General features: G+C 43.0%; 2 protein-coding genes across 3 annotated transcripts; both read right to left on the bottom strand.

Annotated features, from left to right (window-relative positions):
* Positions 1-1,302: 1,302 nt before the first annotated feature.
* On the bottom strand, positions 1,303-15,626 carry RPE65 (retinoid isomerohydrolase RPE65). The gene is made up of 14 exons (XM_006123356.5): positions 15,141-15,626; positions 13,028-13,110; positions 11,447-11,597; positions 9,729-9,836; positions 9,478-9,619; positions 8,100-8,247; positions 7,387-7,468; positions 6,230-6,362; positions 5,974-6,113; positions 5,629-5,758; positions 3,619-3,733; positions 3,428-3,522; positions 3,215-3,326; positions 1,303-1,644 (listed from the first exon to the last, which is right to left on the bottom strand). The coding sequence occupies exons 1-14, from the start codon at positions 15,149-15,151 to the stop codon at positions 1,493-1,495; spliced, it is 1,602 nt and encodes a 533-aa protein (XP_006123418.1). The 5' UTR covers positions 15,152-15,626; the 3' UTR covers positions 1,303-1,492.
* Positions 15,627-26,549: 10,923 nt separating this feature from the next.
* DEPDC1 (DEP domain containing 1) lies at positions 26,550-44,999 on the bottom strand. 2 transcript variants are annotated; one of them, XM_025184815.3, is made up of 12 exons: positions 44,851-44,999; positions 44,307-44,572; positions 43,566-43,716; positions 42,427-42,542; positions 41,687-41,817; positions 41,260-41,307; positions 38,589-38,729; positions 37,254-38,102; positions 36,249-36,421; positions 35,453-35,629; positions 35,005-35,190; positions 26,550-29,003 (listed from the first exon to the last, which is right to left on the bottom strand). In XM_025184815.3, the coding sequence occupies exons 1-12, from the start codon at positions 44,905-44,907 to the stop codon at positions 28,863-28,865; spliced, it is 2,436 nt and encodes an 811-aa protein (XP_025040600.2). In that variant the 5' UTR covers positions 44,908-44,999; the 3' UTR covers positions 26,550-28,862. The 2 variants fall into 2 exon arrangements, with proteins under 2 accessions (XP_025040600.2, XP_075792342.1); XM_075936227.2 differs by lacking the exon at positions 37,254-38,102 and having other exon boundaries at positions 26,557-29,003.
* Positions 45,000-72,089: the final 27,090 nt, after the last annotated feature.

A 72,089-nucleotide genomic window follows, 5' to 3' on the forward strand; every position in this document is an offset into this window, starting at 1 on the left:
ACCTATCCCACAAATAAATTGAAAAATTCAATTTTCGGCTGAATCAACCTGGGATCGTTCTCCAACAGAAATAAGTACTGTATGTTGGAGTAGAAGACAGCAAGGACAAAACTTTTCATCTTTTGCATGTGCTAAGAAAGCAGAAGCTAAATACATCTCACATAAAAGTTTTGATAGTGATAAGAAATTACAGTAACTTAAGTTCTTGGATAACAAAGCTTCAGACAATATTACTCAGTTCAGGGTCTAAGATAATATTGCAGCTTTAATATTACAAGATAATTTTTTGTTTAAATTTTAACATAATGAAGAGTAGTCTAGTTATTTAATATGACTGGCTTGTCAGCTCTGGGACAGAATTCCCTGAATTCAATGCCAAATAATCCTGTTTATCCAGAAGCTGGCTGCTAGAAGTTCACTTACGAACTGTAACAGCTTTATTTTTCAAATAGCTTTCTGGATATTTGCATAAACTTCAGACACAGAGCTATATTAATTATATTAATTTGGAAACTGCTTTGTGGGAGCAGGTCTTTTGAGAGTCATAAGGGTACTATCAGATGGAAAGCAAGTGGCCAATATTTAAATTCAAGCTTCCTTTACATTGTTTGGATTTTCATCTTGATTCACTTATGCAAACCTCATACTACCTGAGGCATTGGGCAGGTTTTGCTCTCAAAATTAAGAGAACAGGAGAGAGAAGTGGGGAGGTTTCTTTCATACTGAGTACTTCTGGCTGATACAGTGCTTGCTCCTTCACTGAAGGGTGCTGGTGTGATGTGAACGGTTACTCTGTTGGCTACATCTTGCAAGATTTCTTTGGAGAGTGTTATCAATGGAGAAAATGCTAATTATGTCAAGCCTTGAACTTGCTGCCTCAAATGAATCCTGGTTCTCAAAAACAGCCACAGGAAGAACAGCAGTCAAACTGGATGGATTTATGATGGCCCCTCTGAAAACCATTGGATTTTAGAAGGTGAATACATTGAACTGGAATTTAGTCAAATCAATACATTTTTATAGCAGAGAAAATAGCCTCCTCATAAAGCAGTCATTAGAAGACACTCTTGAGCATATTTCACTGATGTTTTTTGAATCTACAATATTTCATGTAATACTGGTTCAAGTATATCACTCACTGCCCCAAAGTTTAATTCTGTAAAGAACCATTCTTTTTAAGTTTTAAAATGCCCAATGCTGCTCATTTTAAAGTCTGATCAACCATTGCGAGTCTGAAAAGTCAGATGAGTCAACACTTAAGTTACTAAGAAATGTGAGAAATGAGATGGACTAGGTTGTATCTTTTATTTAGACCGATTTTTGTCCACAAACAAAAGCACAAACATTCAGGAAAAATGAAATTCTCAGTCTTAATGAGTTTTACAAATCATTGACAACAAAGGAACATTAGAATATATGAGTTTTTGCAGTTAGAAATATACCTTTTCAAAGCCAAAAAAGCAATTTATGATAAGTGTACTGAAAAGAATGGTCACGATCTTTTGAACATTCCATGGAAGGTAACAGGAATATTAATCTCCACTTCAGCCCTGGCAACTTCACTCATATCCTTTGCATTCAGTATAAGTAGGTAGGCAGGCTTCTGCCCTGTGCCAGGGTTAACAATCACACTCAACACGACTCCTGACAAGCAGAAATAAACATGATTTATATAAACAAAGAGCACATAGCACTCAAGTTACTTCACTAGACTCTGACTTGGACACTCACTAACCTACAAGTGGCAAAAACTATCAAGTTACTTTCAGAATGCTGGCAAAGCAGAGCTATTACTAAGAGCATAGAGGCTGTAAAACTTATTAAAAGGAAAAAGGCTTTTCCTCTTGAGAAATCATTCTGGATTTTTACTCACTTTCCCAGTAAACCAGCTCTTTTCTGGTTCATTATAGCATGGCAGCTCTAGTCTAGCTGTATCAAATATTTTAAAGGTAGGGCTTTATTCTAAAAAGTGATCCCAAAATGATATTTCAAGATTCTCCATTGTCCCACAGATCACATTAGAAGTAGAGGAAATGATTCGCATGATAATTTCTACTTTTCTGATCATATCTTATAGGATTTTCATTTGCTGGTTGGACAGATGGACAGAACTCCATTACCTCTGCAGATTTTTTTTACCCAGCTAGTAGTAGGGTAGAGTGTCAGAGAAGGCCCTGCTCCCTTCTGCCTATTACTCCATTGAGTCTAACTAGCCCTCTTCACCCATTTTCATTCTGCCTCCATGCAAGTGGGAGCAACTGCTGTTAGTGTCCTTAAACACAGGCAGTGATACATTAAGACTGCATGCTGGCAGAGTGCCACAGCAGTACTGAAAAATGAGAAACAAGCACCTAAGTGTAAATTAAAAAAAATACTGATGCATGAAAAATGAATTCACTAGGTACTAAAAACAACCAGTGACTGAGGGCTGAGACAGATGCCGCAACATAAAAAAAAAGGTAATCACAACTCTTGGGACAAAGACCATAAAAATGTAAGTCCTGAACTAGAGCTGATGTTCATCCAATTCAGGAAAGCATGTGAGCGTGTGCTTACATACTACTGAAATGAATAGTAGTTAAGCATATGCGTGCTTTTGTGAATTGAGCACCTAGTGGATGAAATTTTAATTCCATTTAAATCATTGGAGGTTTTGCTGTTGACTTTAGTCGGGTCAGGATTTCACCCAGTGTTTTTTAGGTTAGCTCTTTACCTCACAGTCTGTATTGTGTCTTGCATTATGCTTTGTGTAAGCTGGTGCTTTGCATCCTACACCGACACAACCACTTCATGCACTTCTCTCCCTCAAATCCCTCTGCCATTAAAACTAACATGACATTTGTTTTTACATTTATACTTTCATTCAGCTCTGCTGTTTGAATAACTTCAAATGTAATTCTTGATAGAAATGTTCAAGAGCAGGAACACATTCATAATACCCTGGAACTCTTGCTTCCCCAGTCTTGGCCACAGTTACATTTTCAGAAAATCTGCCCAATTGTTTAGACAGTTCTGCTTCACAGTAATGAGAACTGTGCTCCAAGTGCCTCAGTATTGTTATGGCACTTTGCCAAATTAAAGAGGCACCAGGTAGCAATCTACTGACTGTTAACCTAAAGGACTTGGCGTTCAAAATAGTGCTGGGTCACTAGATCAGTGGACACAAACTTATAAAAGAATCTAATTAAGTTAAAGTAAAAGTCATGTAAGATACCATCATCCTCTTCCAGGGCATCTGGATGTGAAACAAAGATAGGTTCTGATGGGTATGAGTCTGGTTCCTGCCACACCCAAGTCTCTTTTGTTTTAACATTCATCTTACAAAGCTGAAGAACAAAGAAAAAAGTTCTCAGTATGGCATATTGTTAATTTTGCCTAGTAACATGCCTTACGTCAAACATTTGCTCATTAGAATATCAATAGTTACCCTGTCTGGAACAAAGTGATTCAATCCAAGGCCATATGCATATGTATAGGGTTTCCCAGCATATTTCTTATAATTGATTTGTGGAAACTCAAACGCTAGAAAATGAAAATACATTTGCTAAGATTAGTGGGTTTCAGATTGAGTAAGCTGCTATTGTTGCCTCTGTCTGAGGTTCAGAATTAACATCTTACCTTGGCGAGCCCCAGAAAAAAGAATCTCTGGTTCCAGCCAGATCGTTTCATCACTGTGCAGAGTTGCAGTTGCTGTTGTGTAGGGCAAGGTGACCAAATTCTTACCAGTGTCAGCCTTCAACAAAGAGAAGCAACAGCTTTTGAGAAACAAAGGAACAAGTGAAATTCCAAGCTTTGTTTATTTTCTTTGTACCTTGCAAGTTAGAGATATACAGCAGAATCATGCTAAGCAGCAAAATTTATAATTAACCAACAAAATGATTGTCTTCCTGTTTCTCAGTAAACACTTAACAGCAAGGTGCTTTGATGAAAACTCATCTCTAGAAGACTTTGTTTTACAAAACATACAGCTCTATGTTTCCTAACATACTGTGAAATCTCAGGACATAATAGCAACTATAGCTTAGTTTCAAAAACAAATAAGCATAGTACACTCTACAATGTAGTAGTATCCTTGGACTTGTCAATTGGAATTTATCAGCTCATTTTCACAACTTGCAAATTCACAGTGGCTATGTCTAGACTGCAAGCCTCTTTCGAAAGAGGCTTTTTCGAAGATACTTTCGAAAAAGCCTCTTTAGAAAAAGAACGTCTAGACTACAACCAATACTTTCGAAAAAGCAAGCCGCTTTTTCGATAGAGCCCACCCAGGAAGTCTGGATGCTCTCTTTCGAAAAAGCACAGTTTGCATTACATAAAGAGTACTTCAAAAGAGCATTACATAGAGACCATTACAAAAAGACGTTATTCCTCGTAAAACGAGGTTTTCCATGGTCGAAAACACTGCTGCGTTCTTTTGATTTACTTTCGAAAGAACGCGGCAGCAGTCTAGACGCAGGGGAAGTTTTTTTGAAAAAAGGCCACGTTTTTTCCCCCCCGAAAAAAACCTGTAGTCTAGACACACCCAGTGGGTTTCCCGTTATCTAATGTAAAATTTGTGAGACTATGCTTCACTATATCGGATCATGAGCAAAATCTAAAAAGAGAGAAACCTGGGGCCAGACTTTGTTACTTGAGTGTGAATCAGGAATCAATGGAGTTACACGGGTATGAGATCAGAATCAGGCCAATGCCTGATCTGTAGGGGATAGTTTTCTTAAGGCACAAAGAGAAGTTGGTACCCAATGCTCACTGAAAGACAATGGAACATAGGGGATTAATTCTTCTTGAGAACCTCTCCTAAAGTTACACTGAGATAATTAAATGCTGACGTGTGTATGCATGTTTTAATTAAATTATATGGGGTATATCTGATCTATAGTGTCACTGAAATTCACTGCTCTGAAGCCAATTTACTTGTCTGGAAGTGTCACCCTCATTTGTTCTTAACGCAGTCAGGATTGAGAGCAATGATTAGTTCAGAATCATCTAGAACAATAATGGTGAAATGTAAGGACCCCTGCCTTACAAAACCTATATGAGGTGGGGGCAGGGAGGCAAAGGAGGAGCAGATGCACAAAGGGCCTCAGCACTCAGCCAGGAAAATTAGTTCTGCAGCTGCTCTGAATATAGTGGCTTAAAAACAAACGTCCAACGGGCAAGCTGCTTGGTTTATAAATTCAGAGGCCACAAACCTTGTGTTGAGGCTGGTAATTTGTCAGAATCTCAACATCAGACTAGGAGCTAGGAAAGGATTTTATCCAGAAATGCACTCTGGCTGTATCTGCTCTCTGCAAATACTCTAGCTAACAAGACAAAATTATTCACCCAGTTCCAGTCAATATATACCTCCTGGAAGATATCCTGTCATGGAAGAACAGCACTTTCACTTAACACTTCTGTAAGATGTGGAAAACAACACATGGGAGCTTTCATTGGGACTGACACCGGTAGAAAGTTAGGGGTAGTTTTCTATTTCCATGATTCAGAAATTTAGATTTTTAAGGGGGTCTTCTTTAAAAAATGTTTTTGATTGAGAGCAGATGTGCAGGACCCATGCAGGCTGTAGCATTTCAAGGAATTAAATGTAGTTCAAATTTCCAGATGTACATAGCCTAATCAAACTGTTACCTTATCAATGTTTAAGGGAAGAACATATCTGCGAGCTTCAGGCTGAGGAGCTTTTTCTGCATGTTTCTTCACTTCTTCCCAGTTGGACCGCAAATTGGCTAAGTACAGATAATTGTAAACAAACTCAAACCTGTACAAAGTCAGAATCAGAAATAATCGAAGACAGTGACACAAATCTCAGTAATATCAGTCATAGTCAGACCCAGAATCATAGCAAGTTGATATGGGAAAGGCCCAGTAGGTTACCCATTCCATCCCCTAGTCAGCGCATGACTTCTCTCAGCACATCTCTAGATTATATTCAGAAATAGCACTCTGAGCACCCACTTCAGTGCTCTTACCTACCCCTTCCAGGTGCAGAGATCCACAATAAGAAATCCATTGTCTTCGTAAGTGTTAATGTGATGGAAGAGGTTAAAGGCTGAGGTCCTGTATTTGATATTGAGGTACTTTCCTTTTTTTTTATCTGCTACATGAAGCCAGACCTGGAAAACAAGGAAGCATGTTACTTTTCACAGGAGAAATAGTGAAGGTATATTTACCATGACAAACCTTACATTTAGAAGGCCATTATGTAACAGTGTAATGCAATTTCACTTACCCCCATGGTTTCATTAGACTCAAAGCAATCCATATAGTTGGCACCCCACAGACTCCAAGAAGAAAGGAATTTGAGCAGGTTAATTTTCACTGGTGTTTCCACAAACACTATATAGTTTGGAGTCAGCCCAAAGCTGTTCAGAAATAGAGTTGGAACCTGTAAGTTTGCCTGTGGTGATGTCTGACAACAGTATTGCTTTATACACAGAATGGTAGCTTGACAAATAATGGCTGCTGCATTTAAAAGTCTGATTAATGTTACTGAAACATAATCCTCCTGATTTCTGCAAATCCTTAATGTTAGCTGTCATTTACTGCATGCTTAGTTGTTCTGCTTCCCATGTATACAACAGCAAGAGCATTTGAATGAGCAGGGTTCAAAAAAGAATTAGATACATTTATGGAGGTTAGGTCCATCAATACTTAGCCAGAATGGGTAGGAATGGTGTCCTTTATCAGAGGCTGGAAATGGATGACAGGAGAGGGATCACTTGATTACCTGTTCTGTTCACTCAGGGTATGTGTAGACTACAAGCCACTTTTGAAAGACAGCGTCTAGACTACAACCAGTACTTTCGAAAAAGCGAGCCGCTTTTTCGAAAAACACCACCCAGGCAGTCTGGATGCTCTCTTTCGAAAAAGCATGGTTTGCGTTCAATAATGCCTTTTTTTCAAAAGAGCACTTTCAAAAAAAGGTGTTATTCCTCATAAAATGAAGTTTTCTGCAATTGAAAAAACTGCATTCTTTCAATTTACTTTCGAAAGAATGCGGCAGCAGTCTAGACACAGGAAGTTTTTTTTAAAAAAGGCCATTTTTTTTCCGAAAAAACCCTGTAGTCTAGACACTCCCTCCCTGTGGGGCATTTGGCATTGGCCACTATTGGAAGACAGGATACTGGGCTAGATGGACCTTTGGTCTGACCCAGTCTGGCCATTCTTATGAATAAATCATGTTAAAAAAGCAAATGTTGTGCAAACTATATCTATCTACATTACATGTGTTATTTGCAGAGGGTTCTCTGCTAGAAAGAGCTATTTTCAAATGTGGCTCAAAGCTATGAAATACAGGTTTCATGGCAAGAACATCTCACTTCTCTGCATACAGAACTGCGTTTATATATTTCACTGTGCTGTTTACAGTAATAGCTTGCAACTTACCTGTGCACATAGGAGGGTTTAAATCTATCACTGCAAGGAAATTGCACAACCACCTCGGACTTATTCATTGGATCTTTCTTGTCTGAAATAAAAATAGTATTTAAATTATGGAAGCAGCCCCAGGAATGGCTCAATGAGACCACGCTACAAAATGTTACTAAGAAGGTTTTTGGCCTTTAGCACAAGAAGTATTATTCTCTGAAAATATCATGTGATGTCGTTTTAAAGAACATTTGTAAAAAGTTTATTATAAAAAAACTTTAGATAAGGATCAGAAAAGAAAAAAAGTCATCTGAAAAGTGATGCAAAGTACAAAAGTTTTTCTGTAAAAGCGCGTCTAGATTGGCAAGTGCCTTTGCGCAAAAGATTTGCTTTTGCGTAAAAGCATCCATGGCCAGTCTAGATGCGATTTTGCGCAAGAAAGCCCCGATCGCCATTTTAGCCATCAGGGCTTTTTTGCGCAAAACAATGCTTCTCTGTCTACACTGGCCCTCTTGAGCAAGTATTCTTGCGCAAGAGTGCTTTTTCCCGAGCGGGAGTGGGAAAGTATTTGTGCAAGAACTGATTTTGTACATTACAAAGTCAGTGTTCTTGTGCAAATTCAAGCAGCCAGTGTAGACAGCTGGCAAGTTTTTTCACAAAAGCAGCCACTTTTGCGCAAAATCTTGCCAGTCTAGACACACCCATTGCGTTTAAGAAATAGGTAAACTAACCTGCTTGCAGTGGTGGGATCCGTACAATATTGTAGGCAATTGCAAAATTTTTCCCAAAGCAGTTGCCGATGTTATAAACGGTGCCATCATTTTCAATGTGGGGGTGAGCAGTTACACCGTTGATTGAAACATATTTACAAAGGTCCACCTGAAATGAGAGAGAAGTGACAGGGAGAATCATAAGCTTTATCTGGAAAAGCGGTTTACTTATCATTATGAATTGAATGAAATATTTGTCTTAGAAATGTGCTATTGTTTTAGGTAAGGGAAGTTATCATTTCGTAGTTCTACTGGTAAATGATCTGCAAATTAGCAAATATTTAGAGAAATAGTAGCAACAGCATACACACAACTCCCATTTAAGTCAAGTGGAGTTCTGTATAGAGAATCGTGGGTCGAAAGGGAAGAGTTTAAAAATAAACTACTGAAATCTCATGGACAAGCAAGCTATTGAAGATGGCATTCATGCTAGACAGTTCTGCATCCCTCCACTTGGGGAGTCAGAATCCTCCCTGAAACCTCTATCTCTGATTAAAAACACACACACACACACACACGCTAGATTAAATTCTTCAACCTTGAAGTAGGAATGTGATTTGTACCCTGCTATAACCCCCTTCTGAGTTACTTAAAGGTCCCCTAAACTTGGAGTGGGAGAGTGTGCCAGAAGAGAATGTAGATGGAGATGTGCCGATACTTCCAGGCTCATTGGTATAAAGGGATATAAGAGTATCTGATCCTAATGTCTAAGGTTAGAGCATCTCCCTTCACCTTAACTCTAGTGCTACTTTTCAGGGAGTCTGCAAAGCCTGCATCAGCACATGCACTGATTTGCAATAGGCTGCACAGAAATAGTGTCCTTTCGACAGCCATTAAAAAACCCCAAAAAACAGAATCCTGGCAAAACAGACAGCAAGCCAAAAAACACAATGGCTCCATCAGGTGATGCCAGTGACTAACCGCACAATTGTGTTTCCTGTGAACAACATTTTGCCCTGTCAGCAGACCGCTTGGACACTGTTAATACATGATTGCATTGCAGTCACTGGCTCCTACTAAGAAATGCTCACTAGCCTGTACCTTTATTGTATTGCTGTGCTATTCAAACGAGATCCTACAGGAAGGATGGCCTTGGGATAAAGGCACTGAACTGGGACAACTGCCACAGATTTCCTGTGTGAACAAATCACCAAAGGGAGGATGCCGCCCAATACCCAGTGAATTTCATTGGATTTTGAGGACTCAAGTCTGAGCAGCCTTTGAAAAAATCCTAGCTTTAGTTTCTGTGTGCCTCAGTTTACCATCTCCAAAAAGATAATAGAAGTACTTTTTTTTGCTCTATGAACAATGTTGACACAAACACACACAAAATACCTACTTGTTTGATTGTCTCCAAGGTCTCTGGGTTAATCTTGGTGATAAAGTTGGTCTCAGTGCAGGCATAGTAATCTTCACCCACTGGGTACACATTAACCAGGGCATTATCAGTGACCTCCACACCTCTGAAGTATGAAAAAAACCTGGGCAAATGAAATCAACAAATGATAAATTATATTCTAGTAGTGGAGCTTTCATACCATTTCACTGCAAACATGTCACTCTCCTACAACATGTAGCTTTCTCATTCACCTGGAAAATATGTTCTTGCATGGATCAGGGTAAGCATAGGTGCCAAATTCAGTTATCACGATTCTTTTCTCAGTCATTGCTCTTACATAAGCATCAGTCCGAATGAATCTTGAGAAGACCAAGAAATAGAAAAGATATAATGTACATGATGACAAAAGTGGCTAGTCTTATATAATAAAACAATTAAGCTCTCAAATATTTAAATGAAACTTGATATGAAGTTTAAAGAGATGAGTTTCATAAACGTATTTCTGCTATCAAGAGGTTCATGTCACAAACCAGAAATATATATATAAACAACTCAAAAACCTGCTTCTCTCTCTCTTTCTCCCTCCAAGGCTATGTCTACTACACTGGAGACTTTTTCCAGGGTACTAGAGATATCCCGGAAAAACTCTGCCACGTCCAGGGAATTCATCTGCTTTTCTGAAATTTTGTTCGGAAGAGCAGATGCGCTTTTTCAGCATCCCTGTAAACCTAGTTTTATGAGGAAGAAGAGATGTTTTGAAAAAGGGGTTTTTTTCCTCGACATTTGGCCCAGTGTAGATGGGCCAAATGTTGGAAAAGCCTCTTCCAGAAAAAGCTATGCAAATTGTGAACCACAATTTGCTTAGCTTTTTTCACTTCTTTTTCGGAAGAACAGTGCAGTGTAGACATAGCTTAAGTGTTTAGACGTGGGAACACCTGGGAAGCTAATGTGCAGCCAAAGCTAGAACCCCCTTGAATTTTGACTTCAGTGGGGCATTTATCTGCCTGCAGTATTATCTCAGACTTTTCTTTCTGTTTTTCCAGAATGGCATCTCTTATATCTTCCTTGTAAGCTCAGATGTCCTATTCAGAACTGGACATATGTTTTCCCACTTGGAAAATCTCAACTTTTCATAAAAAAACCCTGAAAAACACCCGAATTGACCTTTTAAATGACAACCAAATATTTTAAGTGCTTTTTTTGGGGGGGGGGGGGGAGCAGATTTTGCCTGACTAACCCCCTTCTCCCCCCAAAGTTTATTTTTTGGTTTTCTCTCACATACACAAACTTCAAGGAAAACAGACACATGAAACCTTTTTTATTTTAATTGGCTACAGAACGTTTTTTTACCAACCCAAGTCATCTTGTATCCTGGATTAATCAATTTAGATGCCAATCAAGTCTCTGGACCTTCAATATCAAACACATACTGATCCTGTCACACTGAAGCAGGCACTAATATACACTGTTGAATATAAAGTAGCAGTAAATGTTGTGTCCAAACAAGGAATCCCTGGTTAAAAACAAGAACAGTATTCTATAATAATGATCCAAAACTTTTCATTAAGAAGAAGCTTAACGGTAGGGTTTTGGTCATTACTGTAGGACACTGAAACATTTTTCATAAAGGACTTTATTTAACTAAAGAATGGCAGAGTTGTCTAGTGAGTAAAACCTCCAATGGAGAATTTTGAGTCCTAGCACTGTCACTGATTCATTGTGAAACTTTAAGAAAGTTGCTTAATCTTCTTCTGTACTCATTCTGTCATCTGTAAAATGACACAGTTGCATAATGCAAATATTCTGTAATCTTTACATGGAAAGTGTTATGCTGGTGCTAATCATAAATCTGTTATCATTATTGCAAATTATAATAATCCCAGCATTACACATTTTATCATCAGGTAAATATGGCTCTATCATTTTTCTATTTTATCTCCTTATATTTGCTTTGATGTTTTGCACTTACCTCCGATGGTACGTGACATGACCCTCCTTAAAGTCAAATTTATGAAGGAGTGCTTGGCCATCAAACAAATGATAAAATGGTTCAGAACCAACTTCAAATAAGCCAGGCCCACATCTAAGAAGACTGCCTCTAAGCCATATGGGAATCCTGCCTATAGGAAAGATAATCAAGAGGGAATTTTGTGAGTGCTAATAACAGACTTTTCTTAAGGATCAGTGAAAGGAATAAGTATTCCAAATGCACCAATCCTCTTTCAGTCTATGTTCTCCCTGGCTACGTCTAGACTGGCCCCTAATTCCGGAAAAGTCATGCAAAGCAGGTAAGTCAGAATAGGGAAATAAACGTCTAGACTGGCGCGATCCTTTCAAGTAGGAATAAGAGATCCTCCGGAAAAGGGCTTTATTCCGGAGGATTGCGCCAATCTAGACGCTTTTTTCCGGCTTTTCCCCAAGCCGGAAAAAAAGCGGCGGACATGTTTATTTAAATCCCGCGTGGGATATTTAAATCCCCCGCGGATTTCCCTATTCTGACTTACCTGCTTTGCATGACTTTTCCGGAATTAGCAGCCAGTCTAGACGTAGCCCCTGTGTTTCTTATACTCTTCACAAACTGGATTTTCACAAGCTCTGAGCTCAGTTTTATTTCTTGTTTTACAGACTTAGTATCTTGAATAAATTCAAGTATGGAACTAAAAAAATCAGCGAATTGTTGTTATGCAAAGGAGCAGGTTTTTTAATCTAGAAGTTTTTTAACCGCTATTGAATTCCAATTGCTTTTCACCTCCTCTTCAAGATTTAAACATGAATTTGTAGAATAGTGAGCTTTGGATTTGAATTCTCAATTAGAACTATAATGGTCTTTCATTATAGGATCCCAAGTCACCATACAAACTTAACTGGTCTGATGCACAACTTTATATGGGGATTGCTTCATCCAGCACTGAAATACAGCTTCCCCTGAGATGAAACACAGCAACTACCTAAGATTGTACCACACAATGGTTCTGGACAAAAGACGAAGAAAAATACTGCACACATGTCAAGATGCCAGAGGAATTTGCAGGCAGAATGCCAGTTTTAGGAGGAAAACTGCCCTTAGAGTTAGAGTTTGACCTCAGCAGAATTACAATCCCTGTTCTTACAAAAATGCCATGGGATCTTTAAGAACCACAAGAGGTCTGGTTTTATGTCTCCAAAAGATGGTACCTCCAGCTGTATAGTGTTTCCTAATTGCACCATGTATTATTTCAGTATTCATCCAGAGTAAGAAGAGTGAGATGTATAGAATTGTTGGTACCATTTCTTCAGCAATTAGATATTCCTACAGGTCTGTCCTGGTAACTGTTCAACCTGATGAAGAGATCTGGTGGGATCACAACACAGGTTATAAAAAGGAACTTGGTTATCCTGCTGTATCACTTTCCATTACCCTGAAATGTGGAAGCCTATGTACTTCCTGTCCTTGTGACAAGTTTAACCCATTTATCTCACAGGGCAGCACCCTGGGATCAGGCAAGCAGCATACAGTGACCTGGGGGAGACTGTTGACAGTGTGAAAGGAAAGCAATAGAAATGCACAAACCTGTGACATGAGCAGTCACTGGTGAAGACAATTCCTCCACAGTCTCAAAAAGCTTCTTGTATCCACCCGCTGGGTGTTCTATTCTGAAAGATTTTAAGAGAGCATAGATACGCCAGAGTTACAGGGCTTTGTTTCTAGATGGTGTGAGTCAGAAATTCTTGACAAAGTGGCACAATCAGCTTGGGGAGAAGCAATGGCCCTCAGAAGAATAAAGGTTTAAATGGAAGTGAGGGGAAGCCTGATGAGCTGTATTAGCTGATTAAAAATAATACAGACATTGAAGAATGAACTTGAGAGTCCTCATGTTCTTTCACTCTTGGGCATCAGATCTGAACTAACGTTTGTGACTGCCTCAGCCTCCCTGGTGGTTGCCCTGCAACAGCAAAAGCCCTAATACTAAGGTTGTGATAGTGTATGTTTACACAGTTATGCACAAGCCCCCGTCCTGTACTGCTGTCTCTGTATCAGAGGCAGCAGTGCGGGGGCGGTGGGGAGCTGGCAGGAGCCATTGCTCCCGAAGAACCAGCTTTTAAGCAAGCTTGCTATGAGCACTGGCTCCTGATGAGCCACCTGCCCCTCCCTCACATGTTGCCACCTCTGATATACCGGCAGCAGTGCAGGGAGGGGAAAGGGAACAGATGGGAGCCAATGTGCGTAGAGACACAACTTTTAAGCTGGCTTCTCATGTGCACCAGCTCCCATGGAGCTGCCACCCTCCAGGTATAACTGCTGAAAATTTCAGTGGTTACATGTTTACAAAAATGCCAAACCAAACTAAAAAAAAAAGCCAAACAAACCCAAAATGCTTTTTAACATCCCTACGTACTATTGCCAATGGGTGGAGAAACTCTAAGAACTGGGAAGTGGGCTGTGATTTTAGAGTCAAGAGTCACAAGTTCCATTTCCCAGGCCTCAGGTTAACAGTTGTTGCCAACTTGTGTGTGTGATGAAGTATATGCTTGAGTCTCCTCTGAGTCTTGCCAAGTACAGACTACAATATCAAAGGAACATTAAATATATACTATACTATACTCCATACCGCCCTGCCCTCTCATCCAGAGGTACAGGTCATCCTCCTGACCCCTGAATCTGTACCCCCCTGACCAATTTGCACACCCATCCCAGTGGAATTAGACTATATTGCATCTCCAAACAGACTGAAATTCCTCTCCAACTCTGGTGCAACCAACAGCTACTATAATATTCCCCATTTATGCCTGACCCACAAAGGATGTAAGTCTTACAGCCAACAGCTACAGAGTGTGACTCTTGAGCACATGTTGTAGAGACTTATGCTTTCAGCCCTGGAGGTACCCCTCATTCCATGGTGTAGGCCCTGATGATGACAACTATCACATTGCTCCTTAGAGAGCAGAGTGCTGTGTTAGAAAGCTGCAATAAGATGCTATGTGCAATCATTTGGGTAGATAGCTTCAGATATCTAGTAAATCCAGCAGACCCAGCTGTAGCATAGAGGAGGAAGCAGAGAGCCAGACAATGCAACTCTCTCCCCACTAATACTCCCGGGAAGAGCTGCTATCAGGCTTCATATTCCCTCCCTACTTCAGTCATGTGAAGAAAATTTCCTGGGAGGAGCCATCTAGTAGGAGCAGACTAGAGATACGCAGCTGTAGCAGGCCCTTTCAGAAATTGGTAGCATCATCAGCACTCAATGGATTTCACCGTAAAATGTGCTGAGTGGCTGTTTGTGTCCTCTTTTCCATGGTCTCTTCTATTCTTCAGCCTCCCTCCATGCTCCACTTCCCTTAATACCTTCTCTCTTCCTTGGTCTGTCTGGTTAGCTAATTTGCTCCCAGCAAAACTCCACCAAGTACGTTTAAAACAAACAATCGTGGTATTAACTTGATATTTACATTACATTGCTCTCTCTGCTCATGTGCTTTATCTCCCTCGTCTCCCCTCCCCCCATCTGTGTCCTCTATTTAGAGAGTAAGCTCTTCAGGGCAGGGATGGTCTGCAACCCTGTACAGTGCCTAGCACAAAAGGAGCCCCATTCTTGGGCAGAGCCCCGAGGTGCTATTATAATACAATTACTATGTTAATAATAAGCACCAAGTCTTTAGTCCAGAGAAAAGCCTGTAGGGATACTCACTGGCTGGACATTTTCTCCCCGATCAAGGATTTGAGCTTTCCAGAGCCAACTGCAGAATGTGGAAGTCAGAGCTGTGTTCTGGGTATTTATAGGAGTGGTAAGTCTCATTGAAGGGACTAACAGCTTCACAAAAACAGCCCAACCAATCGGCTTGGTACCAGGGAACAGAAGTTGCTTTCACCACTGAATCCTCCTGACCCTCTATTTATTATTTGTATTGCGGTTCACACAACAAAGTCTTTGAATGTTTTCCAGAGACCTAATTCCTTCCCAAGCAGAAATGGATTACAGAGAAAGAAGAAGGGAAAAAGAGTGCATTTGAGTCACACAGCCTGTAACGTGCTCTGCCCTTCACCACCAACTCTACCCTGTGCATGACGCTGCTGGATCTGAGGAGTAACAGTTGTCAGGTGTCCCAGGGTAAACCTCAGGAAAAAAAGCATTCTCTCTTCCTTCCCACCCTAGGGAATCTTTCTGGTCCTGTGTATCAGGTACTAAACCAAGTATCGGGAGACCATGAATTCTCTTCTCAGCTTTGCCACTGTGCTGTGTGACGTTGGTCGAATCCCTTCATTTCTGTGCATCTGTGACCCTGCCTGTAAAAGGCAGATAATGTTATTTACTTTTCTTTATGAATCCATTTAATATCTATGAATAAAGAGTGCAATATCCACATTTAGATAATAATCTTATGTAGCTATTCCTAATGAGTTTGCACTTTGCTACTGATCCACTTCCCATTTCCATCACATTCTGATTTAGCACTGATCGTTTGCCACATCTACCTGTTACTAATTCCATCCCGAGCTCTCACCTTGTGCAATGGATGACTTGTCTTCCTGGCTCCAGTATACCACTCCACCCATACACTATCATCAGCTCCCTCCCTCCCACATGAGGTCTGTTTTCCTACGTCTGTGACTGGCCTTAAAAACTTGCTACACTGCAATACATAATATCTTAAAGAAATCATTTGACTTCAGCCCATGTTGTATTCCCTATAGTAAGAATAAGGTAGTTCAGGTACTGTGGGGCAGGGACAGTCTGTTCCTTTTACAGCACCAAGCACACTGTCAGTGTTTAACAAAAATCCATGGATCGTAATATTGAAATAACTGTATCTATGTATTAGACAATTTTTTCTAGCTTTTAAGGTGCCAAAGACTTGTAAGCTGCAAATGTTTAAGCCTGACTAATGTAGGCCCTTAATAGCATGCAGACATCCATGCCTCTGGGATTCTTGTATAAGCCCAGTCTAACATAGAAGGAGCTATTTATTGCAAACACCTCTTACCTCTCGGTTGAACCGGAGCTGAGATTCAGGAGGTTTCTGGTTCATTGAAAGTGCCAACTTAGTATTTTCAATTAAAAAAATGATAAGGCCTAATCCTCAGCTAGTGTAAATCAGCACATCTCCATTGACTTATATGTAGTGACATCAGTTTACATCAAGTGACAATCTGGCCCTAAGCATATCATTTTTAATGGGCATCATATGAACGATGACAAGATGTTTGCTAGGATTCTCATGATTTGTCATTGCTTAACATGAAGTCTGAATGTGGCACAGTGACCTCTGAGAGAACAAGGAGCGAAAAATCACACTAACAACCTCTCTGCCATGGTTCCTATTGCAGTATGAAAATAAGGTTGCAGCAGAGAGTTGGATTAATGAGAATATTTCTCCCTCTTGCAGGAAGCCAAATGCAGAAGGTGATACAGTTTTATTCTCACAATTACATCATCCTTACTAAAGCTAGTGTCCTAAATCAGAGATAAGCATCAAGCTGACAGTAGTGGTGCAAGGATAGGAATCTAACGTTAAGTTGGCTCCCTTTTGGTCCCACTGCTGCAGAGGGACCAGGTAAAGAGTTGAGTTCTTTCTTAGATGCTCAAATTTTGCAGTTCCTTGGATCGCGCTGCTGGATGAAGAGCAATGGAGCCTTGAGCTAAGTCTGAAGAGGGTCTTTAAAAGCATGAGACCCCAAACAATCACTTTTTCTTACTTGTGGTTGAGAGCAGCCCTGTAATTAAGATGACTTTAATTAAGGGTTAATTTTTATCTGCAGGAGCATTTTAACAACAAATATACTCCTGTTACAAAAAAGCGCAACGAGCAAGGTCAGTAAAAGGGATTCTGCCTTGCAATGTTATGGCTTGTGTATCTGGAAGTAGAAATTAACACTATGGGGCTACATCTACACTGGCATGATTTTCCGGAAATGCTTTTAACGGAAAAGTTTTCCGTTAAAAGCATTTTCGGAAAAGCGCGTCTAGATTGGTAGGATGCTTTTCCGCAAAAGCACTTTTTGCGGAAAAGTGTCTGTGGCCAATCTAGACGCTCTTTTCTGCAAAAAAGCCCTGATCTCCATTTTCGCAATCGGGGCTTTTTTGCAGAAAACAAATCTCTGCTGTCTACACTGGCCATTTTGCGCAAAAGCTTTTCGGAAAAAGACTTTTGCCCGAACGGGAGCAGCATAGTATTTCTGCAAAAGCACTGACAATCTTACATGAGATCGTCAGTGCTTTTGCGGAAATTCAAGCGGCCAGTGTAAACATCTGGCAAGTTTTTCCGCAAAAGCAGATGATTTTGTGGAAAAACTTGCCAGTCTAGACACAGCCTGTGTGTGTCTACACATCACCGTAACTCAAAATAAGATACAAATTTGTGTCTCTTATTTTGATATTGTTTTGAAATAGCTTATTTTGTCATTTGGCACTGTCAACACAGCACCACATTTTGAAATAAAGTGCCATTCTAAAATGCACCTTACTTTTCGTAGAATGAGGTTTACAGAGATATCGGAAATACCCGAAATAGCGTTGCAGTGTAGATGTGAAAAAAAGACACTGGCCTCACACTCTTTGCTACTACTTGAAAGCCATGAGTTTTATTCTTGAAGCTGGCCCCTCGCTTTTTTGGCAGGTAGAGAGGTGCATTGCAAAAGCTGTAGCAGCTAAAGAACAGCTGTCTCTTGCTCAGCAACTGAAAATAGAAGAATCTCTTCACTTCCACTCAGCATTTAGCCTGATTTAATAGTGCAATACCTAGCTAAACAACTTAAGAGTTAGATTAAAAATTATATGTACTCTTATCCACAGAATGCAATTGCAGAATACACCACTTCTTCAATACTCCAGACTGAAAACTGCGCCATAGCAAACTTAGTTCATTCATATATCGTCTATTGGTTGCCTGCACATGTATTTCCTGTTAGATGGTGCTGATCATAAACTGACCAAACTCCTGAACAGGCCAACACTACAGCAGATATCTTTCTTCTGGAAAACACTCTCTAGCGACTGTTCTGTCACACTGGCACTATGTTTCCATAAACAGGATGGAACATTCAATTATTGTCTAGTTTTACAACGATGCAAGGTGACTAGCACTTTATCCCATTGAGGTTAATGGGACTATTAATAAAGTCCATGTAATGACAGCTCAGTCTGCTCTATGCAAACAATTCAGGAAATTTCTGGAATTTATTTACAGGTACTTTTGACAGCCAACAAGCCATGTGGTATTCTAAATGGGAGCTAGACCACACAGACGTGCCAGAATAACCAGTAGCAGATAAGAGACTGGGATTCTTGTGTGCAGGATAGTTATTTCTGGTTAAATAGGACACTAGAAGATAGAATGAATCACAAAGACAAATTCTACCTGACCCCATGCAGTTTTCCCTCTGCACTATGTATTTCAAGCATCTTTGTTTCAATTAAAAACATAATTCCTTTTCAAAGCAATGTAGTTACTAATTAATCAATCTCAGAGGGGTAGCTGTGTTACTGTGTAACTTTAAAAAACAACCAGTAGTTCTGTGGCACCTTAGAGACTAACAAAAATATAAATAGTGTCATGAGCTTTGGTGAGCAAAATCCCCTTCATCATCATCTGATGAAGTATGTTTTTCTCATCATCTAATGAGGTGGGTTTTGTTCATGAAAGCTCGTGATACTATATATTTTTGTTAGTCTCTACGGTGCCACAGGACTACTAATTAATTAATTTGTCCTCAATACTCCTGACAAGTTACAATGTTTTCACCTTACAAAACATAGAGACCGACACTGTGAAGTAATGGATTCAACTGTAATAAATCACTCAGACCAAAATAAGAGTTATACACAAACTTACACCAGTTTAACCACATCAGTTTAAAAACACACTTTTAGTTAAACCAATGCAAGTTTGTGTGTAGACCATGTGTGTGTGACAGGGATGAGATGAAAGCTCAAGAACTAGCTCCTAGCTTTTGGTCCAAACCCCACTGCAACATATAGAGATGACTTATTCAGAGAGAGAGAGAGAGAGAGAGAGAGAGCTTGTTTCTATCTTGCTCATAGATCATCATAATAATCAGGGGCTGTAGAATTCCATTTAAAGTAAGAGGCCCATAGATTTGTTTCCTTCTTTCTCCTCTCAGGCACCTCTACTATTTCATTAGTCTGACCTATAAGCCCCTGCACCTTCTGAAACTGGATGAAATTTGGATTGAGCGAGTGGCATTGCAGCTTGATACATGGGATTGAAGTGCCCCTCAGGTCTGGCCTGCTCAAAAAATAGTCCAGCCATGGCCCAAAAACTTCACGCTTACTCCCCAGCTCCCAATACTACAATGAAAAGTGTTTACTAAATCCTCAGTGCAGAATCTTTACTGTTTGTGATGTGTGAAGAAAAACAGATTGAGCTGGCAGTGCTGGGTGCTTAATACCATCTTTTCATGTGTGAAATGAAATTTGACCTTAGATCATGGAGAGACAAACATGGAACCCTATGTTTCACAGAGTCATTTTTCACAGATCAGAAATACACTTTAAGAACAGAGAACTCTATTACTAGTACACAACTCTGATAGGCGATAGGAAATGGCATGAACTCAACTGATTAATTGGTCCTCGTGGCTAATTTTAACTTTGCAGCATTGTGCTTAAAAGGAATACTGCCCAGTTTGAAACAGTCTTATTAAAGTGAGTCAGAAAGAAAACTAACTAATCCATAGGGGTTCAGTTTAAAATGAAACAAAGAAAGAGCATTTTTATAGTGTGTCACTCATTTTAAGGCATCAACTGTCATATTGTTAGTCAGATTTGTTATTTAACTAGCTGTTACTTTAGTTTATGTCAAGACTTTGGACTATAGATTAAATAACATGGATCAGGAACGCTGTATAATTGGGGCAGTCTTCTGAAAGCTAAATCCTAAGAAATGTTAGCCTCTCTCCTAATAAGTTGTTTATCTGGAACAAGAAAGTAAGTAAAGTATTAACACAGAAAGAATAATATGCAAGTCTTACAGTGAGTAAGGTTAGGCAGATACTGGTGTTTGCAAACTGTTATAAAGGCTATCGCCTCCATACTGTGTATAGGTGACATATATCATACTCAGTTGTAATCTGGCACTTTAAAGTGCTTGTAACTTTCTGGCTCAGGGGTGTGAAAAAACACCCCCTCCCCAAGTGCAGCAAGTTACAGCGCTATAAAACACCAGTGTGAACCAAGCTACAGCAGCGCTAGGAACTGTGTTCCCAGCACCGTTAGTTATACCTTTCGTGAAGATTGTTTCATAGTGTGCTGGGAGAGAACTCGTACCATGCCTTTTGTAAGTTCTACAGCTGTGGTTTAAATCAGTGTTTCTCAACCTTTTTTTTTTATAAAGTACCTCTTTAAAAAAATAATTAAAGTACCCCCAGTACTTACAGTTTTCAGACACACCATTCCCCTCCTCCCCCTACCATCATTGCAACACACTTGTTTAAACAACTTAATCAAAGTCTGGCGGGCAATGAAATTTTTGGGTGTAAAAAAGTACAAAAATAATAAAGTGCTATAAACAAAAATTCAGTTTTCTCGAAATTACAGTTGTTTTAATTCCCCCCCCCCCCCAGACTTCTCTTAAGTATCCCTAAGGGTACTCGTACCCCTGGTTGAGAAATACTGGTTTAAATGGTCAAGTGTAGACAAAACTAATGCAAAACAGAATTGCTACAGCAAAAGCGGCATTAATTACATTACCAATATCAGTCAATTTACACTTCCAATTAGTTTATCCTGAATTCCTCTCCCCCATCACAAAACTACACTCCACCCTAAACCCCATAGTATAGCAGGAAAGCACACATTAATGTTCCAAGACAAATACTCGCTATTAGAAAATAATCTGCTGCGCCAAAAAAGGAGATACAAGCTCATACTGCGGCTAGTGAGCATGTTTCTCTCCCAAAGAACTGTTTGTGCAGCCTCACAGTTGGTGCCTTTTGTAAGTTCCACAAGCAGAGGCAAAACTAGTGGCTTTAACTGGAAAACTGAGTAAATGATGTTAGAGCAGAGCTCCAAAACAAGCTTATTCCCTCCTAGATTCCTATGTTTAAAGACCCTCTTTGCATGGATTTTCCCTTTTCATATGAAGGAGAGGCTTAGCTGCCTCTGCAGTACTTTCCCCCCATATTCACCTCTCCAGATTTTGCTGATGCTTCACCATGAGTCCCAGCAGATTCATACTGAGTTGGGAGATGGGGAGTGGCAGGGAAGAGAGCAAGACCATAAGACTCCCTGTCCTGCAAAGAACCCCTGGATAAAATGAGTCTGTATTACAGCTCTTTCATGGAGGCAGACCTGATTAAGGTTGGAGCCATGTTGACAGGGAGGCAAAGGTGAGTAACCACTGGATCCACAGTGTGACACACAGAGGCTGACGAGGGATGCAGAAGACCTGGGAAAGCATTGGCTTCCCCCAACAAAAGACTAATGATGCAAGAGACTATGGGAGGGGTTTCTTGGGTTTTCCCCTGACTGAGTTATTACTGCCCACGAAGGGGAGCATAGCCAGGGCAAATCTAGGGGCATCCCCCTCACCTTCCCCCCCGGAAGGCTACGTTCCCCCCAATAGGTGCAGCTCAAGAAGAAAAGAGGATGAAGAAGACTCAGGCAAGCACTGGCTTCCCCCCAACAAAAGCCTAAATGTCACAAGAGACATAGGGAGGTTTTTGGGGGGGTTTCCCTTCCCCCCTATATGGACTGAGTTATCGTCCACTGAGGGGGATATAGCCAGGGTGCATCCAGGGGCACTCCTTTCACCTTCCCCCCAAAAAGCTATGTTTCCCCCAAACAGATGCATCTCAAGAAGAAAAGAGGATGAGGACACAGACGAAGAGGATGCCAAGGGATGCAGAAGACCTGGGAAAGCATTGGCCTTTCTCCACTAAAAGACTCTAGGACTCCTTAAGCCACCCATGGAAGTGGGACACAGCCAGAGGCACCTCTCGCTTCACTCCCCTAATGGTCATGGGCCCCACAACAGAAGGCACCACAGAAATCCTGATGAGGGTCAGAGCTGGGGAAAGCGCAGGTTTCGTCCCCCGAGTGATAACGTATTTATTACCCCCCAATATAACTGGGGACATAGGGATAGGCCACACTGTGGGGTGTGCACTTACCCTAAATTCTCAAGGCAAGGTGCCCTCACAACTAAATATAGACTCTGTTACTAAAAACAACCACTCACCTGAATCCGGGGCAATGTGGGACATGCTCTTTATGTTCTGTTTGTATCTCAAAATCCACCTGCTGTAACTCCCCCCCCACACATCATCCACCAGAATTTGCATATGTATTTCTCAACCCACATACAGGACACATTCAGGGCGATGCTGGTCCACTATATATGTGGGACACTCCCACTGGGTACAAGATATAACATGGCAAAAGGGCATGAAATAAGCGCACTAGACTTGGGCAGCATGTTACTGATCTTGCTCATTATGTACTCACCCTCCCCCGCAAACCAAACTTGTCCCTGGATTCTGGATTCACTCCATAACTGTTAAACTTGTGATTCAAACTCTCTTTCAAACATTCACTTAATAAAATTTGTCTCTCTCTTTCATGGAAGCAGACCTGATTGAGGGTATGTCTACACTACAGGGTTTTTTTTGGAAAAATGGCGGTTTTTTTACTTCAATTATGTCCACACTGCAATTGCATTCTTTTGAAAAAAAATCGAAAGAACTGAGAGGTTTTTCCGACATTGGTAAACCTCTTTCTATGAGGAAGAAGCCTTTTTCTGAAAGAGCTCTTTCAGAAAAAGGCACATGTGGATGGGGAAGAGGGAGTTCTTTTGCAAGAAGAGGAAAGAGGAAAAAGCACAGATGCCTTGGTGGTCATTCCACCCATAGTAATCACAGCTTGCATGCGAAATAGCTGGACACTATTGGTCACAATTGCTACGTGGACACTATCTGTTGAAAAAGCGCATCGCTTTTTCGTTGCGCGTTCGCACTGGGGACACGCTCCTTCGAAGGAATTTTTTTTTGGAAGATCTCTTCCGGAAAAGCTTGTTCTGAAAGAAGCCTGCAGTCTAGACATAGCCTGAGAAAGAGCTTGGAGCCAAGGTGACAGGGAAGCAAGGGTGAGTAACACAGCCTGTTTGCATATGGCTTTGGCTTCTGAGATCCTGTAGTACTGCTGACAGGCCCGCCATAGGAGGAAACCCCATCTCCTTGATGGAATAAAGATGGGACATCAGTGAGAAGGTTCCTTGTGCAGATTTCCTTACTCAGAGCCATATCTGCAGGGTGTGTTTTTTAAAATAACACACTTAAGTGTGAGATTCTGTTATTACGGGCACAGAAATACCACTTATATGAAGGGGAGCACAGCAGGACTTAGAATCAAGACCTTAATCTTTTTAGGAAAAACACCACAATTCCAGATGGCTCAAGGGAAAGCGATAAGGATTATCGGACACATGACTGAATTGCATTACTTAACTTTTTAAAAGTGTAAATAGTTCTTTATTTTGCTGTTACATTTTTCTAAGTTGACAAATATTTGTATCAGTATCTGTTAGCAATTACTAACTATTACTCAGGAAATGCCAGTCAGTCACCTGGACAAGAAGCAGGAATGTCTCTGAGTTGCAGAATGTAAAAGGAAATTGTAGTTCTCAATTTCCAAGAAATAAATAATTTTGAGGAAAGAACATAGGTGCAGTCTCACTGCTTTAGAAAAGAGCTATTTCATGCTTTAAAACAGACTAAATGATAGAAATAGAAATGTCCTCAGGCAAACTCTGTGAGTTATACCAGCAAAATAATATTTTCCCTGGATGAAAATTCTGGTGCAAAGTTATTGGGAGATCTCCCCAAGAAATCTACTACATATTTGAGAGAGTTTGTCTGTCTGTTCAAGAACTCATAAATGATAAGAGCTAGGACCACCAAATTCAGTATGCAGCTTCCTTTTATAATTTAAAGCAGGGTAAGAGTTTGGTTATGCCAGGAAATTGTGATATGCCTGAATAGGATTGCTTCTCATAAAACCATACAGAAAAGACAAAACCCCTAGGCAGGTACAAGGGGCTGGCTGTAGGCATGCCTATCCCCTGAATTGGGTACTGCCTTAGCCCTGAACCTTCCAACCCCCCGGTGCCCTTTAGGAAGGGCAGGGTGAATGGCTGAAGCTCCCTCCCCTGATTCATACTGAATCATTGCTGGCTATTTCCCTTTATCAGGGAGCGAGGAGAAAGTGTGCAGTTTGCTGCATTCCTCCCTCTGGCTGTGGAGTGCAGGGGGTAGATGACGTTGGACCTGCTCTACCCAGGGGACATGCACTCCTCCCTCTGGCTGTGCCCACTGGAGCTGCAGCAGCCATGGAGAGGTGCTTCTCACCTGGTCCCAAGCTGCACTGGACAGAGGGCTGTGGTAATCCTCTCTCTCCCAGGGCAGCCTGCATACTGCATCCTTCATCCCCAGCCCTACCCCGGGGCAATGATTTAAATGAAGCATGTACATTTTAATTTAATTAAAACAACAAAAATGGATGTAATAACCCAAGCAATGCCATGTAAATCTTCTAGGATTACATAAAAAGGCTCCAGGAAAAAGAGGATTGTAGGGTGCCTAATATGCTTTCATTTTAGTTTGGATATATCTGGTTTTGTGGCAGTTCTTTTGCGAGGCCATCCATCTCTTACCACAGGCAATTCAAACTACTTGTCTGTTTCTTCAAAACCATACATAATTTTGCCTTATATACACGGGTGGTCAGTGCAGCAGGGGCTGGGAGAGGCAGGCCTCCAACCCCAGCCCCTCACCTAAGGCCCCCCCCACTATGGGGAGGGATGGAGGTGGGGTTGGGTGCCAAACGTGCTCCCCAACCATAGGAAGGGTGTGCACATGTGCCTCCCAACCTGTCCAGCCCCCAGAGAACCAGGCAGGGAGGAGGCCACATGGCTCCTGCCTCCCTTGCCCCTGAAACACTGGGGAGGGAGGAAGCTGCGCAGTTCCAGTCTTTCCAGCCCCCAGAACACCAGGGAGGGAGGAGACAGTGAGGCTCCAGCTTGCCCAGCCCCTCGTGCACTGAGGGAGAGGAGGCTGCAAGGCTCCTGCCTCCCCGGCCCCCAGGAGCCACAGGTAGGATGGGCACTGGGGACAGCAACACTCTGCCCCCAAAATGCCTACAGCAAAGCCTTCCCCCTTCTAGGCTAGCAGCCTCCCATGCTTACATACCTTTCATTTTCTCTTCCCATCTGTGCCTGTGATTCTCCCAGTCTTCTCACCTGACTGCTCCCTTTCCCCCAGTCTCCATTTTGAACCTTTAATCCTATTGCTCTAGGTAGGTCTACAATGGAATAAAAGACCAAGGCTCAGAACACATCTGCATTATCTTTATGCAGACCTTCGCTGTATGTTAACAGATTAGCATTAGGTTTAACACAATGTAATTCCTGTAATGTGTGCCCTTGTAACTTTTCATTAGTGGAAACAGCAGGCAGCTCCCTGCGTATTGCGCCTGCTACAGCAGCTGTCCATCTTGCACAGGTCCACAGGTGAAAATGGTCAAGAGAATATATATATGTAAGAAGCAAAGGGAGTAGATGAATACTTCCTGGAGGAGATGTGGGCTGAGAGGCAGGAGAGGAAACTGCAAGGAACTGGAAGTGAGGCAACAGGAGACTATCTGTGTCTCCCTGATGGCAGGGATGGAGCTCCTGGCAGCTAGCCTGGAGACGAATGTCCTCTCCCAGGATCTCCTCCACTTCATGCAAAATAACTTTCCCTCCTCCCTCAGTTCCATAGCCTGCACTCTCAGGGCTCCCAGAACACATAGGAGGGAGGAACTCAAGGGCAACTTCAGTTTCAACATTAACAGCTTTGGAAGGCAAAAGACTGTCCTGACATTTCTGAGCACCTCCCCTTTTAGGTTCTCACCGTGGATTTCTTTTCTTTCCCTGTTGTCTTTCCTAAATAAAAATACATTATCTCTTAACAATAGTCTCTTTATTACTTGTACTGCAGGGGTGGGTTGGGGGGCTTACAGGCAAACAGTAAATGCAAGGCCTCTCACCCTGATGTTTGACTGCTCAAAATCTCTGGCTGGGCACTCTGCCTCAGTCCCCCACCCTGCCAGATAACTTCCCCCCCTTGCTCTCACAAAGATTATGGAACACACAATAGGCTACCACCACAAAAGGAATGTTGCATTTGCTGATCTCTAACCCCAGTCAGCAGACTCCTACATCTTCCCTTTAAACACTCAAATGCACATTCAACCACCATTCTGCACTTACTCAGCCTGAAGTTGAACTGCTCCTTACTGCAGTCCAGGCTGCCTGTGCATGGCTTCCTGAGCTACAGGAGCAAGGAGTAGGCTGGGAACCACCATTAGCGGATGGCTTTGCCACGATAGGGTTCCCTATGGTATCCACTTTTCCCAGACACACAACTTTCCAGAGTAGAATGGTATTCACTGATTTGGATACATGCATCGCAACCCCCGATGTAGATTTCTCCACTCCGAACTGATTCCCAATGAGGTTTAACTGGTGCAGTCGAAAAAGGCTTCCCTTGTCGACCATGCCACATCTAGACTGCCACACTGTGCTGGATCAGCTGATCGTCAGCACAATGCTGTGGCCATTTTTATTTTAATGAAGTGGGGATTATTTAAATCCCGCTTCTTTGACTATGCTGAGTAAACTATTTTACAGGGCTCCGTCGACAGAGCCATGTAGCCTAGACGCACCCCTAGAGTGAAGTGTTTGGCTGAGGCTCACATCAGGTTCTGCTGCCAACTTTTCAGAGACTTTAAAAGCCCCATATGAAAGGCTGGCAAGCTAAATTGAAGTTTCTCCTCCAGGAGGCAGCATTCAAAGCTGAGCTAGTTGGACTTGATACCATGCCCCACGTTGTTGGTGAGGAGTGCTCGTCTCATGGTGTGGGAGTCCTGGCACTGTTTGCCATTCCTGGACCCAAGAAGCATGAGAGGTAGCTAGCCAATATCAAATGTTCCTCAACTACAAAAAAGAATTTAAAAACCACACACACAAAACACATGTTCTCTACATTCAAAGTTTAGTTTTGGTATGGCTTAATATGAGTGTACAGTGTACAAGAGTTTAACAATATGGCAAGGCTTTTGGCTTAGATAATAAACTGTGATTTAACAACATTAAATAACCAGCATAACAAGCAGTGGCCAATTACAGCTAACTTATAAATTTAACAAAATACAAAAAAATGTTTAAATATTGGCCAAATAAGTGACCCATAAAATTGATTCATAGAATGAATTCCCTCTTTCTGTATATGCACGTTTTCTTGAATTTAAATGGCAAATTCCAAACCCACCTACAAAAATCCAGGCAACAACAAAAATAGCACACACATTTTAGCACAGTATATGCAAATAGCTGAAGCCTCCCCCCTTGCCCTACTTTCAAGATTTGAAATTTATTGCACAGAGATTTAAAATCATGCTGAAGATAAGAGATGAAATCCTGGCCATTAAGTCAACAGGAAAATTCTCATTATCTTAATTAGGGCCATATGTTTAAGAGAAAAACAATACAGGCATTTCCCAAAAGTTGTGTAAAAACCAGCACAGTTTAAACTAAACATTGAAGCCTAATACACAATGCCTATGTGTCAGTTTGGTCCATTATAGGTATATATCATCCTTCCCCTCTTACCTACTAGTATGTTTTTGAGCAGTGTTTCAGGTCAGTATTTGAGATGAGCTTTCCATCAAAAATTAGAAATATATATAAAACCAAGTATAATAGTTTTAACATGTATAAATATATAAAAAAATTGACAAATGATTTACAAATGAGTGCAATATGTATAATATACATGAGTTTGTAGTTGGATAAATAGATTACCCCTAACATAGGGTGAATTCTTAGCTCTATTGATGTCTGTTAGGCCCAGATGTTACCTCAGTCCAAAACGGTAATATTTTGTTGCAAATACACACTATATAGAGTGGCCAAACAAAGCATTTATATAGAACACACAGATGATTTAAAACCAGAATACAATTTAAAGGCATCATTTCCAAAACAGATTTTAACAAAAAAAAAAAGTAAGAAAAATATATTAGCTTCCCAGACACTTGCACACAGACTTTTTTTGGTTACTAATAACTTCATGTTTCTTTTCACATTTCTTTTTACTTCTGAGATTCAACACATATAACTCAATATTTGATTGCATATGTTGGGTAGCATGTAAACATTAAATATTTATCTAATTTCAAAATTTTATAAGTGAAAAGATGATCTCCAAAACAAATTTACTTTGGCACCTCCCAGAATAAAGTGTGCACGTGCACATCTCCCTTCCTTCAAAAATTAAATAGCAGATTTTCATAGTAAATGTCCTTCACAAGATTATGCATATACCTGTCAAATGAACAGATTCAAGAAATATAGTTGAATTAGTATCTTAGGCTACGAAACTTTGCTTTTTTCAGGCTAAGCATCGGTTGCTTAATTGTCGGTTTGTTTTCAAATAGTATTGCTTCACTTTCTGTAGTTGGAAATCTGTTCTTGTAGATCAGTGGATATTCCCTCTGAAACTAAAAAAAAAAAAAAATATAAGGGTAATTACAACAGACTACTTAAAAGGAGATATAGAGGGCTTGAAAAATATCACAACTTGATTGTCTGGGGAGTAAGCTTGCTAGACAGGATGAAAAACAAAACACAAAAATCTTTGCAACGATACCTCTACCAAACCCATGGCGCCTGCCCTACAGGAAAATTAACTATTTTGTACTACATTCAACTATAAAACATCCCATTTCTATTTAATGTATTGTTTAAAAATGCTCCCTATTTTGTTTTTGGTCAGACATTACTTCCCTTCAGGGGGCTTCACCGAATGTTTTCCTCTCTCATAATATAGCATGGCTTAACTTTTTTAGTCCTAAGCATCCTCTTTCCCTTCTCTTTCTGCCTTTAATAGCTGCTGGGAAAGAGAAAAGGTTTCGCTACAATGTCATTTTACTGCACTGTAACTTTCTTGCTCAAAACGTGTGAAAAAAATCCACCTCCTCTCTGAGGGTATGTCTACACTACAGGGCTAATTTGAACTAACTTAGTTCGAATTAGTTAATTCAAACTAAGCTAATTCGAACTAACGCATCTAGAACTAAAAACTAGTTCGAATTAGCGTTTTGCTAATTCGAACTAGTGCGTCCACATTAAGTGGACCCTGAAGTGGGGTTAAGGATGGCCGGAAACAGTGCCAGCAGGGCATCAGAGGAGGACTTAGAGCGTGGAGATGCTGTTTCAGGCTAGCCGAGGGCTGTGCTTAAAGGGTCCTGACTCCCACCCCGGACAGACAGTTCTCAGGGGTGCCCCGCTTGCAAAGCAGTCCTGGCTTGGAGTGCCCACACTGGGTACATCACAGCACTCGGCCATCAGACCAGCTGTACTTGCCACAGGCTGCCATCTGGGGAGAGGGGGCAATTGGGGGGCTGCAGGAAAGCTTCCACCCCCAGAAGCTCGCAGAGCCAGCCCAGTCCTCCCCATCGGGGGCTCGTGCCCCATTCCTCCCTCACCTCCTTCCACTTACCCTTCCCTAGCCCCTCTTCTTGATGTACAAAATAAAGATAACGTGTCTTCCAAAATGGAATCTGTCTTTATTGAACAAAACTGGGGGAGACTGTGAAAAGGAGGTGGGAGAGGGGAAGAGAGAGGTTGGGAGAGGGGAGGGCAACTAAAATGATCAGGGGTTGGGAACAGGTCCCATATGAAGAGAGGCTAAAGAGACTGGGACTTTTCAGCTTAGAAAAGAGGAGACGGAGGGGGGACAGGATAGAGGTCTCTAAAAGCAGGAGTTGGGTGGAGACGGTGCATACAGAAAAGTTCTTCATTAGTTCCCATAAAGAAGGACTAGAGGACACCAAAGGAAAGGAATGGGTAGCAGGCTTCAAACTAGTAACAGAAAGTTGTTCTTCACAAAGCAAAGAGTCAACCTGTGGAACTCCTTGCTGCAGGAGGCTGTGAAGGCTAGAACTGGAACAGAGTTTAAAGGGAAGTGAGATCAAGTCATGGAGGTTGGGTCCATGGAGTGCTATTAGCCAGGGGGTAGGAGTGGTGTCCCTGCCCAAGGTTTGTGGAAGGCTGGAGAGGGATGGCACGAGACAAATGGCTTGGTCACTGTCTTCGGTCCATCCCCTCCAGGGTCCCTAGGGTTGGCCGCTGTCGGCAGACAGGCTACTGGGCTAGATGGACCTTTGGTCTGACCCTGGACGGCCATTGTAAGCTCAGGGCTCAGGGTCGGGGGTCTCAGTGGACCCCCTTGATTCTCTTGCACACCTGCTCCTGGGTGGCTAGGCTGGCAGCTCTCCTGCCCAAGCCGGCCACTTTCCTGTGCCTAGTGCGGAGATCGTGGACGAGGTCCACGATGTCCGCACTAACCCAGGCGGGTGCCCGCCTCTTGCGGTCCCAGGCAAGCTCCCGGGAGCCGCCAGCCTGGTCCCGGGAAGAGGGGGAGGGCTGGGGGGCATCGGGTGGGTGGCTCGATCCGTGCCAGGTGCAGGGTCTGCTGGCTGGGTGCTGGCAGGCTTGCACCTGGCACGGGCACCATAGCCAGCCTGTGCCCCTTTAAGGGGTCCGGGTCCGGGAGGGGGGCAGTAGAGTTTCCCTGGTGTTGGCCAGAGTGGCCAGCAGGGAAACCTGGGGAGGGCTAGCCTCCCACTAGTTCGAATTAAGGGGCTACACACCCCTTAATTCGAACTAGCTAGGTCGAACTAGGCTTAATCCTCGTGGAATGAGGATTACCTAGTTCGAACTAAGCGCTCCGTTATTTCGAATTAAATTCGAACTAACGGAGCACTAGTGTAGCGCCTATGAAAGTCAGTTTGAACTAACGTCTGTTAGTTCGAATTAACTTTGTAGTGTAGACATACCCTTAGAGTGCATCAAGTACAGCAATAGAAAGTGTCAGTGTAAACAGGCACTATTAGCTGTTCCCCTTCTGGAGGTGGATTACTTAGAGCTCTCTCCCAGAGTTGCTGCTATGACCAAACACCTGTGTTAAAGCACTGCTGAGGCTTACAAGAGTAGATAAAGCCAAAAGGTGTTATAAATACCTACCAGGATGGCATGCCTAAACCTTGCTCATGAGTTCTATCTTTTTGATACAGAACCTGCAGCATAAGGTGGCAGCCAGCTCCCTGGGAGTGGGGCCAGAAGCCTGCATGTAACCATTAATGGTAAACGATAAGCCCAGGCTTACTGGTTAACTGTTCAAACAGTTATATTATTACATCTCTACTGCAATGTGCCAGAAAATGTCTGAGAAGAAATAAGCACTTTTCTGGTTGCCTTCAGGTATAATGAAGAAATAACATTCACCAACTATTCCAGCACAGTATTTTTATTTAGCAGTTACAGTGTGCTGTAGTTGTGCAGATGAGAGCTGTACTCCTATCAGGCTGGCTTTCTGCAAGGCCTAGGCCTCAGCTTGAGCTATGTGTGAATTTCAGTATCACAACACCAAAGCAAAATCTGTCCAAAAATACAAATGCATATAGGGCTAGTTTAGAGCAAATGTAGTGAGATAAAAGGGGAGAGCTTCCCCCCCTCCATTCTCACTGGACGCAAATGTATAGCTAGAACACTCTTTACACGCCCTGCTCTGCAGAGGTTGTAGCATGAACCTTGCAAAGCTGAAAGGCAAGAGATGCATGAAGAATTCCCTCCTATCTCCACAGAAAGTAGGGGGACAGTAAAAAGGTTTAAAACTACCAGTGCTCTACAATTTATTTCATACAGCTAGTTTAAATTAATTTAATAAATGGAGAGCTAGCCTTTCAGTTTGGTGACCAAGTTTAAGAAACAGTCAAGTTTTACAAAATCATTCTTCTTGAGGAGGCTGGGGGATAAGGAGAGGGAACTTGAAGATTTAAAAAGCTGCTATTGTGAAGCTGGGTTTGAGTCACAAGACATGCTTAGTAAATTCTGTGACAAGTACACTATTCAGTGATCAGAGATATTTGCCAAACATTTTCCAGAAGAGGAAAAAAAAATGGTCCAGCATTAAGTCCTGCCAAAGTTTTTGAGCTTTTAGATTGGCTATTAGGCAGCAGATTAGTAGAATTTAGAAATATCTGATAACCTGAAGCATTATGTAATTTGTCCAGAACTCTCAGTATGTTAGAAAGCCCTAGTTACTTATCAGAAGGTTTCCCTTTATGAATGATCAGTTCTTAAAATTATAACCACACCCACTGTTTATCTTTGTGCTTTTTGTTTACCCATTTTATATCAGAGTGTTCCCTAGTTAAGAACCAGTGGCAAAAATGAAACAAGAAACCTGGTGCAAATAGTGCAAGGGTCAGCAACCTTTTCAAACCCAAGAGCCAAACTACATCAAAATTCAGAACAAGTGGGCAACAAAGAGCCGTACAGCAATGCCTATTTGAATGACTGAAAATATACAACTTAATATTATTGATATGATTAATAGTATAAATGAAACATTGTACTCAGACTTTAATGGGAATTCTGCTGTTGCTGCTGGGGGAGCAAATGGGAAGTGGGAGTGCTGGAGTCATAGTAGGGGTATATAAGGGGCTCAGGGCTGGGGGTTGAAGCAGAAAGGGAAGGGTGCTGGAGGAGGGAAATAGAGTATGAGTGAGGGCCTTGGAGCCCGATTACCTTACCTGCCAGGGGCTGGGCTGTTGTACCCAGGCAGTAGTGGTTGGACAAGGGGCCTGGCCAGGATCGCCACAGCCGGCTCGTGGCATCCTCCCCGCTACCCATGGTGCAGCAGGAGGGGGGCTGCCACCAGCCCTTCCTGCGGCCAGATGTGGGCTGGACCGTAGGGCCTGTCCCAGGATCAGGGCCAGGATGCTGTGACCAGATGGGGGCTGGGCCCCAGTTGGGCAGGGTATCTGGCCAGGAGAAAGGAGGCAGAAGCAGGGGAGGGGACAGGATGTCTGGACAGGAAGAGGGGCAGGAGCAAGGCACAGAGGGAAGGGAGTGCGTAAGGCACGGGGGGGGGGGGAAGAGAAACGACACTTTTCATGCTGTGCGCTGCTTCCAGGCACCAGAGGCTTTCTGCACTGCTCCAGTGGGGAAGCCACCACCATCGCTTGCCTCTGGTCACCCTGCATTGCCCCCACAGCTTTCACAGACTCAGAAGGGAAGCAGCAGCCATGGCTTGGAGTTCCCCCACGGCCCCTCCTCAGAGGGCACCCTGAGATCCCCACTGTCCCCAACTCCCCTGCAGAAAGGCCAGGAAGTGGCAGCAGCAGCCTCCTTTGGCCCCGCTTCTAATTGCTGGACCGGGGCCCTGATGCTAATCATGGTTGCCTGTCTTGGGCCAGGGGTTGATGGTGGCAGCTGCTTTTGGCCCTGCTTTCACTTCCTGGTCCTAGTCCCCGAAGCTAACTGCCTCCTGACTCAGGCCATGCGCTTGGGCCACTGCCTGCCTGGCACTCCAACCTCATGGCCTCCTGTGCAAGATTCCAGTGCCAGCTTCCGGGCAGGGCAGAGCCACATGGAGTATCAAGCAGCCTGCAGCAGACTGTCTGCCTCAGGTTTGTTCCAGGCTGCTGGCTGAGATCCGCCTAGGTAAGTGCCTCCGAGCCAGAGCCTGCCTCTGGCACTCCACTCTCCCTCTCCCTTCTGACTAACCACCTCAGGCCATGACCCAAACCCCCTGTACCTCTTTTCCCAGGTCACAACTCTCTCCCAGAACCTGCATTCACTCCTAGAGCCCCTCTTCCAGGCCAAAATTCTTTCCTGCACTCATACTCCTTTCCCCTGGACTGTGCACCCCAAACCTCTGTTCTAGGTCACAGCCCCCTCTCAGACCCCACACCCCCTCCTATACTCCATTCTCCTATCCCAAGCTCCCTTCTGCACCCAACCTTCATCCCAGACCGCACACCCCCTCCATAGAAATGCAGCCCTTGACCACTTTCCAAAATCTCAGAGTGAATATCCATTCAAAATTATTACCTACACCTGAGGCAGATTTAAAATCAAACAAAAGAAAGTATTTCTTCCCACAGTGCTTAGTCAACCTGTGGAACTCCTTGCTAGAGGATGTTGTTAAGACCAGAATTTTAACAGGGTCCAAAAAAGAACTAGATAAAGTCATGGAGGTTAGGTCCATCAATACTTATTAGCCAGGATGGGCAGGAACGGTGTCCCTAGTCTCTGTTTGTCAGAGGCTGGAAATGGGTAACAGGAGTGGGATCATTTGATGATTATCTGTTTCTATTCACTCCCTCTGGGGCATCTGGCATTGGCCACTGTTGGAAGACAGGATTCTGGACTATGAACCTTTATAGTCTGACCGTTCTTATGTTCTACCCAGTTCTTTTTGCTATGAGACTAGCAAGGCTCGGGATGCACTGGGAATTCCTTCCTGTCTCCACACAGAAAATACCATTTTGAAATAGTATGTTGATGTGCTAGGATCTAGTAATTAGATAAGTAATTCTCTACACATCTATGAATTTTTTAAACCATTTTGCACACTACAACTAAGTGCTCTAAGAAAACCCCTAAACTGAAGCCCACCCCAGAGAAGAAACAATAGTCAGTTTCCTTTACCTGTTTTAGCTTTTTCTTTTTGTCTTTCAGAGAGAACTTTTTGTCCCTGATAATGTTCTCCAACAGTTCTGCAACTGCAGCTTGAGAGTTAGAAATTCTTTGTTCATCAAACTCCTGAGGAGATATCCGCGTACAATATGAATAAGATGGCAAAATGGCACTAATGTCTTCCCCTGGATATTGGAACTGAAAAAGAATGGTAACAATTAAATACATGTTTTAAAAGTGAAATTGTGCCCTCCCCCTCCCCCCTAAAAAAAGAGAGAGAAAAAAAAGAAAAAGTAAAAAGCTTATCTCTAATTGTGAAACTAATTGCAAGAAAATGTGTACTTTAAAAAAGAAGGAATGGAATATAGTTTTGTATTTTAAACTGACAGTAACTGCTTAATACTCTACAATTAAAAAAAAACAATTAGCGAAGAGATTTCAACTTTGTCACAGGACCCACCTGAACTGTCTTCAGAGAATCTATGTGATCTTGCACTGCAACCTGTAGGTAAGTTGGAACTTGAAAAATCTCCTGCTGGTGATCCATTAGAAATGAAACTAATCTTGTGGCAATTAACTCATCAAGGTCCACTTCTTCTGCACAGCATAACACGCATCGAGAAAAAGTCTGTATCATCTAGAAGTTTTTAACAGGTTGTCAGTATGTACAGCAATGGTATCTGAATTCTTCTCCCTCTCCCTGCAGCGCTGTGTTGCATTTCCTGCTACCGATTTGCATCACAGTACCTCACTTTCTTGAACGATCAATATATATTAATGAGCAAAGAAGCAATCTGCCATTTCCCCCCCATTTGAAACAATGTGATTCTCATATGAGAGCAGGATATAATTCTAGTTTTTATGATTAATTAAAGCTTATAGTTTTGAGTTTCAAATAAGTTTTGTGCTCATATCAGGTAAAACAGAGGCAATTAAGGTTCCATAAGAATTTAATTTACAATATCAATTTAATTAGTGACAGGGAGGTGAAGAAGGAATGGGAAATCAGTGAAGCAAAAAGGATATTGAATCTTTAAACCTATTTAGATAATGTTCAGATAGAGTTAAATGAGAGCTCACTTCAATAAAGATTTTCACAAGTATTCCACGGCTGACATATCTGTGTTACATACTAGATGTAGCAAGATAAAAATTAAATTCCTCCTTTAACATTGAATATTCTTGTTTTTTCTCAGATTTAAGCATTATTTTTGTGCTATTGAATATATTAAGCTATCAATGCTCTTGTGTCTTACCAGAGATCTTGTGCCCACTGCATCATGAAGTCGAGGCATATCAACACTTTGGCTGATTCGAGAGATCATACGCATTAAGAGTTGAAGCTTTCTACGATTTGGCGGAGGAAGCAATAAACAACATATCTGTAGTGCTTCAATAGCAACCCTTTCTAAATGAGGCTGGAGAAGATCTAGAAGTTAATAATTATAAAGACAGAAGGAGTTTTAAAATAATATAAAAGACAGCTATTTAAAGATATAATCAATTTCATATTATTCTTTTAAGACAGCAGCCACTTTATAGAACCGTTTGTTCTAACGTAGAAAGGGATCAAAGTTATTTCAACATTTTTGTGTTGTCTTCATCCCCACTTTATTTTTTTCTAATATGTATTATTGATGCAAGTCAAGACCAGGAGAAGAACATAATTGAAGCTATTTTTGCATCTCAGTATATACAAAGAGCAAAATACAAATTGCTCAGACATCTTCTCTTCCCCAAATGGTGATAGAAAGATAAGAAAGTTTGTATTTAATATAATTAGTTAAGTTACTTCATAGGCATTAGACTACAGGTTAAACCTCTCTAGTCCAGCACTCTCTGATCTGGCAACATGCATGGTCCAGCATGATTTTAGTAGCTGGATGTCCACTTATGTGTGCAGCCAAGTTTCCCGCAGTCTCATAAAATTTGTTTACAGTCCCCAGTCCCATCTCTCAGAGTTTGTGCTGTTATTTAGCCCTAATTTACCCCTGTCTTTTGAGAGCTTTGTAAACAGTGGAAGTGTTGGTAAGGCTGCTAGACAATATTGATCTCCTATAGTTCAGCAAGTTCTCTGATTCAGCATTGATCAGGTCCTGAGGGTGCTGGACTATAGTGGTTCAACCTGTATTCGTTAGCAAAATTTGTACTTCATGGTTTGGTTTATTTAAAAACCCAACAACAGGACCAAAGAAAGTAGGAAAGCTGAGACAGTCAACATACAGTAAGCCAATACCACATGCTTTGGAAAGCAGTCTTACTTCGCATGCCAGTCAACATAAAGGAAGCTGGAGTAAAAGAATTTTCTGCAAGTTCTACTGTACTTTTGCAGAGTCTTTTATTGACTGTGATATTAGAATCCCTAGGCTCATTTTTTACTGTAGTAAGCACACCGGTAGTACTTGATTTCCTTGGTCCAAGATGAACTATTTGATATGGTTTTACTGTGATTTCAGCAACTGGTATATTCATGCCACCACAACTTCTGGAGTTATTGCTTCCAAGTAAACTATGAGACCTGCAGAGTTCTTGATCCAGAACACATGATGCAGACACTCTCTTGAAATCATATGGTTGTTTCTGCCCAGTGCTATCTGATCCAAGATCCAACAGTGATTCTGCTTTGTACCCAAAGCGTATAAATGTGTTTTCTTTATTTGTGCCTGATAAGTCAATGTCAGATTGACAGAGGGAATTTGATCCCATTACACTACAAACATTTGAAGTAGTAGCTGCAATTTTTCCCAAAGAATAGCATCTTGCCCTATGTTTGAGAGGCTGGACCTGTTCATTCTTTAAACCTAACAGATTTTGACAGGTTCTTCTTGTAAAGTCATCATCACTGGCTCGTTTATATGCCAAGTTATAGTGCTGTAATTTTTTAGTACATCCTTTTTGAAGAGTATGTTCATTTTGGGAAATATTTCCAGAATAATCAGATTCTTCCTCTTGTTTTTCAGTCTTTTTTCGAAGTAAACTTAGAAGAAGACATTCAGTTGACTTGAAAGAGTTCAAGTGCAGAGTTTTTGAAGGCTGTGGGTCACACACCTGATCTTGGGTACAGTGTATTCCACTGGGTCTATTTGGAATTGTGATGTAGCCACACACAACTATCAGAAAATGAAATAAAAGTTAAGATACAAGTAATGTGAAAGAAAACAAGGTAAGAATGCACTGAAGTAGCCAAGTAAAACGAACAGTCAACGAATATAAGACATTAATATAGTTCACATTGTTAGTTGTGGCTAAAAATTAAGCATTAAAAGTACATGCAACAAAGCAGCTCATACATGCAAGTCTAAGGACAATGAAATGTCACATGTAGCTTTTAGGAAAAAGAAGACTAGGATTAGTTTACACTAATTGAAACTGTGGTTTTTATACTTTGAAAATGTCAGACTAGATAATTTATATAGATTTATTGTTACAGGAATGTAGTATTATTTTGACTCAAATACTACTGCTCTAGTGGCCTCCCACAAATTCATACTACCATACAAATTGGAGGGGTCCCAAGTTCCTCTCACAAATTATATTTATGTAACCCATTAGACCCAAATTTGTACTTAACACTTAAAAATGTGTTTTATACATACCAAGAATATTCACAAACAGTTCATAGTATTCAAAAGTAAGCAATGGTTCAGGTAGACTGAGAAAATAATCAGCGACTGTTCTGAATACATCCCGTTCAAAACCAACATAAGTTGGCTGGCTCATGTCATTACTTCTAGGCCCTAAAAAGGTAAGGACAGAAGGATCATGGTAGTTCTATTCTCCATAATTACATGTTAAAAATACTTTCTGCTAATGTTGCAGAAGTAAGGTATGGCCTAATATTTCTCAAGGAGTTTCATGTCAGCTATTTATTGTAAAAACATTGGACCAGTATTTCAGCCTTGCATGACTTGTAAAAACACAGTAATAAAAGAAAAAATTGCTTATATAGTAACAGATCAAGAAGCTGTGATCAACTATAGAAGATAGATACTTCAATATTAATAATTTAGAGGAAGTCCTTTATTTGACTATTTCAACCCTTTCTGCTTCTCACCCATCCCCATCCCTAAAAGTCAAAAGAAACAATTAATCTTAGTTTTTCTGTTAGTGACTACAATCAACCCACAAATATGCAAAAGCAAACAGATTTCATACAGATAAGCAATAAAACAAAGTTACAAGAACGTATATCTATTTTGAATATCTCAAAATAAACTAAGATTTATCATAAAGAAGTTTAGGGCTCAATTCACTAGTACAGCTGCTAAAGTTTAGTATTTTTGTTTTAACTTCAGGCAGGCTTTTTTTTTTTTTTAAAGCACATATCACTACTGAAAGCTTACTTTCACATAACTGGTGAAATAACAGCAAATTTAATTCACCAGTATCCCCCAGGGGATAATTACATCTGCTCATTTCAGGTTTGCTCTTCATTCAATACAGCATTTTCAAAAGTGGGTAATGAACCATGTAATTAAACAATTTATGGGCATGAATAAGGACAAGGAGAGAATAAACTGAACCAGTGTTCCCCTGCAGATGGGTCTCTACCATACACCCTCTTAAAGATGGGCTAGGATGAAACAAAGCAGCATCCTTTGCTCTGTCCCCACTTTTTTTCCCCCTCACCACAGACTGACTATGACTTTTTAGGGGCTGTGCACAGGACAGGTGGGAATGTCACTTTCTATGAATCACCTACTGCAAACTCAACATCAAGTTCTAGTAACTCCATATGGGCCCTTCCTGCAGTTGCTACCAAACAGTTATAGATAAAGATGTTAAAATGTGTTTAAGTAATCATGTAACTGCTGAAATTTTTATCAATTACACTCGAGCTGTTGTGTAAAAGCCAGGTCTCTGTGCATACCGGCTCCTGACTATTACTCACCCAGGCTGCTGCCTCTGTATCAGAGGCAGCAGGATAGAGGTGAGAGGCAGATGGCTCCCCAGGAGTCAGTGCATGCTGGGAGCTGGCTTTTAAGCCAGCTCTGCTTCCTCTGTATCAGATACAGCAACAAGGGGATGGGCGGGGGGGAAAAACTTGTCTGGGAGCCTCTGCGCATCAGGAGCCTGCGTGTAACCGTGTATGTTAATGGATGAGCCCAGACCCTTCAGTTAACTGTGCACATAGTTACTTTAACATCCCTAGTTATTTTCTATATATAATCAATGGCACCACCATAGCTTTTTGAGCATTGCTGGAGGTTGGGGGGAGGGGGAGCAGCAATAAAGCCACACAATGACACAGGCACCAATGTAGATCAAGTGTATATGAAATGGTGAAAACTGAGTTGGGAGACATGACATGTCATTTAGAAATGTCATGACATGCCCCAAACTGCTTCTTCCTGATCTGCAGGAAACTTGATATGGTCAAACTCATGTTTTCCCTGGATCTTTGAAGTCTCTCCAAAAAAACAAACAAAAAGTTACATCTGAGACATGCTGTACAATTGATGAAGAATTCAGCAGAATATAAGACTTTCAACATAGTCAAGACTCAGATATATTCATTTAACAGCATTTATAAAGTGTGTGTATGTGTGTGTGTGTGTGTGTGTTTTGGTTATTTGAAGTGAAAGCTTGACATCCCAGAAGCCCAAGTGATGTCATTTCTGTTAGCCCACTGCATAAGTGTAAAGTATTTTTCAGTTTATAAACTTTGCTAATTTTTACATTATTTTTAAAAAGCCTGTTTCAGGCCTGTTCGAAGCCAAAAGACTGAAATAAACAATGTACTGCATAGAAAGAAGTGACACCCATTCATTTCTCAAGAGAATTTACTTAATTTTGCTATACTGATTCTACAATACAGGAACATGTGCCTCTATGTTTTGCTTCCTCTTTATGTACAAAATATTAGATTTGAGAGGACTGTGCTGCAACTTTGTCCTAGCCATTATCTTTAATGGAGTACATGTGCAAAGGTAGAAAGAGATTCATGCATGGATCCATAGAGTGCAAACTGGCACTAGGAGATCTACTCAATGATTAGGAGCAACATATCGGTCCATAGGATCTCTTTCTTCTTTAAAGTATACCACGTCACTTCATTATCTTTAGAAGTCACCTTTGTACAGAATTGTTTTATCCAGCCTACTATTATTGCTTTCGAATACATGAAGTTGTTAGATATAGTTGAATTTGCATCTAGTGTAAAAGAGCACAGTACTTCTTACACATAAGCAAACACTTTGGAATTTCTGCTCCCCAAGATGAACTTCCTCATATCTGAAATTTTAAAGGCTATTTTGTACAACTTACAGTATGCAAGGCACTTCATAGCTGACAATACCCAATGAGGGAGGTCTTCTGAAAAAAAAAAAAAAAAAAAGTGTTCAGCAACTACCATTTTATCCTTTATACACTAGCCATCTGATATTAAACTTTAAATACAGGAAGCTCATATATAGAATTTAACTAGTTTTAAAAGAATACATAGAATGATTTTAAATGGATACATATAGTCACTTGCCCCTCTTTTTATATATATATATATATATATATATATATATATATATATATATATATATATATATATATATATATATATATATAAAGAGACTATAGAAGTTATCAACCTACGCAAATCTGTTTTAAGTACTGTATTACTATAGTTAATTACTGTAATCCCCATTTGATAAAAACTTAATACTGGTCCTTGAAGCAAATGTCAAAAATAAAACCAAACCTGATTTGTTTTGCAGAACAACAACACCATGTTTACTTGTGTTAGTCATGTTGTATATGACATATCGAGGAATTATTTGGCCTGAATGCAAGACTTCTTCCAAAGATGGTAGACCTAAAATGGTTTGCAAGCTGTGGGGTGGAAGAGAACAAATGTTTTTTCAGAAGTCTTGAAAGCATGTGAACACAAGCTAATTACTTTCAGACCTCTTCAAGAAGCAAAATATCAACATTTTATTAAACTCTAAGTTCTTCGTCCAAGATCAATGCTTCCAATTGTCAAAGGTATGTTTTTATGTCATAGATGATAAAAGGGATGTCCGACCTGATAGAAAGAGCCAACAACAAGAAGCAGGCAATAAATTCAATGTTTGAGGAAGCATGCCAAATAAGCACCATGAAGGAAATGAACAAGAGAAAAACAGCCACTCAATATGCAGTTCTCACTCCCTATAATATTTATATCAGCAGTTTTCCTAAATATATTAGAAAAATGCATGGGTATCTTGCATTACTTAGCAGAACCACTCTTTTTGTATCACAAAGCAAACAAACAAAGCACCCATCTGTGGAAATCTTACAAATTCTTGTTTACCTCATTGATTATTAACACAGCATATATTCATGGATGTACCTTCCACTCCGACAGTATGTTGTAGCTAAAATAGCCTAATCCATATATACTGGGAGGAAAAAACATACATACACAAACCAACCATTTCCAATTTGTTATTGACTTACTGTATCAAAATGATGTTTCGCCAAATTTCTTCTATATCCTCTTGACTTATTTTCCTCATGTGTACGTTTTCTTTGTCCTCATCCATTATTTCACTTTTTGTGTTTTCTGTATTCTCCTACAAATAAACAATCATGCATGATATATTTTGCTGATTCTCTGAAGTATCTCAAAAGCCAAACTCAAAATTCCAATAAAATGTAATTTAAAAACAAATACCTATCTCCCTCCAGACTTATCAAGAAGGCTTTATTACAAATTAAAGAATGAATTCATTTGGGGTGTTTTTAAAAAAAGTTTAAGGTTTTACTATTTAATGAATCTTTCCCTATTTTAAAATAGAAGGATAAAGCTCGTTTCCATTAAAAGCTAATACTTGCTATCCACCATAGGGGGAAAAAAAAGTCATACCTCCTTAAGTTTGCAAATTTAAAATAAAAGATTATGAAATGCAGAATGAAGTAGGAGATTAAGGACGTAAATATTGAAAGGCAAGTATAAGTGCTTGTAAGGTTAGGACTTGGGTCTAAATTCAGAAAGCCAGAACTACCGAAAAAAGTATATTCTAAGGTGTTCCTAAAATGTATAAAGTTTAAGGCTTTACAAGGAATCTTAATCTGACAAAAAATAATATTTATAGATATGAAACATTGAGGGGGAAGCATTTTTAGTTCTGTTATTACATGACTAAATGAGAACAAAATATAAGTCAATTCCAGTATATTGTTAATCTAAAGTTGTGGAGACAATAAGAGCTTGTATATAGACTGAACTACTGTACAAACTGAAATCTATTGCATACAGTACAAATCCTCAAACACTTAAATTTCACTGTTTTCAATTTGTCACATTTCAGCAAGTCCACATAAAAATGTAAAGGTAAGATTATTTTCATACAAACAGTATTTTGAACTTCTAAGGTTCAAGTTTCTTAAGATCCTTAGGTTGCACCCCAAGCGTTAAGCAGCCACATATAGCAAAGAGGTTTAATGTTGCACTTCACTGAGGAGTACTCCAGAGGAAGTTGCTAGCTTATTTTTTCAGATGAAGAGTCTACAGAAGCAGATGATGCAGCCACTAGTGATTATTTTTGTTTTCCTTATCCTGAAAACATTTGATTGATAAGAAGTCAAATTATTACCAGAGTATCAAGTAATTCATGTTTTTTAGGAGTCTTCCTGGAGAAATGTGGTAATTTAAAGAGACTTTCTTTCTCTTTTGGAACATTTTCTGTGTTCTCTTTCAATAGAGATCTCGTTGGTAAAGTTTTAACTGGAGAGGTTGAAGGGAATCTATAATTAATAAGAAAAATGTAAATGCATTTAGAACATATTGCAAAAATAAAAACTTAGTTTCATCAAAAAAAATTAATGCCCAGCGATGACTCCATAAGACTCTTTAGAGGCTTAATTAAGATAAAAAGAAAATACAGAACACATCTACAACATAATTTAAGTTAGGCAAAATTCCTAATTAGCTTTGAACTATCATTCCTTTCTCTCAAATTCATCGGTCAAGAACACTCAACTTTCACATACAAGAGGTCAATTAAAGTTGAATTTCCTTCTGCTAAGTCCTTAGAGTAGATTCGGCTCGGACTATAGCTTCTATATACTGTAAAAGGCAATGGTGTGGAATGGAGACAGATAGCACAGGGTTGGAATTCAAATTTTGTACGCTAACCATCTTTGCACGGCAGCCAAGTCTGTTGCGCTTTACAGCATTATTAATGAATAGTTAGCAGAAAAGCAGACTTTCTGATCAGTCAGTAGAGCTTTTTACTGAAAATGATTTTCCCCACAGAAAGTTACCAATGACACGGTGACAGAGAACTCTTGGTTAGTTTTCCCAAACTGTCAAGCTGTGGACACCTGTACAGCACCTGAATAGGTTGTTGTTGTCATCTAGATTTTCTGATCCCCATCTTCCTTTTATATCCTCAATTACATGATTCTTGAGAAACTTTCTTAGTAATTGAACCGTTTGCTGCCTAGTAACTTCTGGACCAAAATTGCTGTTATTCTGTAGCATTTCGTGAAGCCAGTCCACAGCTTCCATGGCACTGAAACAATTCCCGTGTTTTCTGAAGTGTTGCCTGTGCTTCTTCAATGGCATTCCTGCTCGAAAGTATTTAGTAACTTCATTCCACTGCAGGAGGGGAGGGGTGGAGATGGAAAAAAACCAAAGCAAAAAAATCGAGCGCATTTAGACCCCGGGTCCCCTTCCTTCCCTCTGCCAGCCAGAGCCCTGGGCCCCTCCCATCCCTCTACTAGTCAGCCTCTGCCAGCCCGGCCTCGGGACCCGCTTCCATCGCTCTTTGCTGCTTTCCCCCACCCCCTAGCTCCGTAGGGGCTCCAGTCCCCCACGCAAACTCTGAACCGCGCCCGGCAGAGTCCCCGCCTGTGTGCTGACCCGCAGCCCCTCACCAGCTTGGTGGCGCGGTAGGGCCCCGGTGTCACCATCCGGCTCTCCATGCTGCTCATCGCAGCCCCACACACGGGCCCAAGAAAATCACCCGGCAGCTGACACTAACCGTCTCCAACTGTTTGAATTGACGCCACGAGCGCTCCCAGGCCGCTGATTGGAGGAGCTAGGCGGCCACGTGACAGCGGGTGAGCCGAGGTGATTTAAAAGGAAGTCGCCTGCAACCCTTGCGGGGGTTGGTGGGTGGCCGAGGTGCGGTGTTTGCCCCACCATGTCCGGGCCCTCTGTGCCCCACAGTGTGTCCCCCCCGGCGCAGTGGGTAGGGAGGTTGGCTGCGAGCCTCGGTCGGGCAGCAGCTTTGGTGCTGCGCTGCATGAAGGGGTCCGGGCAACCGCCAGCACGTCCTGGGGCAGCTCTGGAAAGTGCCCTGGCAGTGTTGCCCGCTCTTGTGATTTGTATTGCCAATGGGGGGAGGCAGGTGTTTGAAGTCCTAACTTCTGGATTCAGGGAATTACAGCGGTCGCTGGGTTTTTTCCCCCACAGTGCTTCCCCGCAGGGTCGCAGAGGAAAAGCTAGAAAACATACCTCATTGCCGATGACACAAGGGGGAAGAATCTCAGGAAGCTATTTTTCTGCTTATGGCACACAACACAGTCTTGTGAAAGTCCTGGTTGAACACAAACAATGCTTATAAAATGTGCACTGTGGCTTGTCAGGGAGGGAGACTCTTAAGCTTCCACGACTGAATGAAGTATGGGCAATTTTCTTTTCTACTATATTTTAGAAATGTGACATTGAGGTTAATGGCAACTGGGACAAATTACAACATGGTTTTACAAAAGGTAGATCGTGTCAAACCAACCTGATCTCCTTCTTTGAGAAAGTAACAGACTTTTTAGATAAAAGAAATGCAGTGGATCTAATCTACCTTGATTTCAGTAAGGCATTTGATACAGTACCACATGGGGAAATATTGGTTAAATTGGAAAAGATGGGGATCAATCTGGAAATTGAGGTGGATAAGGAACTGATTAAAGGGGAGACTACAGCGAGTCATACTGAAAGGTGAACTGTCAGGCTAGAAAGAGGTTACTAGTGGAGTTTCCCAGGGATCAGTTCTGGGACCATTATTATTTAATCTTTTGTTACTGATCTCGGCACTAAAAGTGGGAGTGTACAAATAAAGTCTGTGGATGACACAAAGTTGGGAGGTATTGCCAATTCAGAAAAAGATCGGGAAATCATACAGGAAGATCTGGAAGATCTTGTAAATTGGAGTAATAGCAATAGGATGAAATTTAATAGTGAGAAGTGTAAGGTTATACATTTAGGGATTACTGTAATAACAAGAATTTTAGTTACAAGCTGGGGACACATCAGTTGGAAGTAACAGAAGAGGAGAATGACCTTGGAGTCCTGGTTGATCACAGAACGACTATGAGCCACCATTGTGACATGGCTGTGAAAAAGGCTAATATGGTCTTGGGATGCATTAGGCGAGGTATTTCCAGTAGGGATAAGGAGGTGTTAGTGCCGTTATACAAGGCATTGGTGAGACCTCATTTGGAATACTGTGTGCAGTTCTGGTCTCCCATGTTTAAGAAGCATGAATTCAAACTGGAACAGGTACAAAGAAGGGTCACTACGATGATCCGAGGAATGGAAAACCTGTTTTATGAAGCAAAATGCAGGACAATGTAGCACTTTAAAGACTAACAAGATGGTTTATTAGATGATGAGCTTTCGTGGGCCAGACCCACTTCCTCAGATCAAATAGTGGAAGAAAGTAGTCACAACCATATATACGAAAGGATACAATTAAAAAAAATGAACAAATATGAAAAGGACAAATCACATTGCAGAACAGGAGGGGAATGCGGGGAGGGGGGGGAGGAAGGAAGGTAAGTGTCTGTGAATTGATGATATTTTAATTAATTATATGTTTATGCAAAATCTCAAACTTACAAAGTATCTGAATTTTTCACAGAAGCCTTTTCTATTTGATTGACCATGATCTATATTTGTTTTTATTTCAACAAAAGTTATGTATCATATAAACAAATTAAAAGTTCCTTACATTTATATTGAAATTAAAATTATTTTATGAACAGATACAATAATTTGATGTGTAAAATTGTTATGTTAAAACAAGACCTGAAAAAATATTATAAAATATACCCAAAACATAATCTATAATAATAAATAATTATAACTTTCTGATAAAAGTACATTTTCTTTGGTATCAGTTTTCATTTGTGTGGCCCTTAGTGGATTTCAAAGTTTGACATGCCTGACCTATATGTTTGTTAGTCTTTAAAATGTTATCAGACTATTGTTTTCTAAGTTTTTCCTTTTGTTATAGAATATCTTTTATTTAAAAAAAATTATAAGTAACCCCAATGCACCCACCTCTTCCCCAGAGCCAGTCCCTCCCCAGCGTTCCCCCATCCCAATGCACTCCCTGTCCCCCAGAGCCAGCCCCCCTAACCTCCCATCCCAATGCACTCACCCCTCCATGTGACCCAGGCTCTCCCCAGTGCCCCCCATCCCAATGCACTCACCCCTTCCCCTGAGCCAGCTCCCCCCGACCTCCATCCCAATGCACTCACCCCTTCCCCAGAGCCAGGCACCTCAACACCTCCCATCCTAATGCACTCACCCCTTTTCCAGAGTCAGCCCCCCCCCCCCGAGCCTCCCATCCCAATACACTTACTCCTCCCCCTGAACCAGGCCCCCCTAGCTCTGGGAACACCCCCCCATCAAACCTCCCCCTCTCCCCCACAGAGCCAGGCACTGGAGGAAGGGATGGCTGGGTAAGGAAATCTAACCTTTAAAGTGGCCGCTCCTGCTGCCCCTGCTCTCAGTGTGTAGAGCCGGGAGCACATAGCCTGCTCCCAGGTCTCTGTTCAAAAGCGTCACATGGGCCAGAGCAGAGTGCACTTCGCTCCCACCCCAGCCCGGTGCCCCCCTAGCATGGCGTCCGGGGACAACTGTCCCCTGCATTCCTCTTCGTTATGCCTCTGTATGCACCCCTTCTCTAGCTGTGCCTGCTGGAGCTGCAGTGGCCGTGGACAGACAGATGCTTCTCACTGAGCCCCAAGCTGTTGTGGTTAAGGGAGGGCTGGGGTTGTCCTCTCTGCTTGGGGCAGCCTAAATATTCAACCTGTCATCCCCAGCCCCACCCCAGAACAGTGCTTTAAATGAAGAAAAACAAAATGTATTTTGAGTTAAGAATCTGAGCAATCTAGTTTCAGTCATAAACTAGCACCGAATGCCACAAGGGTGCAAGTTATTTGAACCCATTAGAAGTAGCACATTACATTTAATCTTCAAATATTTTCAGGGCTTTAGCTTTGGCCTTGGGCAGTGGGGCTTGTGTTTCATCCACAGTTCCCAGCAATTCTAACTCCAGCCATGGCAACAGCATTGAAATGGTGTTGCAATCCATTTTGGAGTCCTGACCCACTATTTGAGAACCACTGTCTTAATGGTAAAGGGGAGGTCTGACTGGAAAAGTTTGTGTACCACTGGTTTAGAGATTGGATTAAACTGGAAGCATAAGATTTAATGTGACTTACAGTACTTTTACCATTTGCAATAACTCTGAGTTTTATTATCCATATAATTAACCAGGCACCCAATTTTGATTTATTATTGGCCTCAACAATTTCCTCTGGCAATGAGTTTGATTGCACATCATATGAAAGATATTTCCTTGTATTGGTTTTAATTTTCCTAATTTATCTCTCTCTCTATAAAAAAAAGTTTTTCCAGCAGAATGACAGAGTGATGTCATGTCACTCGATGTCCCCAGGATCAAGCCTCATTCACCCCCAGCCTGGTCCTTCCTAGGGCCCACGTGAAGGAGTGGGGCTCTTACAGCTGGGCTCTCCTCCCACTTCCCTTCCCAGCGGCTGGGGGAAAACAGGCCCTGGTGTGTCTTGGGCCCGGCTCCTCCTGGCAGGCCAACAGGAAAACCGGGCTTGGCTCGGCTCTGGCCCTTCCCAGTGGGCTGAGGGAAAGCTAGGCACAGTCCCTCCTGGCGGGCTGGGGGGATAACCAAACCCAGTGCGGCTTGGTCTGGCTCCTCCCAGCGGGCTGGGGGGAACAGCTGGGCCTGGCCCCTCCTGGTGGGCTGAGAGGAAAACTGGGCTTGGCGAGGCTTAGCCCTGGCTCTTGCTGGTGGGCTGGAGGGAAAACCGGGTATAACGGGACCTCCTGCTGGTGGCCAACTACGCTGCACTCCTGTTGAACCACAACTTCGACAGTTGTAGAAAGGTCACAACACTCATGGAGCATTTACCGGACTCAAATCTTGAAGTCCATTGTCCAAGAAGGCTACGCTTCCACTAGGATAGGTCTCCAGATTGTGTTAGACATAGCAGAAACAGCTGCCCATTCAATGGTTACTGTAATAGTGATGTGAAGAGATTCATGGCTAAAAATGGCTGGAATTCCAAGGGAACTGCAGAGCAAAGTTGAGGATCTCCCATTTAATAAACAGAAGCTCTTTGCTGAAAAGATGGATGAGGTCCTTCATTTGAGCAAGGATTCATGCACCACTCTCTATACCCTCGGTATGTACACGCCTCCATAACGGCACAAACAGTACATGCCTTACCAGAGACACCACGACTATTCGTATGGGAGACAGCAACAACGTGGTTTCGATCAGCCACGAGCAAGGCAAAGAATCCAGAGGAGGTGTAATCAGACTGTTTAATGGAGTTTCTGGAAAGTCAGTTAAACTTTTCCCATCTTGAGTGTCTGCACTCAGTACCAAAATTGCACTAGGCACACAAGATCCTTTGCACCCAGCCCAGAATTATGCACACCACCCTACACAAGTTTACAGTTTACATGCCAAAGGTTCTAAAAGGAAAAAAGCACTGCACCCAGGTGTGAGTGGTCAGTGTTCTGGTCTGTGTCTGTAAAGGCAGCACAACGCCACAGAGGGAAAAGGCATAGGGATCATTCACAACTGCGGTGGGTTCCCACACCATGCTGTGGTGAAGGCTCAGCACTGGTGATCTGGGATACACCAAGCAGAGGTGTTTGATCTCTACCTGCCTCGGACCATCACATCATCACCATCCCTGAAACAGTCCGTTGTGGCAAAGGCCCAACGAGAATCATCCCAGAACTGCGAGGGATCACTTGCGGTTCCTCCCTAAGTGCTAACCTAAGCCCAAAGGTAGAAGGTCGCAAGCAGCAGTACCACCATTGGCAACACAGAGACTGTTGTAACGTACAAACATCTTACCTGTATTAGGGTCTTTCTGTCTTCCTTCTCTTGTTTTGGGGTGGGAGTTGGATTTGTTGGTTGTTGTTTTTTGTTCTTGTTCATGCACTTGTCAAATTAAATTCTACAATATATTAGTGAACTCTAATCTGGACTCCAAGCGTGTTTTTTCGGGGGGGAGAAATCACCAGTGATCAGATATGGTGTCAAGGGCCTCCCTTTTGGTAACCAGAGCATTTAACATCATCAATCAGATCCCTTATCCTAAATTCTAAATTAATTCAAAAGATTCTGCTTGTTACTGAGACTCTGGGGTAACAGCGCCTGCCTCACCGGCCCCGCTTATGGCGGCACCGTCCTCCACGGCACTGTCTCCTCTGGCACCCGGCTCCGAGGCAGAAGGTCTTGATGCCTCAGCTCCGGCACCTCTGCTGACTCCGGCACAGGACACTCTGCCGGCACCAGCATCAACGCAGCAACAGCTGCTTTCCCCGGCACCGCTCCACTGCTATTCAGTGCCTGGTTCTTCTGTGGATTTTAGGGCAGAAGATACCGCCCTACATAGGAAGGCATTATCAAAGACTCATTATAGAGACAGATCCCTGTCTTCAGATTTTTCACTGCAAAGGTACGGTCGCTATCATGACTATAGTGTTTCTCCTACATGGGTCACGTATGGACAGTGTAATTATAGGGACACAGTGTATCTAGAAACATGTCGGTCCCGTTCATGGTCCCGCTCACCCGGTTGATCCTCAAGATACGAGCCTGGTAGACGCTTCCCATGCCGCGTCTATTATATCCAGCATGGTAGTGCACGTTCGTCACGCCACTCCTCTCCGTTGCGTTCTGAGCGCTATTATGACTGCTACTGTAGACTATATGATGATCGTCCCCAGTGTGATCGTACATCGTCTGGTGTGATCGTACATCATCAACCATTGAGTGAAAAATACTTACCTCATCAATCACAGCACCTAGACTCACCTTTTCCATCTAACAGTCCAACGATCCAACAAGACCAGAAGAGGGACAGTTGTCTGATGTTGAAGACCTCAAACCGGAAACTTCTCCAGTAGACTGCTCCTCGTCATCTCCGGATGAGGCGATATTTCCAGCTGACTAAACTTAATCTGCCTCACAGACCCCCACCTCCATCTTGGAACTTGGACCTAGTACTGGACACCCTTTCTCGACCACCCTTTGAACCTTTGGCCACTTCACTACTCCCAATGATGACGCTGAAGGTTGGTTTTCTGTTTGCCTTCATATCTGCGCACAGAGTCAGCGAACTTGTGGCCTTGATGGTGGTACCACCATACACCACCTTCAACAAGTACAACATTATTCTACAGCCCCACCCAGCCTTCATTCCCAAAGAGCGCTCTGAGTTCCACATTAATGAGCCAATTGTCCATCTTTTCTTTTATCCCAAGCCTGATACCTCGCCCCAAGAAGCAATCCTCCACTCCCTCGATTTACACAGAGTACTTGCCTTTTACATTGATAGAATTTGGGCTTTCTGCAAGATGGAATGCTTACTGGTTTCCCTTGCTGATCACTCCAAGGGAGAAACACTGTCATTTCAACACATCTCTAAGCTCATAGTTTTGTGCATCACCACTGGCTATTCCATACGCAAGAAGCCACTTCCACCCCAACCAAAGGCTCATTCCACAAGAGCTGTAGCTACATCCACAGCCTTCCTGCAAGAAGTTCCCCTCTGAGACATCTGTCATGCATATGGTCATGAAGCACAACGCAATCGTGGACTGTTTGGCTGCAGACTCCTCATTAGCCTCAGCAGCATTTTCAACATCAAATAAACCATGACTCCGGAACCTGCCGTCCAGGCATTCTTGAGTACTGATACACAGTCATCTACCGTGGAACACCCATGGGGACATCACTCGAAGAAGAAGAGACAGTTATTCAAGTTGGTGCAGTAACAGTGGTTGGTCGAAATGTGTGTTCCTCTGAGTGCTCCACTACCTGCTCTCCTCCCCACTCCGGAGTCTCGTTTTCTTCATTTCTGTTTTTTTTCAGACACTCAGGCAGACTAGAGGAACTGGAAGGAGACAGACTGTGGACATGTGCAAAATGGCACGAACTCCACAAGATGCCTACCATACATGTGTGATCCAGCTGACTATTTCTGCTCAAAACTCTAATCTGCAGCACCAAGACTAGCCCGACACCTATAGTGGAGCACCCACGGGGGACACATCTCGAAGAACTTTTGTTATTGCACCAACATGAGCAATTTCCTCTTTTTTCTTATGGTGGTAAACTTCATTCTATGAGGAATAAGGCTCTTTCAGAAAAAAGCATGTGTGGATGTGGAAGAGGCTTCTTTTTCAAATAAAGAGGCCTCCAGGAAATAACACAGGTGCCCTGCTGGCCATTCCGTCCACACTCATCACAGCTCTTTAGTTCCTGTCTCCTGGCAGCTCTTAAAGCTGCAGCTACCTGGGACAAGGCTTGTGGCAGGAAGCCAGCCCTGGGAACTGCACCTCACCACATGGCTGCCATTGCCACACTTCTGTCCACCTATGTCCCAGCCTCAAGCCCCCCAAGAATCCCCACCCATCCCAGGGATCATGCAGAGGGCTCCCAGGAGCATGCTAGGGGCAGGAAAAGATGGGCGCTGTCCTGGTCTGGGGTGGAGATCCTGGATCTTCTGGAGGTATGGGGCAAGGAGGAGACCCTCCAGGATTTTCGCTCCAGACACAGGAATGCGGACATATATCGCCATGGCCACGAGGGGCCACCACAAGTGTAGACAGCTCAGATTGGTTTTGCGCAAAAAAGCCCCGATTGCAAAAATGGCGATTGTGGCTTTTTTGCGCAAAAGCGCGTCTAGATTGGCCATGGACGCTTTTCCGCAAAAAGTGCTTTTGTGGAAAAGTGTCTGTGCCAATCTAGACGCTCTTTTCCTCAAATGCTTTTAACGGAAAACTTTTCCGTTAAAAGCATTTGCGGAAAATCATGCCAGTCTAGACGTAGCCCTAGTGTAGAGACCCTGGGGAGAGTTACTGGGGTCCTTCAGAGAAATTCTCCCTCAAGGCCTCCCAGATGTGCACCCCCACGAAATGGGCCTGATGGATGGCAGCTGTGTGCAGTTTCTGGCAGGCCCATCCCTCCTAGCTGGCCTCTGCCCTCCATCCCAGTAGGAAGGCCTCCCCCTTGCTTTCCATGATGTGGTGGGGAACATAACAGGCCAACGCCACCTGGGGGATGTTGTGCTCCCCCACATCCAGGTGGGTCAGGAGGCACCTGAACCTTGATTTCAAGTGGTCAAAGGCACATTCAGCCTGGATGCGGGCCCTGCCCAGGCGGGCATTGAAATTGTCCCTGCTGGAGTCCAGGTGGCTGGTGTATAGCTTCATGAGCCACAGCATGAGGGGGTAGGCCATGTCTCCCACAATGCACAGTGGCATTTCCACATCCCTGATCCTGAAGTCATGCTGGGGGAAGAGTGTGCCAGTCTCCAGCTTGTGGTAGAGGCTGGAGTTACAGAAAATGCGGGCGTCGTACACCCTCCCTGACCACCCAACAAAAAGGTTTGAAAACTCTCCACAGTGGTTGACCAGGGCCTGCAGGACCATCCAAAAATATCCTTTGCAGTTAATGTACTGGGGACCAGATGGGGATGTGGGTTCCATCTATGGCTCTCCCACAGTTGGGTAAGCCCAGGACAGCAAATCCAGCAACGATGGGTTCCAGGTCTCCCAGGTGGATGACCCTGTGCAGCAGGATGGAATTTATGGCCCTCATCACCTGCAGAAGGAGATAAACAGACACAAAACAGAATCAAAGGGGGTAACTGAGCTCTTGGGAGGTCCACACTTCCCCTTCATTCCCCCCCACAAGCATCCCAGGAACCACCCCTTATGAGGCCACCCCCCCCTCGGGGCATGGTGAGGGCAGGACTGCAGAACCCCCCTGGGACAGGGCTTCTGCAGCTTGGCTGGGGGTTGGGGATGAAGGTTGTAAACGGTGTTCCCTCTAAGATTTTCCATCCATGAGTGGAGTGAGTTTTGTCCTTTGCACCAACATTGAGATCATGTGCGATTCTTCGGATGTGTGCCACCGTGGCACTCACCAGTTACTAAGAAATGTCTTATATATTTTTTAAAATGTAATGGAAGAAAGAATACTAAAAGAAGGGATAAATAACAAGGTGAATGACTTTAAATACAGTAAAACTCCATTAGTCCGGCATCCAATGCTCCGGGACTCCTGATGGTCTGGCACCATCAGGAACCCAGAAGTGCTGGGGCAGCTGGACAGGCTTCCCCCATTCAGCTGCTGCTGAAACTGACCAGCAGCTGAATCGGGGAAGCCGGGAGCAGAGCAGCTGGGGTGCTGCTGGGTTGGTCTGGTAGCGCTGCCCCTCGGGGCTGCAGGACCAACCCGGCAGCACCCCAGCTGCTCTTGGGGACACCTGGGGCAGAGCAGCTGGAGTGCTGCCGGGTTGGTCCCGCAGCGCCAAAGGACGGCGCTGCGGGACCAACCCGGCAGCACCCCAGCTGCTCTATTGCAGGCATCCCCGATTCAGCTGCTGCTGAAACTGACCAGCAGCGGCTGAATCAGGGACTCCTGGGGCAGAGCCTGACTATCGTAAGGGGGGGCTATGAGGGGTCTGGGGTGGCATCCCCTCCCACCCCACTCCAGACCCCTCATAGCCCCCCCTTCTGATAGTCCGGCATATCTGATAATCCGGCACCCCCTGGGTCCTAAAGATTCCGGATTATCGGAAGTTTACTGTAATATGACATCAAATAAATAAAATTAATACAGCTTGAACCTCCGAAATCCGGGATTCTCTCGTCTGACAACATCCGTGAGCCGTGAAGACCATGGATGTTGCTGGATCAGAGAGCCCTGGCACCCAGGAGTGCGAACCAGGTTGGAGCCCTGTCCCCAGGGAGCCCCAGTTACTTGGTACAGAAAAGGGACCGGCAAGCCCCATTCTGGGGAACCCTGGCTGGGTGGGAAAGTAGCAGCACAGCCAGTGGCAAAAGCAGGGTTGCCGGCAAGCACGATCCCCAGGGATCCCTGGCAGAACGCGGCAGAAATAGGGCAACAGCAAGCCCTTTCCCCAGGGATCTCTAGCAGAGCACAGCAGAAGCAGGGCAGCTAGCAAGCCCCATTTCTGGGGATTCCTGGTTGGGCAGGGGCAAAGCGGGGCCATGGCGCCTGGGAAGCTCCATCCCCGGGAACCCAAAACAGACCAGAGCACAAGCCCAAGCCCTGCAGGCTGGAGCCCAGTGGCAGTGGGATCTGAGCGGAGCCAGTCGCAGGGAGGAGGAGTGTCCTGGGAGGCTGGTGGCAGGGGACCTTCCCTGATCCAGAAAATTCCCTCATTTGGGATGGGGCAGGTCCTGAGGGTACCAGACAAGGGAGGTCCAACCTGTACTGCAAAATTTTCACTAGCCATGTCCTAATGTAATGAATATATTAAAAAAGTGTTTTGTTAGAAGTTCTTTTCAATTGCTATGTAATTAATTATAAAATATAGACTCCTTGACAGAGACCCACATTCAATTTTTTCATTTTATCATTTCCTACAATTTTTTTCTGTATTGGAAATGACTAGAGTAATAACAGACACAAAGAGGGATTTTACTGAATGTCATTTATGCATGGAACACCCTATTAAAACATATATACCATTAAATTGTTCACAATCTACTTCCCAGATTTCCTTTTTTTTAAGTCAAGGAATTAAGGTTATTTGAAGATGAACATATTCAGGGAAATTAGTGTGGCAGTTTAGGAGAGAGACAAGATCACTTCTGCATACATTTTAGCAACCAATGTCACCATTTTCCTACTTGCCATGTGTATGCTAGAATGAATGTGCAGCAGCATCTAACTGGCATCCAGGGGATTACAATGGGCAAGGTTGATCCAAGTGGGCCTTGGAAAAATGTAAAGTCCAGAGAATGACAGTACTGAATCCCAGAAAGATTGTTTGCTAAAGCAAAGAATTTTCTTGAGGTAAGATGACTGACCCACCAGACCATGCTTGCTTTCCACAGTGAAAACAGAGGAGACCTCTCTTCTCTAATCATTGGCTGCTCTGGCTCCCTTTGACTGGCATGTCCTGAGCTGCACAGATGCTTCCCATAAAGAACAGAAGGGGGTGGGAGGATGCAGCAACAAAATAGCTACTGGGTTGTTTTTATACCTGCCACTGAAGCATGAACAATTCATGCAAATCAGCCACCTGGGGTCTTATTTATACAGAAACCCCCAGAGGTTTTGGTCCATCCGCATCTTGTCAGGGCAGCTTCGTTCCTATTCTAACTTCGAATGAGAGAATAAGGAAAACTTTGGTGATTTCCCTCCTCCTCCTGCTGTGGCCCTCTGAGTTGTGGAATTGTATTGGGAGGAAGCGGGTGTAGTGATTTGTCTAACCATGTGTGAGTAAGTGAGAGAGACAGAGAGAGAGAGATGGATGGATGGATGAATGGATTCTTCCTTCTTTATGTCTGTTGCCTGTGCTCTGAATTCTCTTTTTCTTTTCTCTCCAGGTGCCTTTCTCAGGTGCAACTGACCCAGCCATGGTGGCTACCAGGACAGCAGGTTCTGAACTCCTCAGAGTCATGCTAGGTGACCTGCACTCTGGCTAGTTTCCCTGTCACTGATGCTTATGACTGGGAACGTGTCCATTGGACACAGCAGAGCCAGCAGGAATGGATGGGACACATTAACAGAGCTGGTAATTTAGACCTTTCCCCATCATTCCAAAAGCAATTGCTTATATCCAGGGACACTTCCAGAAATGAGTATTATCTCATGCTGAATGCACTGACCACTGCAGACCACATTTATTATTGTGCTGCAAATAAATACAACAGTGTTTCTTACACAGTAACAGTGGACAGTGTCCTCGGACGTCAGGCCAGTCATTTGCAGCTACAGCAGACTGTTGGGATTGTCCCTGGGGATGGTGAATCGCTCTTGAACAGCCAGGGAATACCCCTGGGCAGATGTACTGGGGCTTATCTCAGCCAGCCAATTGAACCGCTTCACAGGAGTCTCACAGATCCAATGCATGTAGTAGCTGTTGAAGGTGATGCTGGAGGCTTTGCAGGAGAGGCACAGAGAGTCTCCGGGCTTTTTCACATCCTCCCTGGACTCCATCAGCTCCTCTGACGGGACACAGTTAGGAATAGTACTGAGAGCAATGATAAAATATCTCTCATTTCCTTGGAATGCATTTAACAGCTGCTAATACCTTCTAAAGCTGCTAGAATAAAAACCAAATGGAGGATCCAAAGTCTCATTGTCCCTGGTGCTGGAGAGGGAAGTTTTCCGTGCACTAGTTGGTGACTGCCCAGAACCAGAGGGTTGCGGATTGTCTCGGCGGGTGTAGTTTGGGCAGGAAGCAGCCACATCAATTTGCATAGCCTGCTGCTTAGAAGAGACAAGCTCCAGCCTTTTGTTTCACCCCCTGTTTTAGGGTATGTCTACACTACCACCCTAGTTCGAACTAGGGTGGTAATGTAGGCAACCGAAGTTGCAAATGAAGCCCGGGATTTGAGTTTCCCGGGTTTCATTTGCATATTGCCGGGCGCCGCCATTTTTAAATGTCCGCTAATGTGGACTCCGTGCCCCGCGGCACGGACTAGGTAGTTCGGATTATACTTTGGATATTGGCACTTTTTTCCCTGAAAGGCGGGAAAGGGGGAAAAGGTTCTGTGAGGACCTGGAGCCTCAGATCTTTTGCACCACTGAGATTATATGAGAGTGCTGTGCCCAGCATCTTGCTGTCCATCCTAGAGGCAGTCAGGGGAACAGTCACTATGTGCGGGTGTCAAGGACCATCAACACCAACAAAGTTTATCTGAAGAAGACCGTAACCAAGTTACGACACCTGTTCCATATTCACTGGTTCTGTGTTCCTCCTGTTGTAACTACATTGGTGACAGCAAAGGGTCCAGAGCCCATCGATTGGCCCATGACTGGTTCCAGAACATATCAGGTGATGTCCAGCTTCTGCTTGCCTCTACTTTCAGGACCTGCAAGTATAAAAGGATTTAGAATACTCATAGTGATGCCAGGGGTAGTTGGGAGCCAGGCTTCATTCCTGCATGGTTAAACCACTGAGGCATTTTGGATATTTTACTATATTTATATTTTCTCCTCGGTTTTCCCTAATTTATATATAGTTCTCTCAGTTAAATATAGCTTGTTTTCACCTTATTTTGGGTTAAGTCTTTACTTGCCTGAAGAGTGGAAAGCTAACGTATCAGATAATGGATTCTGGATGGTAGGACCGAGCTACGAATCTTCTAGGCACCTGTTGCCATAACATTCCCAATGCCACAGCACCACTAGGATTGGCAGTTCGTAGCTCTGGTACTTCAGGCTTGATGCATCAATTATGAATTTAAAAAAATGGTTTGAGTCCTGGCACCTCATTCCTTACAAATTAGTCTGTGACTATATCTTATTCACAGTGTCACCATCTTTGTTCTGAATCTAAGATAGTGGAGGTATGTGGCCCATGGAGGTTTTATGTGTGGCCTGTGAGGAGGCCCACTAACTAGGGGGGAAGGGAGAGGGAAGGAGGCAACTGCCTCTGGACCTGGCAATTCAGAAGGGCCCGGATAGGGATGTAAGCGACTAGTTGCTCCCCTCACCCCACTTGCTGCCTCTATGGCTATGTCTAAACTACACCTCTCTGTTAGCAGAGGGATGTAAATTAGATGCTGTAGGGGATCCCCCCTTGTGCGGAGGGGCTTACGTCCGCCCCCCTCGGTTTTCCGGTTATCAACGCCTTGACGCGACCGGTTTCGATTGGTTTGGTTAGGCGGTTGGGGGAAGGGGGTCCGGGCCCGCCCTCTCTCCGGACCCCAGCCCAGGGCCCTAAGGTCGGGGAAAATGCTTCCCCACCTAGCAGGGGGGGTCGAGACCCCTAAACTCCCCTGCCCTCAGGGTCCGCGTCCCCGCCCTGGGCTGCTTCTTCCCCCCCCCAGGTCCCATAGGCTCACCTGGGCCCTCCTCCTGGGTCTGCCCAGGGCCTCCAAAGGTGCTGACCACTCGCCAGCTCGCGGGGGGGCTGCGTCTCCTCCGCGTTCCCCCCTATGGCTGGTCCCCGGCGGCCTTTTGAGCTGCCCGCCGGTCGCAGGCAGATCACGTCACCCCCCTCGTCAGCCTCCGGCCCCTCCCAGGGCCGTTCTCCCTGTGACGTCTCTGCCACGTCTGCTCGGCCCCGCCCCCTCTCTGTGCTGCCGGCCGGCCCCGGCTCGTCACCCGGCCGGTGTGCCGGCGCCCCCGTCCCTGCCCTGCCTGCCGGCCCCGGCTCGTTACCCGACCGGTGTGCCGGCGCCCCCGTCCCTGCACTGCCTGCCGGTCCCGGCTCGTTACCCGGCCGGTGTGCCGGCCCCCCTGTTCGGGGACGACGGGCGGGGATCCGCTCCCCTACGGGGGGTGAGTCCTTCCCCCGTGGTTGCGGCGTCCCGGCGGTTTCCGGGAGGGGCGGGGCTACCCCGCCACAGATGCATCGAAAGTGCAAATGAAGCCAGGATTTAAATATCCCATGCTTCATTTGCATAATGGCCGCCACTTTTTTTTCAAAATGGGGCTTTTCGAAAAAACCCGGCAGTTTAGACTGGGCATTTTCGACAGAAATGCCCTGTTTCAAAAGATCCCGTACTCCTCATTTTTGAAACAGGGCATTTCTGTTGAAAATACCCTGTCCAAATTGCCATTTTTTTCGAAAAGCCCCGTTTCAAAAAAAAAAAAAAAAAAAAACGGCAACCGCCATTATGCAAATGAAGCACAGGATATTTAAATCCTGACCTCAATTGCACTTTTGATACATCTAATTTACATCCCTCTGCCAACAGAGGGGTGCAGTTTAGACGTAGCCTTTCAGAGAGAGGCAGCAAGAGGAGGGAGCAGGAGCCAGTGCTTAAAAGCTAGTTCCCCCCAGCACTGTCTCCATGGGGGAGGGCAGGGGTGCAGTGGGAAAACGGTGTGAGTGGGGACTGAAACAGTCCTTTGCTCATGCTGATTCCCACTGTGGCTGCTTCAGCCTTTGAAATGTACAAGAGTTATGTGGGGCTCTTGTACATTTCAAAAGCAGAAGTGCATCAGGGAGCATGGGGCAAGTAGGGGACTTAAGTAGTCCCCCACTCCCTCCTGTTCCCACTGCAGCCACTTCAGCCTGAAATGTAAATAGGGCTCTTGTACATTTCAAAGGCTGAAGCAGCTGCAATGGGAATCAACGCATGCAGGGGACTGATTGAGTCCCCGTTGTCCCCGTGCTCCCTGTGGCACCCCCTCCTTTGCAGCCTCTCTGGGGAACAGGAGCTGATGCTGGGGAGAGCTGGCTTTTAAACATCTCCAGGGCGCTGCTTGCTCCCCCTCAGGAGCCAGCAGGAGGTGGATAGGGGAGACTGCTTCAAAGCAGCTTCTCTCCACATGTGTTCCTACGGGAATCTGAGGCTTGCTCCTGGAGCTATCCCCGCTGCGGCTCTGCAGAGCAGTCCTATTAACTAATCATATAGTCGATACAAATTCTGTCCACTATATGATTAGCCTGGTAACCACATTTTACCATCCTTAGGCCTGGGGCTTTGGGCTGCCACAGATGCTGTGTCAGTGGTGGCAGCCAGAGACCCAGGCCCTTTAAATTGCTGCTGGAGTGCAACATGGCACATTCTAGGTGGCCCTCAGGGCTGTTCTAGGTGTCCACTGTTCTAGGTGTGCACTAGGCAGAGCTGAGGGCTGTCTGTCCCATCCCTTCTTCTTCTTCCTGAGGCTCCATCCCTTCTGGGAGCACAGAGCCATTCCCCACCCCCATCTTGCCCAGAGGCTTGGGAAGTCTGTCAGTCCTCCTGTTTGTGAGACATTTTGTTACTGTTGCTCACATGCAGGGTTGCCAAATTCTGCTAGTTTCTCTCCATGAAGTTTTTTTCCTACCCATATTACTAAAGTGACACACAATTAAAGCAGGAGCACATGCAGTGAGGTGTGTGCTAATTGCACACAACATTGTTGCTGAGAGCAGCATGCTCCCTCTGCATCCAATCAAAGTGTTGCTATGGTTCAGTTGGTGCATCCCACAAATTCTAGGAACACAAGCACATTTAGCAAAACTAACCAATCCAGGCGACAGTCTTGGTTAAGAGAATCCTGCAGCCCACTGAGATGGAGGGCTAGCCTTCGTTGCCCATTGCTAATTTAAGATGATGGCAGCTTTATTGCAGTTCAAAACCGAGAGCTGTAGATTCTTTGGCATTGGAGGAATGTCAGCATTTCAGTTTTTAGCTGAATATCAACCAGAAAATTCAAAAAGTGTCTACAATTACTGGCAAATCAATAACTCACAGTTAATTAAGAGAAGAACTTTAAGATGAGATATAAAATAGCTTTGGAGAAGAAGAGATTGTACCTAGCAAAATGAGAGTAACTGTGCCAGTGAGCAGTAAATTAATATTTTGTCGTATAGGCTGGTTGATGTCTGCAGATCACTCTCCTTGCAAGGACATGTTAATTTAACATCAGATGTATGTGTACAGTTAAAATGTAGTAATCTTTGAATTGTTAGAAAAGGATCGTTTGGAGCATAGCCTATTAAAATTAGCTTCAGATATACTTTCAAGGCTTGTGGAAATATTTAATCTATAATTAATAACTAGTGTATTACACCCTATTTGGAAAAGGGCCAGAATTTTAATACCAAATTTTATTTTTCATAGGACTCAGATTTGTTCAATAAAAAATGACAAATCATGTATGATGTCTGTTTCTACTGCAATATCTGCAATTGTGTGACAGTAATATTTATACAGTCACTGAAGTGTACAGCTGTAAACAACATCTTAATGGAATATACACATAAGATGTGTGTCCAAGCATTTAATGGATACAGATGCTTTATAGCTCAAAATAATTTGAACCGGTCATAAGAGAGAGATATTTTACTGTGGATATATTATTTATTAAGCTGCCAACGATTTTTTTATATAGGGCATCATGATATAGCAATTAACTGATGTGCTTTTCCTCCCATCAATTGAGATAAGCCTTAATTAAATAGTCAGTGTTAAATAAACTTTACTGAAAAGTATCCTGGTACTTGTGATCATTTTTAAAACACTTGGAAATTGTAGTGCAATCATTTGTTCTTAATACTATGTTCTGAGAATTTGTAACTTCTGATAACTTGAATCTTTCAGGTAAAACAAAATAGGAAGTCCTGATCTTGCAAGTACCTGAGACTATAACAGAGGGGTTGTGATCCCTGGTTTCCTAGGCAAATTCTAATGCCAGTAAGTACATTCCACTTACCTAGAATCTCTCTGTAGATTTAAGTGGATAAGATTTTCTTTACATCCTATCTTACATTGTTGTGGTGTGTGTGCTCTTAAATAATTCCCACAGAATTCCCTGCATTTCAATGGTGAATAAATCTGTAAAGTGTAGTTGAATGTATTTGGTTTAGGGGCCAGATTTTCAAAGATATTTAGGCATCTAAAGACGCAGATGAACTTCTAGTGAAATTTTAAAAGTGCCTAAACAGGTTAAATGCTGAAGGCCAGATTTTTAAGAGTATTTATATATCATTTCATACATCCATGTGACTCAGATGGCTACATCCCATTTTCAAAAATGACTTCAGAGCCTTAAGTCCCACTGATTTGCATAGTTTTCAGCAGGAGTTAGGCACTCAACTATCTTAGGTGCTTCTAAAAATTGCACTGGGTGCTTATCTACATCTAGAGACACTTAAATACCTTAAAAATCTAGCCCTCGATCATTATATATCTACTATCTATTTTGAAGAGTTTGTTTGTGGATTTGTTTTGTGCAAAATAAAGTCATACTTCACGATTACATACAGATACCAAATTTTGCATAAACAGTCCTGCCCCTTAAATAGCTAAATGCTATTTTTACACTGGAATATGCTGGGTGAAAGGTTTAAATAATTATTTTTGTTTTTCATCAGAAAAAATAATGACTGTTATGATTAAAGTTCATAAAAATATTTGCTAACAAAATTAAAATCGAATCACCTATTGAGCTGTCATTTTAGTGCAAAGAAAATTTTTACTGTTACAAATCACAAAATAATTCAAATTAGTTTTGGAAAGAGTAATGGAAGCTTTACGAGTTTCTGATTAAAATTTACTATGTATGATAATTATGCAATAAAATGAATAATGTTTGAAGATGAAGTCTTACAAATTTAAAACTGTTCTTTTACTACTTTTTGCAAGCACATTAATAAAAAATTCTATTAGGGTATGTCTACACTAGCCCCCTAGTTCGAACTAGGGAGGCTAATGTAAGCATTCGAAGTTGCAAATGAAGCCCGGGATTTAAATATCCCAGGCTTCATTTGCATGTTCCTGGGCGCCGCCATTTTTAAATGTCCCTTAGTCCGAATTCCCTGCCCGTGGCTACACGTGGCACGGAGTAGGTAGTTTGAATTAGGATCTCTAATTCGAACTACCATTACTCCTCATGGAACGAGACTGCTTCTCATCTAGGGCCACCAAATTCAGTATACAGCTTCCTCTTACCATAACTTAAAGCAAAGTTTGGTTGTGCCAGGAAAATGGGATGTGCCTGGAATGGGATTGCTTCTCAGAAAACCACACAGAAAAGAGACAAAATCACCAGGCAGGTGAAAGGAGCTTGTTGGGGTTTCCCCCCAGCCCTGAGCTTCCCACCCCCAGGTGCCCTTTAGGGAAGGTGAGGGAGGGGGGACTGAAGTTTTCCCTCCCTCCGATTCATACAGGAATATTGCTGGCTGTTCCCCATGATCAGGGAGCAAGGGGAAACTGGTTGGGAAGCAAAGGGGGCAGAAGAATCTGGATCTGCCTACCCAGGGGACATGCATCCCTCCTCTGGTTGCGTCTGCTGGAGTTGCAGCAGATTGCTTCTCATAAAATCAAACAGAAAAGAAACAGAATCAACAAATCAAGTATAGTCCTCAAAACTGACATAAAATAGCAAAGGGTGAAAGAGGGCTCAGGGTGGGCAGGAGCTCAGGGTGGGTACGCAGAGTGCTACCTCTGCCTGCAGGCTCCTGCACAGAACTGCTGCAGCAAACCAAATTTGGGCTGGCTTGCCATGTGACCTGGGCGCTGGGGATATGGGAGGTGGTGCTTCTGCCCCTGCAATGGCAGCTCGGTGCTAGGGACATGAGAGGGGGTGCTTCCCGCCAGCCATGGCATCCAAACCAGAACTGCCACTGCTGGGGGACAGATGTTTCTTCTGTGGCCCCCACCAAAACCTAACATGATCCTGATTCAGCTGAGGGACATTTACCCCTCCCTCATCTGTGCTCTATCATCCATGGAGATGTGCTTCTCACCTGTGCCCAAACTGGTAGTACTCTTTTCCTTTGGCAGCCTGCATATTGAACCCCTTATCTCCAGCCCCACCACAGAACAATGATTTAAATGAAGTGTATACATTTTTCATTTTATTTTCCAAAAAAACAAAAATTGAGTTAAGAACTGAGCAATGCCAGATAAATCTTAAGAACATAACATAAGAATATAAGAATGGCCATACTGGGTCAGAACAAAGGTCCATCTAGCCCAGTATCCTGTCTGCCGACAGTGACCAGTGCCAGGTGCCCCAGAGGGGGTGGACCGAAGACAATGATCAAGCAATTTGTCTCCTGCCATCCTTCTCCAGCCTTTGACAAACAGAGGCCAGGGGCACCATTCCTTACCCCCGGCTAATAGCCTTTTATGTACCTAACCTCCATGAATTTATCTAGCTCTTTTTTAAAACCTGTTATAGTCCTGGCCTTCACAGCCTCCTCCGGCAAGGAGTTCCACAGGTTGACTGTGCGCTGTGTGAAGAACAAATTTCTTTTATTAGTTTTAAACCTGCTACCCGTTAATTTCATTTGGTGTCCTGTAGTTCTTATCTTATGGGAACAAGTAAATAACTTCTCTTTATTCACCTTCTCCACACCACTCATGATTTTATATACCTCTATCATATCTCCCCTCCGTCTCCTCTATTCTAAACTGAAAAGTCCCAGTCTCTTTAGACTCTCCTCATATGGGACCTGTTCCAAACCCCTAATCATTTTAGTTGCTCTTTTCTGATGCCAAAATATCTTTTTTTAGGTTAGGAGACCACATTTGTATGCAGTATTCAAGATGTGGGCGTACCATAGTTTTATATAGGGGCAGTAAGATATTCTTTGTCTTATTTTCTATCCTTTTTTAAATAATTCCTAGCATCCTATTTGCTTTTTTGACTGTCACTGTACACTGCGTGGATGTTTTCAGAGAACTATCCATGATAACTCCAAGATCTCTTTCCTGATTAGTTGTAGCTAAATTAGCCCCCATCATATTGTATGTATAGCTGGGGTTATTTTTTCCACATTAAATTTCATTTGCCATTTTGTTGCCCAGTCACTCATTTTGGTGAGATCTTTTTGAAGTTCTTCACAGTCTGCTTTGGTCTTGACTATCTTGAACAGTTTAGTATTGTCCACAAACTTTGCCACCTCACTGCTCACCCCTTTGTCTAGATCGTTTATGAATAAATTGAATAGGATTGGTCCTAGGACTGACCATTGGGGAACACCACTAGTTACACCTCTCCATTCTGAAAATTTATTCCTACCCTTTGTTTCCTGTCTTTTAACCAGTTCTCAATCCATGAAAGCATCTTCCCTCTTATCTCATGACAACCTAATTTACACAAGAGCTTTTGGTGTGGGACCTTGTCAAAGGCTTTCTGGATATCTAAGTATACTATATCTACTGGATTCCCCCTTGTCCACATGTTTGTTAACCCCTTCAAAGAACTCTAATATATATATAGTGATTAAAAAGGCTGAACCCTGTCTACACTAGATCTGAAATTATTGGTATCTTTCCTAGAGCTTCCTCAGTGGATGTGAAACAGTTGGAGCTATTAGCATAGAAATATCTAGGAAAATATTGTATTTTCTTCCCACTGATTGACATATCCATCTACCTAAAGGAGGTGATTTAACAGTAGAGAATTAGTTTTCATAGTAAGATTTGGGAGTGAGGTGGGTAGAGGCTTTTAAAAAGTCCATTATTTGTGCATAATGTGTTTCAGAGAGAGCTGGTTCTGTGTTTTACAATCCCTGAACAAGAAGAATAAAAAAAGGAACAGATAAACACATCTAAGAAGGAGGAAGACAGCAGAAAATATATACCCTAAAAGCAGGGATTCTCTGATGCAATTACTGTAATGTTTAAAATTGGCTCCTTTTAGGCCATTAAATTGCCTAAATGAGTCCATTTCATACCATCAACTTTACAGTGTGGGTTGCTGTACCTTTTTATGTGTTTTACAACATGTTAGTTAAATAATCCCTTTCAAAGTGTGGGTGGATAGTTTAAAACTATCTGTGTTCTGCAGAGAATTATTATGCAATGACCACAGATTGTTAACAGAAAAACAAAGGTATGACTTAAAATATACCCAGAGATGATCTTGGTAGCCTTTTCCCACTACACTTAGAGAAGCTGTTTGGGGTATTTATTTTTCACTAAAAATTGTGTCAAATCAGTCTCAGCATTTATCAGAAAGTAGAGTGTTAATTGTATGTTTTAAGAAAAAGTAAGTGCCTTCATCTGCTATTTCTCATGTGTATCTCTGTATGCCTTTTACCAGTTCCTTGAAAATACCTAACAAACTGAAAAAAAAATGCTAATGCATCAAACAACGTGACCAACAGAACGGGAATTTTTACTCAAACTGAATCTGGTCGGTAAAGCTGAACAAAACGTCTCCTGATAATCTGTGCAGAACCTTGTATTTGTGAATAACTGTTGGAATGTTCACACAAGAAAATTAGGTACTTTAAAATGGCTATTTTTTTCTTGAATTGTTTAGAGGGAGAGAACGTGGATGGATGGTGAATATTGGATCTCACAGAGCATGCATTGTCCTCTACTATACATTCCAGGATGGAACACAAGTTTAAGAAAGGCCCATTTCAGTGTCCATTGGCATTTATGAGGACACTTCATTGATTTTCAGTGAGCATTGAACCAGACAACTGTTAGAGGAAAAAGGATACATATTGCCAACAAACGTACTATTCACTTCCTGTTTTGTTTATATGCAGTGTCATTCTCTGATTTTCATACAGTAGCACTATGCTGGTGAACTTGGATTGCACACACTACACTAGAAACTGAAGCAAAATGCAGGACAATGTACCACACTAATACCAACCCTGGTACCTTCCCTTGCAACAAACCCTGTTGCCAGCTTTGTCCACATATTCATTCTACTGATACCATTATTGGACCTAACCAAGTGAGTTATAAGATCAAGAACACATATTCCTGCACATCCAGAAATATAATTTATGCTATCATGTGCTGAAAGTGTCCGTCTGCTATGTACATTGGACAAACATCTCAGACACTTCGCCAAAGGATTAATGCCCACAAAACAGATATCAGACAAGATCACAAAGAAAAAACAGTTTCTTGCCATTTTAACCAGAAAGGACACTCTCTCAATGACTTAACCACCTGCATTCTGCTACAAAGACCTTTTACATCTGCACTTGAAAGGGAATCCTCTGAACTGTCATTCCGAGAAGGAATGAACAAATGCTCAAACTATCTTACCCATTACCAAGATAGCTTCCCCAATTATCACCTCTAATACCATTAGCTCACAGACATCCCACTCTCCCCACCTCTAATATCATCAATTCACAGACACTTACCTTCCTTCTTTCCTCCCCCCCTGCATTCCCCTCCTGTTCTGAAATGTGATTTGTCCGTGTAACAGGGCAGCTGCCCTGTACTGGCCCCTTAAGAGCCAAACCCCAGCCTGGAGCAGGCCCGGGGAGTTCAGCCCAGCTGGGCGGCATTGGCCAATTAAGGCCCAGCTGGGGGCTATAAAAGGGCGGGGCTGCTTCAGCCCAGGCAGTGTGAGCCTGGCTGCTGAGGGAGCAGGACGCTCTCTGGAGCTAGGGCAGGGCTAGAGAGACAGGCTGGGCCAGGACGCTTGGACAGCCAATCGGCCAGCCTGCTAGGCCTGCGGCAAGAGTGTGAGCCTGGCTGCTGAGGGAGCAGGACGCTCTCTGGAGCTAGGGCAGGGCTAGAGAGACAGGCTGGGCCAGGACGCTTGGACAGCCAATCGGCCAGCCTGCTAGGCCTGCGGCAAGGCTGTGAGCCTGGCTGCCGAGGGAACAGGACGCTCTCTGGAGCTAGGGCAGGGCTAGAGAGTTAGACTGGGCCAGGGCGCTCGGACGGCCAACTGGCCAGCCTGCTAGGCCTGCGGACAGGCCGGCTGGAGAGACACCAATCCCCCGGAAGGGGGGGCTCAGAGCGAGTGACTTGGGCACTGCCGGAGGGCAGTGTGGCGAAGAGAGCAACGCGACTAGAAGATTCCAGAGGGGAAACGCCACGTGAGCGGAGGCCTGTGCGGGCGGGATGGACTGATTCCGGGGACAGATGAGGGACCCCCGCTACGGTGGTGAGTGACCCCCCTCACAGTCCTTTTCATAAGTGTTCATTTTTTAATTGTATCCTTTGGTATATATGGTTGTGACTATTTTCTTCCACTATTTGATCTGAGGAAGTGGGTCTGGCCCACGAAAGCTCATCATCTAATAAACCATCTTGTTAGTCTTTAAAGTGCTACATTGTCCTGCATTTTGCTTCAGCTACCCCAGACTAACACGGCTACATTTCTATCACTATTCTACACTAGAAACTGTGACTTTAAACAAAAAGCTTTTCCTTTGAATTAATTTTTAAACTCATGGAATTATTTCTATTGATCTGATGTTTTATAAAACATTGATTTTGCTCATCTTAAATTTGAATCTAAAGTGACCTGAAGTGGTGCTTCAATTTTTCAGCATATGATTGTTTTAACTGCCTATTGTTTTAATAATTTAAAAATAATACATTATACATTGAGTATATATTTACATACTTTTAGTAAGGATTCCCCTATAGGCTTTTGGAAGACTCATGATTTTCAGTGATGTACATTATATCCATTAAAATGTTTATGTGTAAAAATGGTAAGTGCTTTTTCAAGAAGATGTTAACTATGGTTCTTTCTGACTGGGAGTAGCCAATGAAAGTATGTTCTGATAATTAAATGAGGTGTAATCTGACACACTGAAGGGCTATGATGGAGTTGCTGTAGAATCCATGAGACTTTTGCCTCCACCTGTCTATTTTGTTCATGCATCTTCTCTTAAACTCTGTTGAATTAACCACTTGTACGAAAGGCAATTTATTTTTCTGATTTGGTTATGAACTCTTAAATAACAGTTTGAGTACAAACAGTAGCTATTTCCTGTCACTGTGATCCACAAAGCTACTTCTTTATTTTAAAAAATTTACACTGTTTTTTTTAGCTAAGTTCTGAAAAATTTAGTCCCCTTATGCAATAGCTCACAATTTGTCATTTTTCATTTGTGAACTGCAATATAGCTGGACCCAGTTTTCTTACCAATTAGTTCATCAGGTCTATTATTCTATAAATGTGAAGCAGCCATTCTCAAATCGAGCTTGATTATACACACCCTCTACTGTATTACTCAACTGATTTATTCCAAACATTTTGTTGCACAAAGCAACAATATTTGGTTTTAACCATTCATACAAAGTCTATGTAAAAATGCTTCATACTGCAACAATTAGAAATTCAATTGCTAAGAACATCAAAGGGTAAGAACACATATATGTTTTAAGAAGAGCAGACTACTAAAGAGGGTATTATCTTTTACATGTATATGCCTGATTCCCATTGGTGCTAGTGGAAGTCTAATGCAACATTAAAGAAAAATCTGTTCCAGTCTACAGAAATTATAAATTTAGTTATTCGAGTGTTGTGCCGGTGGGTGCTCCACTGTCGGTGATAGGTCACCCAAAGCCGCAGATCGGAGCCTTGAAAAGCATTTTCCCCCATTGGGCTGCGCATGCACAGGAGGTGCATCCCTTCCCTTTCAGTTCCTCTTTCAGTTCCTCTTTAACCGCCCTTATCAGCGGACAGAGTTCCAAAATCTCCGTTAGCCTGTTACCTCCTGTACTGTTCCACAAGTTATTATTAGATAGTTTTGACTGTTTTTTATATAGTCTCCCTCATTCATTTACAAAATAAAAAAAAGATTTTTTTCCCCTTTAGGGGATTTGAATGTGGCTTCCCGCGTAGTGCCTCTGTGAACTGGGCTTCTCCCACCTTTTCCCCCATCTTGGGGGGGAGGGGGGGATGAAAGAAGAAAGACAAAAAGAAGAAAAAATAAAGACAAAAAGAAAGGAAAGGAAATAACGAAATAGCACCTGAAACAACCAAACATATTAGGCTCCTCAGGCTTTAAAAAATGTGAAGTTCTGGGAGCCCATGTCTGTATCGGATGGCCATTTGTTATGTATACAGTGTTTGGGGGAAACCCCCACACCACAAAAATGCGACCATTGTTCTTCCCTTAGGGCAAGAGCCAGAAAAGATAGAGAGCTCTGCCTCAGGATGATCCTATTTGATAAAGCTTTACAGCCGGCTGAGGTACAGAATGCTTCCCAACTGCAGAGACTTGCTTCCAAAATACCTGCTTCATTGCTCCCCAGGAAAACTTCAAAAAAGAGAGTCTCCTCTTCACACTCTCTTCCCCCTTCCTCCTCCCCAAGAACTAGCAGGGGAGAGACACAGGGCACCATGGAAACCCTTGTTACCAAAGCGCCTGGGAGAGTTTCAGGTCTAGCACCTGGACCGGTGTATGCTTCCTTGGTGCCAGCAGAAGCCTGAGAATGCTCCACACATGCGGCACCACATGAGAAACTGGTGCCGTGAAAAGCTGCAGAGCCACACGGAAAAGTGGCTCACTCAATTAAAGTGGCACTGGCTCCAACAGTCCTTCTACACCGGCGCCAACAGTACTCACAGACTGGGAACTGAGCCGGACAGCACTTGATATGCTGCAATCAAATGTGAAAAGCAGAGCAGGCATCAGTACCCATGCCCTCCTTCTACAGGTCTGTCACCTGCAAGGTCTTCAGTCAGGGGCTCTCCTCACATATTAAAATCTCTGATGTTGTCTCACCATGGTCCTTTACCTGATGATGATCAGATGACTGTATTCTCCTCATGGCATACATTGCTGATGAGGTCATGCTCATACCATTATAGGGCTGGACCACATCAAAGCCCTTGGCATCCATACTGGGCTTACCTACCCCTCTTTATCCCCCACAGTGAGCACCTTGGGAGCACTGGGACCCATATAGACACCGGTCCTCAGCTCACTCTACACCAGCAAGAAGAAGCTTGCCCCCAACACGATCCCTGCCTCCTACAGAAGACTCACATGAGGAGGAGGGTCAGGTTCCTGACAAAGACAAAGACACTCACACACTCAGTGTACTCCAATCAGATAACTCTCCATCACAAACAGATGATGCGGTCATACTGTATGACACTTGCCCCACAGACAATCTTGAGCAATTCCAAGAGTTATTTCAAAGAGTGGCGGCAAACCAGCAAGTCTCCCTCCAAGAAGTGTAGGAAGAACAGCACCGCTTATTAAAAAATGTACTCCCTACATTACACAGGAAGATTCCCTTACCTATAGATGAGGCAATTATGGCAACACTAGACGAACTATGGAAAACACCTGCATCTATTCAACCTATCAGCAAAAGGATGGACAGAAAATACTTTGTCCCCCCAAAAGACATGTAATTTCTGTTCATACATCCCCAAGCGAACTCCTTGGTAGTGGAATCAGCCCAGCAGAGATCTAAATTGCCGCAGTATAGGTCTGGTAACCAAGACAAAGATCATAAGAAGTTAGATCTCTTCATCAGAAAAATCTACTCTTCTTTCATGCTGCAATCGAGAATTTCAAATTACACTCTTATTTTGGCAAACCATGATTTTGATAACTATTCCAAATTGGGAGATCTTATGCAACACCTACCTGAGTTGAAAAGACCTATCCTCAAAACAATAGTTCATGAGTCATACAATTGCTCGCAC

This window comes from Pelodiscus sinensis, chromosome 9 (genome assembly GCF_052426305.1).
Source record: "Pelodiscus sinensis isolate ZL-2025 chromosome 9, ASM5242630v1, whole genome shotgun sequence".
Taxonomy (NCBI): Eukaryota; Metazoa; Chordata; order Testudines; family Trionychidae; genus Pelodiscus; species Pelodiscus sinensis.

Excerpts from the sequence above, each read along its gene's own strand:
- RPE65 (XM_006123356.5), bottom strand. Across the intron at positions 9,837-11,446 it reads CATGTCACGTACCATCGGAG|ATTCATTCGGACTGATGCTT; the intron begins GTAAGTGCAAAA and ends GGTCTTCTCAAG. Across the intron at positions 6,114-6,229 it reads AGTCTAATGAAACCATGGGG|GTCTGGCTTCATGTAGCAGA; the intron begins GTAAGTGAAATT and ends CTTGTTTTCCAG.
- DEPDC1 (XM_025184815.3), bottom strand. The coding sequence starts at position 44,907 with ATGAGCAGCATGGAGAGCCGGATGGTGACACCGGGGCCCTACCGCGCC. Across the intron at positions 42,543-43,565 it reads ATGAATTACTTGATACTCTG|GAGAATACAGAAAACACAAA; the intron begins GTAATAATTTGA and ends GTTTATTTGTAG. Across the intron at positions 38,730-41,259 it reads TATGAAGTGCCTTGCATACT|GGCCTAGAAGTAATGACATG; the intron begins GTAAGTTGTACA and ends TTACCTTTTTAG.